This window comes from Borostomias antarcticus, assembly GCF_949987555.1.
Source record: "Borostomias antarcticus genome assembly, chromosome: 3".
In the NCBI taxonomy this organism is placed as follows: domain Eukaryota; kingdom Metazoa; phylum Chordata; class Actinopteri; order Stomiiformes; family Stomiidae; genus Borostomias; species Borostomias antarcticus.
Window position 1 is genome coordinate 18,675,291 of NC_140236.1, and position 72,089 is coordinate 18,747,379.

The window sequence follows — 72,089 nt, forward strand, 5'->3', positions numbered from 1 at the left end:
ATTTAGTGTAAAATGTGACATAGGTAGAGAGGTAATAGTTGGAGAAGGGTGCAAATGAGATTAAACTAGGGAATGTTATGACAGGTTTGATGGGAAGGTTAGTTGTCCAAAGAGTAACGAGTGCAGTGGTGTGTATTGTATGTGGCATGGGTGACAAACTGGATGGTAGAGTGGTAAAGAGTATCAAGTTTGGATAGTGTACCTTTTGCAGTATATAGCTTCACACTTCAACCAGGGAGAGGGTTTTAGCCTTTAATCTAAACACTTCATCCTGGGAGAGGACAGTAGCCCACAGACTACATAGCCTACTTACACCAAGTGTAGGGGGGGCATTCTTCTGGAAACTGTGAGGTGTATTCTTCTGGAAACTGTGAGGTGTAGAGAAACAAAAGTTGTGAGTGTTCTTCATAGGTAGCTGAATTAACAAGAAATCCCCGCACTGAGACTTGATGGTAGAGGTGGGCCTTCCAGGCAGATGGAAGGCCTGGAGAACGATCATGTGGCATGTAGACATGCAGAGAAATAGGTTCTAAAACATATGTACCAAAATACAATAAATGTAATGAGATTCAAAAAAGGACCTGACTCTCACTTGATGCTGTCAGATTAATTGAATGTGAATGAAGTTATATAATGATGATGATGATCATGGTGATGATACTTTTGCATGAATTTGACCTGATTCACCTGGTCAGGTGACATAGATGCTCACATGCATAGCTCCAATGTAGCTATGGCGTGTTTTCCTCGTTGGCTTTGATGCGTTTGTTGCGCTTGGCCCCGTTCATTGCTGCTTGCAGCTATATTTAGGGGCCAAGCCCCGAAGGGGGCGAAGCCCCTATTGTAATTGATGGTATTATTAGGGGCCAAGCCCCGAAGGGGCGAAGACCCTATTGTAATTGGTAGTTTTATTATTCTTTTTTCTGCCATGGAAGTCTATGGCAGGCCCTATAGCCGATTGGTAACTTTTTACGAAACTTTGCACGATGGTAGAGGCTTAGGGCCTGAAGCCATGGAGCAAGTCGCACATCGATTGGCCAAAAGGGGGCGCTATAGCAACCGACTGAAGTTGCGAACTTTGAACAGGAATATCTCAGGCCCAGTTTGACCTACAGACATGACACTTTGCACACATATGTCTCTCCTCATGACGAACAAATTTGCCTCAAGGACCCATAACTTCCGGTTATATAGATTTCCCGCCATTTTGAATTTTTTGAAAAACGCTTAAAATCTATCTCCTCCTAGAGACTTTAACCAATCTGCATGATACTGGGTACACACAATCTAAGGACCGATATCTTTAATTCCATCTCGGCAAAAGTTGAAAAAGTTAAATTTAACAGCAACTATGAGCCAATGAAAATGGCATGGGGCGTGGCTTTTCACATAAAGGGGTATACTTTCTTAAGGGTTGTGCAGAAAACCACGCCACATAGTACACATCTGTGCAGATATAACCTGAGGCGGCCACTGCATTATTGGCCCAATCAAACCACATGGGGGCGCTAGAGAGCTCATTTTCAGTTTAGGCCTAACCGCCATGCAGAGCTTTCCGAACCATGGTACAGTGGTACCAGGGTAGGTCTAATGGTCACTGGAGAAAGAAGAGCCTGATTGGCCACAGGGTGGCGCTATTACAAGCCAAAATATATAAAAGGGGATAAAATGCAAACTTTGAATGGTCATATGTCATGCCCCGTTGGAGCTAGAGTCAGGACGCTTTGGAGGCCTATATGTCTCATCAGGGTAAACAAATTTGCCTCAAGGAGCCATAACTTCGGATTATGTTAATTTGCAACAATTTTGCATTTTTTGAAAAACACTTGAAATCTATCTCCTCCTAGGAAGTTTTGTTAATCTACATGAAGCACAGTATATAGAATCTAGCAATGAATATCTAAAGTTCCATCTCGGCATAATTTAGAAAACATAATGAAAATAGCCACTGTGAGCAATTGAATATTGCAGAGGGTGTGGCTTTTCACAAAAAGGCATTTAACTTCTGAAGGAATGCATGGAACACCACAAAACGTTGTGTTCATATCAAGAATGTCAGCCAGAGGCAAAGCCTCCATTACTGGGCAGATTAAACTGAATGGGGGCGCTAGAGAGCAAATTTCCTGTTCAGGCCTAACCGCTTGGATGGTATTTCCGAAAACAGATATAGTAGTACCAGACCATATCTTGAGGTAACTGAAGAAATATGAAGCAGTTAGGCCAAAGGGTGGCGCTATAACGAGCCGAAATTCTTAAAAGTGGCTTAAATGCAATTGATTGCTGTAGCGCCCCCCGTGGCTAAATGGGGTTCATAATGCTTGTATGCGTAGCTGATGGCATGCTCTACAACTTACTAATTGGGCATAACACTGTCAGATTACATTTTGAGGTTTATATAAGCATTGTTGTGCAAAGGGACCCCCATTGCACTTTCATTGTATTTTCAATGCTAGAATTAAACCAATGTGTCGTCTCTTCTTATATGAAGAATGTGCTTGTTTAACTGAAATAATCGAGATCACTACAATTGAATGCATATGGACTCCACTTTAGTTTGACAGTAGTCATTCAGGTCAATCGGATGGAAATGTAGACCTTAAATTACATAGCCTACTTACACCAAATGTATGGGTAGGAGAGGGGCATTCTTCTTAAAACTGTGGTTAAGAGAGAAACAAGAATTGTGAGTGTTGTTCACAGATTGCTGAATTGTCAAGCTATCCCTGCAGTGATACTTGATGGTAAAGGTGGGTCTTCCAGGCAGATGGAAGGCCTGGAGAATGACCAGGTGGGATGTAGACATGCAGAGAAATAGGTCCTAAAAATATGTCCCAAAATAGAATAAATGTGTTGAGATGCTTAAAAGGACCTGACACTCACTTGACATCATCAGATGAATTAACTGTGAGTGTGGTTGTATGATGATGCTGTTGCATGAATTTAACCTGATGTACCTAGTCAGGCGACAAAGACAGTCACATGCATAGCTCAAATGTGGCTATGGCAGATGTTAGCCATGTTTCTGTTACACAAATGCTATCAGCGTTCATAAAGAATTGATGTGTGTACATCTTTAAAGTGTGCTTTAAGACTCTGGATATTGTGTAGAGCCATTATAAATGAACTGGCTTTTGTGGGAGTCTGTGTGAGAGAGGCATTTAGTGTAACGTGACATAGTTAGAGAGGTGATAGTTGGAGAAGGGTGCAAATGAGAATAAACTAGGGAATGTTATGACAGGTTTGATGGGAAGGTTAGTTGTCCAAACAGATAGGAGTGCAGTGTTGTGTATTGTATGTGTCATGTGTGACAAACTGGATGGTAGAGTGGTAAAGAGTGTCACGTTTGGAAAGTGTACCTTTTGCACTCTATAGCTTACACACTTCAACCAGGGAGAGGGTTGTAGCCTTTAGCCTAAACACTTCATCCTTGGAGAGCGCAGTAGCCCACAGACTACATAGCCTACTTACACCAAGTGTAGGGGGGAGAATTCTTCTGGAAACTGTGAGGTGTAGAGAGAAACAAAAGTTGTGAGTGTTCTTCATAGATAGCTGAATTATCAAGAAGTCCCCGCATTGAGACTTGATGGTGAAGGTGATGGAAGGCCTGGAGAATGATCATGTGGCATGTAGACATGCAGAGAAATAGTTCCTAAAACATATGTACCAAAATATAATAAATGTAATGAGATTCTAAAAAGGACCTGACTCTCACTTGACGCTGTCATATGAATTGAATGTGAATGCAGTTGTATAATGATGATGATGATGATGATCATGGTGATGATGATACTGTTGCATGAATTTGACCTGATTCACCTGGTCAGGCGACATAGATGCTCACATGCATAGCTCCAATGTAGCTATGGCGTGTTTTGCCCGTTGGCTTTGATGCGTTCATTGTGCTTGGCCCCATTATTGCTGCTTGCAGCTATATTTAGGGGCCAAGCCCCGAAGGGGGCGAAGCCCCTATTGTAATTGATGGTATTATTATTATTATTATTATTATTATTATTATTATTATTTATCTGCCATGGAAGTCTATGGCAGGCCCTATAACCGACTGGTCGCTTTTTACGAAACAAGGCAGAGTCATAGAGGCTTAGGCCCCGCAGAAGTGAAGCAAGTCTCACATGGATTGGCCAAAAGGGGGCGCTATAGCAGCCGACTGAAGTTGCGAACTTTGAACAGGCATATCTCAGGCCCCGTTTGACCTACAGACATGAGGATTTGCACACATATGTCTCTCCTCATGACGAACAAATTTGCCTCAAGGACCCATAACTTCCGGTTATATAGATTTTCCGCCATTTTGAATTTTTTGAAAAACGCTTAAAATCTATCTTCTCCTAGAGACTTTGACCAATCTGCATGACATCCGGTACACACAATCTAGGGAACAATATCTAAAATTCCATCTCGGCAGAAGTTGAAAAAGTTAAATATAACAGCAACTATGAGCCAATGAAATTTGCATGGGGCGTGGCTTTTCACATAAAGGGGTATTATTTCTTAAGGGTTGTGCAGAACACCATGCCACTTTGTAGACATCTCTGCAGATATAACCTGAGGCGGCCACTGCATTATTGGCCCAATAAAACCAAATGGGGGCGCTAGAGAGCTCATTTTCATTTTAGGCCTAACCGCCATGCATAGTTTTCCGAAAAACAGTACAGTGGTACCAAGCTATGTCTAATGGTGACTGGAGAAAGAAGAGCCTGATTGGCCACATGGTGGTGCTATAACAAGCCAAAATACATAAAAGGGGCTAAAATGCAAACTTTGAACGGTCATATCTCATGCCCCGTTGGAGCTAGATTCTTGGAAGCTTTGGAGGCATATATGTCTCATCAGGTTGAACAAATTTGCCTCAAGGAGCCATGACTTCAGATTATGTTAATTAGCAACAAATAAGCATTTTTGGAAAAACACTTGAAATCTATCTCCTCCTAGGAAGTTTTGTCAATCTACATGAAGCACAGTATATAGAATCTAGCAATGAATATCTAAAGTTCCATCTCGGCATAATTTAGAAAACTTGATGAAAATAGCCACTGTGAGCAATTGAATATTGCAGAGGGTGTGGCTTTTCACAAAAAGGCATATAACTTCTGAAAGAATGCATGGAACACCACAAAACCTTGTGGTCATATCAAAAATGTCAGCCCGAGGCAAAGCCAACATTACTGGCCAGATTAAACTGAATGGGGGCGCTAGAGAGCTCATTTCCTGTTCAGGCCTAACCGCTTGGATGGTATTTCGGAAAACAGATATAGTAGTACCAGAGCATAGCTTGAGGTAACTGAAGAAATATGAAGTAGTTAGGCCAAAGGGTGGCGCTATAACAAGACAAAATTCTTAAAAGTGGCTTAAACACAATTGATTGCTGTAGCGCCCCCCTTGGCTAAATGGGGTTCATAATGCTTGTATGGGTAGCTGAGGGCATGCTCTACAACTTACTAACTGGGCACAACACTGTCAGATGACATTTTGAGGTTTATATAAGCATTGTTGTGCAAAGGGACCCCCATTGCACTTTCATTGTATTTTCATTGCTAGAATTAAACCAATGTGTCGTCTCTTCTTATATGAAGAATGTGCTAGTTTAACTGAAATAATCAAGATCACTACAATTGAATGCATATGGACTCCACTTTAGTATTACAGTAGTCATTCAGGTCAATTGGATGGACATTACCTTACTTTAACTGTGAGACTTCTTAAACATTACAGACATGTCATTAGTAGCCTTGTAGGCTAGATTTACTGCACATGTTAAGAGCAAATCTAAGGTAATTGACACAATTCCAATCTCCCAGAAACACTATTATCAGCTATATTATATATAACATTATTAACAGGAAAAGGGAGAGTAGCCAATTAGACTACAGAATTATACCCAGGGAGAGGGTAGATTATTGATTGTTTTTGAATCTTCTAGATGCTGTAGGGTAGTTCCATTCTTCCCATTTCATCCCGGGAGAGGGTAGTAGCTATTAGCCTAGGGAGAGTGGAGTAGTCTATACCATACACATTTCATCTAGGGAAAGGGAATGGTCTATAGCATACATGCTTCATCCAGGGACATTGCAGTAGACCTTAGATTACATAGCCTACTTACACCAAATGTATGGGTGGGAGAGGGGCATTCTTCTGAAAACTGTGAGGTTAAGAGAGAAACAAGAATTGTGATTGTTGTTCACAGATTACTGAATTGTCAAGCTATCCCTGCAGTAATACTTGATTGTTAAGGTGGGTCTCCCAGGCAGATGGAAGGCCGGGAGAATGACCATGTGGGATGTAGACATGCAGAGAAATAGGTCCTAGAAATATGTCCCAAAATAGAAGAAATGTACTAAGATGCTTAAAAGGACCTGACACTCACTTGACATCATCAGCTGAATTAACTGTGATTGTGGTTGTATTATGATGATGTTGCATGAATTTATCCTGATGTACCTAGTCAGGCGACAAAGACAGTCACATGCATAGCTCAAATGTGGCTATGGTAGATGCTAGCCATGTTTCTGTTACACAAATGCTATCAGCGTTCATAAAGAATTGATGTGTGTGTACATCTTTAAAGTGTGCTTTAAGACTCTGGATATTGTGTAGAGCCATTATAAATGAACTGGCTTTTGTGGGAGTCTGTGTGAGAGAGGCATTTAGTGTAACATGTGACATAGGTAGAGAGGTGATAGTTGGAGAAGGGTGCAAATGAGAATAAACTAGGGAATGTTATGACAGGTTTGATGGGAAGATTAGTTGTCCAAACAGTAAGGAGTGCAGTGTTGTGTATTGTATGTGTCATGTGTGACAAACTGGATGGTAGAGTGGTAAAGAGTGTCACGTTTGGAAAGTGTACCTTTTGCACTCTATAGCTTTCACACTTCAACCAGGGAGAGGGTTGTAGCCTTTAGCCTAAACACTTCATCCTTGGAGAGCGCAGTAGCCCACAGACTACATAGCCTACTTACACCAAGTGTAGAGGGGGCATTCTTCTGGAAACTGTGAGGTGTAGAGAGATACAAGAGTTGTGTGTTCTTCATAGATAGCTGAATTATCAAGAAATCCCCGCACTGAGACTTGATGGTAAAGGTGGGCCTTCCAGGCAGATGGAAGGCCTGGAGAATGATCATGTGGCATGTAGACATGCAGAGAAATAGGTCCTAAAACATATGTACCAAAATAGAATAAATGTAATGAGATTCTAAAAAGGACCTGACTCTCACTTGACGCTGTCAGATGAATTGAATGTGAATGCAGTTGTATAATGATGATGATGATGATGATGATGATCATGGTGATGATGATACTGTTGCATGAATTTGACCTGATTCACCTGGTCAGGCGACATAGATGCTCACATGCATAGCTCCAATGTAGCAATGGCGTGTTTTCCTCATTGGCTTTGATGCGTTAGTTGCGCTTGGCCCCGTTCATTGCTGCTTGCAGCTATATTAAAGCTTGTATTTGAAAAGCTAATAATTTGAAATGACTTTAAAACCTAAACCGACTGGTCGCTTTTTACGAAAATGTGCATAGTAGTAGAGGGTCATGCCAAGATGCCCTGGACCGGAATATACATGGATCGGCCAAAGGGGGGCGCCATAGCAATCGATCGAATTTGAAAACTTTGAACAGGCATATCTCATGCCCCGTTTGACCTACAGTGGTGACACTTTGCACACATATTCCTCTTCTCACAATGAACAAATGCACCCCGGGGTTGCATTACTTCCGGTTATGTAGATTTTTGGCTATGTAGCATTTTTTGAAAAGCGCTTAAAATCTATCTCCTCCTAGAAAGTTTCACCGATTCAGATGGCACTCGGTACAAAGAATCTAGGGACCAATATCTAAAGTTCCATCTCGGCACATTTTGGAAAAGTTGAATAAAACAGAAACTATTAGCCAATGAACATTGCAGAGGGTGTGGCTTTTCAAATAAAGGGTTATCATTATTGAAGGCTTGTAAAGAATAACACAAAAACGTATAGACATGTCCCTATATACATCCAGAGGTTTGCTTTGCATTATTGGCCCGATCAATTCAAAGGGGGGCGCTAGAGAGCTCATTTCCGGTTAAGGCATGACCACTTTGCTGATTTTTCCGAAACCGGGTCCAGTGGCAGCAGAGCACTCCTAATGGCCCCTGGAGAAAGATGAAGCAAATCGGCCACAGGGTGGCGCTATAACAAGCCAAAATTCTTAACAGTTGCTAAAACGCAATATATTACTGTAGCGCCCCCTGTGGTCAGATGGAGTTCATCCTGCTTGTATGGGTAGACCATGTCCTGCTCTACAACTCCCTCATTGGATGCGAAATTGTCAGATTAAATTTTGATGTCAATATAAGCTTTTTTGTACAACAACACCCCCATTGCGCTTTCATCGTATTTTCATAGATATCAATGGCTAGTGGTAGCTCAATGGTAGCTCAATGTGGCTATGGTTTGTTTCGCTTGTTGGCTTTGATGCTTAATGGCTTGGCCCCGTTCATTGCTGCTTGCAGCTATATTTATTATTATTATTATTATTATTATTTATCTGCCATGGAAGTCTATGGCAGGCCCTATAACCGACTGGTCGCTTTTTACGAAACTCGGCAGAGTCATAGAGGCTTAGGCCCCGCAGCAGTGAAGCAAGTCTCACATGGATTGGCCAAAAGGGGGCGCTATAGCAGCCGACTGAAGTTGCGAACTTTGAACAGGCATATCTCAGGCCCCGTTTGACCTACAGACATGACACTTCTCACACATATGTCTCTCCTCATGATGAACAAATTTGCCTCAAGGACCCATAACTTCCGGTTATATAGATTTTCCGCCATTTTGAATTTTTTGAAAAACGCTTAAAATCTATCTCCTCCTAGAGACTTTGACCAATCTGCATGATACTGGGTACACACAGTCTAAGGACCGATATCTATAATTCCATCTCGGCAAAAGTTGAAAAAGTTAAATTTAACAGCAACTATGAGCCAATGAAAATGGCATGGGGCGTGGCTTTTCACATAAAGGGGTATACTTTCTTAAGGGTTGTGCAGAACACCACGCCACTTGGTACACATCTGTGCAGATATAACCTGAGGCGGCCACTGCATTATTGGCCGAATCAAACCAAATGGGGGCGCTAGAGAGCTCATTTTCAGTTAAGGCCTAACCGCCATGCAGAGCTTTCCGAACCACGGTACGGTGGTACCAGGGTATGTCTAATGGTCACTCGAGAAAGAAGAGCCTGATTGGCCACAGGGTGGCGCTATTACAAGCCAAAATACATAAAAGGGGATAAAATGCAAACTTTGAATGGTCATATGTCATGCCCCGTTGGAGCTAGAGTCAGGACGCTTTGGAGGCATATATGTCTCATCAGGGTAAACAAATTTGCCTCAAGGAGTTATAACTTCGGATTATGTTAATTTGCAACAATTTTGCATTTTTTGAAAAACACTTGAAATCTATCTCCTCCTAGGAAGTTTTGTCAATCTACATGAAGCACAGTATATAGAATCTAACAATGAATATCTAAAGTTCCATCTCGGCATAATTTAGAAAACATAATGAAAATAGCCACTGTGAGCAATTGAATATTGCAGAGGGTGTGGCTTTTCACAAAAAGGCATATCACTTCTGAAGGAATGCATGGAACAACACAAAATGTTGTGTTCATATCAACAATGTCAGCCAGAGGCAAAGCCTCCAATACTGGGCAGATTAAACTGAATGGGGGCGCTAGAGAGCAAATTTCCTGTTCAGGCCTAACCGCTTGGATGGTATTTCCGAAAACAGATATAGTAGTACCAGACCATATCTTGAGGTAACTGAAGAAATATGAAGCAGTTAGGCCAAAGGGTGGCGCTATAACGAGCCGAAATTCTTAAAAGTGGCTTAAACGCAATTGATTGCTGTAGCGCCCCCCGTGGCTAAATGGGGTTCATAATGCTTGTATGCGTAGCTGATGGCATGCTCTACAACTTACTAATTGGGCACAACACTGTCAAATTACATTTTGAGGTTTATATAAGCATTGTTGTGCAAAGGGACCCCCATTGCACTTTCATTGTATTTTCATTGCTAGAATTAAACCAATGTGTCGTCTCTTCTTATATGAAGAATGTGCTTGTTTAACTGAAATAATCAAGATCACTACAATTGAATGCATATGGACTCCACTTTAGTTTGACAGTAGTCATTCAGGTCAATTGGATGGAAATGTAGACCTTAAATTACATAGCCTACTTACACCAAATGTATGGGTAGGAGAGGGGCATTCTTCTGAAAACTGTGGTTAAGAGAGAAACAAGAATTGTGAGTGTTGATCACAGATTGCTGAATTGTCAAGCTATCCCTGCAGTGATACTTGATGGTAAAGGTGGGTCTTCCAGGCAGATGGAAGGCCTGGAGAATGACCAGGTGGGATGTAGACATGCAGAGAAATAGGTCCTAAAAATATGTCCCCAAATAGAATAAATGTGTTGAGATGCTTAAAAGGACCTGACACTCACTTCACATCATCAGATGAATTAACTGTGAGTGTGGTTGTATGATGATGCTGTTGCATGAATTTAACCTGATGTACCTAGTCAGGCGACAAAGACAGTCACATGCATAGCTCAAATGTGGCTATGGCAGATGTTAGCCATGTTTCTGTTACACAAATGCTATCAGCGTTCGTAAAGAATTGATGTGTGTACATCTTTAAAGTGTGCTTTAAGACTCTGGATATTGTTTAGAGCCATTATAAATGAACTGGCTTTTGTGGGAGTCTGTGTGAGAGAGGCATTTAGTGTAACATGTGACATAGTTAGAGAGGTGATAGTTGGAGAAGGGTGTAAATGAGAATAAACTAGGGAATGTTATGAAAGGTTTGATGGGAAGGTTAGTTGTCCAAACAGATAGGAGTGCAGTGTTGTGTATTGTATGTGTCATGTGTGACAAACTGGATGGTAGAGTGGTAAAGAGTGTCACGTTTGGAAAGTGTACCTTTTGCACTCTATAGCTTACACACTTCAACCAGGGAGAGGGTTGTAGCCTTTAGCCTAAACACTTCATCCTTGGAGAGCGCAGTAGCCCACAGACTACATAGCCTACTTACACAAAGTGTAGGGGGGGAATTCTTCTGGAAACTGTGAGGTGTAGAGAGAAACAAAAGTTGTGAGTGTTCTTCACAGATAGCTGAATTATCAAACAAACTACACACTGAGACTTGATGGAAAAGGTGGGTCTTTCAGGCAGATGGAAGGCCTGGAGAATGACCATGTGGCCTGTAGACATGTAGAGAAATAGGTCCTACAAGATATGTCCCAAAATATAATTAATGTAATGCGATGCTTAAAAGGACCTGACATTCGTTTGACGCCTTCAGATGAATTGAATGTGATTGCAGTTGTATGATGATGATGATGATCATGGTGATGATGATCATGGTGATGATGATACTGTTGCATGAATTAGACCTGATTCATCTGGTCAGGCGACATTGATCCTCACATGCATAGCTCCAATGTAGCTATGGTGTGTTTTGCTCATTGGCTTTGATGCGTTAGTTGTGCTTGGCCCCGTTATTGCTGCTTGCAGCTATATTTAGGGGCCAAGCCCGAAAGGGCGAAGCCCCTATTGTAATTGTTAGTGTTATTATTATTATTATTATTCATCTGCCATGGGAGTCTATGGCAGGCCCTATAGCCGATTGGTAACTTTTTACGACACTTTGCAAGATGGTAGAGGCTTATGGCCCAAAGCCATGGAGCAAGTCTCAAATTGATTGGCCAAAAGGGGGCGCTATAACAGCCGACTGAAGTGGCGAACTTTGAACAGGCATATCTCAGGCTCCGTTTGACCTACAGACATGACACTTTGCACACATATGTCTCTCCTCAGGATGAACAAATTTGCCTCAAGGACCCATAACTTCCGGTTATATAGATTTTCCGCCATCTTGAATTTTTTGAAAAACGCTAAAAATCTATCTCCTCCTAGAGACTTTGACCAATCTGCATGATACCTGATACACACAATCTAGGGACCATTATCTAAAATTCCATCTCAGCAAAAGTTTAAAAAGTTAAATTTAACAGCAACTATGAGCCAATGAAAATGGCATAGGGCGTGGCTTTTCACATAAAGTGGTATACTTTCTTAAGGGTTGTGCAGAACACCACGCCACTTATAAGACATCTGTGCAGATATAACCTGAGGCGGCCACTGCATTATTGGCCCAATCAAACCAAATGGGGGCGCTAGAGAGCTCATTTTCAGTTTAGGCCTAACCGCCATGCAGAGCTTTCCGAACCATGGTACAGTGGTACCAGGGTATGTCTAATGGTCACTGGAGAAAGAAGAGCCTGATTGGCCACAGGGTGGCGCTATTACAAGCCAAAATACATAAAAGGGGATAAAATGCAAACTTTGAATGGTCATATGTCATGCCCCGTTGGAGCTAGAGTCAGGACGCTTTGGAGGCATATATGTCTCATCAGGGTAAACAAATTTGCCTCAAGGAGCCATAACTTCGGATTATGTTAATTTGCAACAATTTTGCATTTTTTGAAAAACACTTGAAATCTATCTCCTCCTAGGAAGTTTTGTCAATCTACATGAAGCACAGTATATAGAATCTAACAATGAATATCTAAAGTTCCATCTCGGCATAATTTAGAAAACATAATGAAAATAGCCACTGTGAGCAATTGAATATTGCAGAGGGTGTGGCTTTTCACAAAAAGGCATAATACTTCTGAAGGAATGCATGGAACACCACAAAACGTTGTGTTCATATCAACAATGTCAGCCAGAGGCAAAGCCTCCAATACTGGGCAGATTAAACTGAATGGGGGCGCTAGAGAGCAAATTTCCTGTTCAGGCCTAACCGCTTGGATGGTATTTCCGAAAACAGATATAGTAGTACCAGACCATATCTTGAGGTAACTGAAGAAATATGAAGCAGTTAGGCCAAAGGGTGGCGCTATAACGAGCCGAAATTCTTAAAAGTGGCTTAAATGCAATTGATTGCTGTAGCGCCCCCCGTGGCTAAATGGGGTTCATAATGCTTGGACCCCCATTGCACTTTCATTGTATTTTCATTGCTAGAATTAAACCAATGTGTCGTCTCTTCTTATATGAAGAATGTGCTTGTTTAACTGAAATAATCAAGATCACTACAATTGAATGCATATGGACTCCACTTTAGTTTGACAGTAGTCATTCAGGTCAATTGGATGGAAAAGTAGACCTTAAATTACATAGCCTACTTACACCAAATGTATGGGTAGGAGAGGGGCATTCTTCTGAAAACTGTGGTTAAGAGAGAAACAAGAATTGTAAATGTTGATCACAGATTGCTGAATTGTCAAGCTATCCCTGCAGTGATACTTGATGGTAAAGGTGGGTCTTCCAGGCAGATGGAAGGCCTGGAGAATGACCAGGTGGGATGTAGACATGCAGAGAAATAGGTCCTAAAAATATGTCCCAAAATAGAATAAATGTGTTGAGATGCTTAAAAGGACCTGACACTCACTTCACATCATCAGATGAATTAACTGTGAGTGTGGTTGTATGATGATGCTGTTGCATGAATTTAACCTGATGTACCTAGTCAGGCGACAAAGACAGTCACATGCATAGCTCAAATGTGGCTATGGCAGATGTTAGCCATGTTTCTGTTACACAAATGCTATCAGCGTTCGTAAAGAATTGATGTGTGTACATCTTTAAAGTGTGCTTTAAGACTCTGGATATTGTTTAGAGCCATTATAAATGAACTGGCTTTTGTGGTAGTCTGTGTGAGAGAGGCATTTAGTGTAACATGTGACATAGTTAGAGAGGTGATAGTTGGAGAAGGGTGCAAATGAGAATAAACTAGGGAATGTTATGACAGGTTTGATGGGAAGGTTAGTTGTCCAAACAGATAGGAGTGCAGTGTTGTGTATTGTATGTGTCATGTGTGACAAACTGGATGGTAGAGTGGTAAAGAGTGTCACGTTTGGAAAGTGTACCTTTTTCACTCTATAGCTTACACACTTCAACCAGGGAGAGGGTTGTAGCCTTTAGCCTAAACACTTCATCCTTGGAGAGCGCAGTAGCCCACAGACTACATAGCCTACTTACACCAAGTGTAGGGGGGGAATTCTTCTGGAAACTGTGAGGTGTAGAGAGAAACAAAAGTTGTGAGTGTTCTTCATAGATAGCTGAATTATCAAGAAGTCCCCGCATTGAGACTTTATGGTGAATGTGGGCCTTCCAGGCAGATGAAAGGCCTGGAGAATGATCATGTGGCATGTAGACATGCAGAGAAATAGTTCCTAAAACATATGTACCAAAATAGAATAAATGTAATGAGATTCTAAAAAGGACCTGACTCTCACTTGACGCTGTCAGATGAATTGAATGTGAATGCAGTTGTATAATGATGATGATGATGATGATCATGGTGATGATGATACTGTTGCATGAATTTGACCTGATTCACCTGGTCAGGCGACATAGATGCTCACATGCATAGCTCCAATGTAGCTATGGCGTGTTTTGCCCGTTGGCTTTGATGCGTTCATTGTGCTTGGCCCCGTTATTGCTGCTTGCAGCTATATTTAGGGGCCAAGCCCCGAAGGGGGCGAAGCCCCTATTGTAATTGATGGTATTATTATTATTATTATTATTATTTATCTGCCATGGAAGTCTATGGCAGGCCCTATAACCGACTGGTCGCTTTTTACGAAACTCGGCAGAGTCATAGAGGCTTAGGCCCCGCAGCAGTGAAGCAAGTCTCACATGGATTGGCCAAAAGGGGGCGCTATAGCAGCCGACTGAAGTTGCGAACTTTGAACAGGCATATCTCAGGCCCCGTTTGACCTACAGACATGACACTTCTCACACATATGTCTCTCCTCATGATGAACAAATTTGCCTCAAGGACCCATAACTTCCGGTTATATAGATTTTCCGCCATTTTGAATTTTTTGAAAAACGCTTAAAATCTATCTCCTCCTAGAGACTTTGACCAATCTGCATGACATCCGGTACACACAATCTAGGGAACAATATCTATAATTCCATCTCGGCAAAAGTAGAAAAAGTTACATTTAACAGCAACTATGAGCCAATGAAAATGGCATGGGGCGTGGCTTTTCACATAAAGGGGTATACTTTCTTAAGGGTTGTGCAGAACACCACTTCACTTGGTAGACATCTGTGCAGATATAACCTGAGGCGGCCACTGCATTATTGGCCGAATCAAACCAAATGGGGGCGCTAGAGAGCTCATTTTCAGTTTAGGCCTAACCGCCATGCAGAGCTTTCCGAACCACGGTACAGTGGTACCAGGGTATGTCTAATGGTCACTCGAGAAAGAAAAGCCTGATTGGCCACAGGGTGGCGCTATAACAAGCCAAAATACATAAAAGGGGCTAAAATGCTAACTTTGAAAGGTCATATCTCATGCCCCGTTGGAGCTAGAGTCATGACGCTTTGGAGGCATATATGTCTCATCAGGTTGAACAAATTTGCCTCAAAGAGCCATAACTTCAGATTATGTTAATTTGCAACAATTTTGCAATTTTAGAAAAACACTTAAAATCTATCTCCTCCTAGAAAGTTTTGTCAATCTACATGAAGCACAGTAGGTAGAATCTAGCAATGAATATCTAAAGTTCCATCTCGGCATAATTTAGAAAACTTGATGAAAAGAGCCACTATGAGCAATTGAATATTGCAGAGGGTGTGGCTTTTCACAAAAAGGCATATTACTTCTGATGGAATAGATGGAACACCACAAAACTTTGTGTTCATATCAACAATGTCAGCCTGAGGCAAAGCCTCCATTACTGGCCAGATCAAACTGAATGGGGGCGCTAGAGAGCTCATTTCCTGTTAAGGCCTAACCGCTTGGATGGTATTTCCTAAAACAGATATAGTAGTACCAGAGCATATCTTGAGGTAACTCAAGAAATATGAAGCAGTTAGGCCAAAGGGTGGCACTATAACAAGCCAAAATTCTTAAAAGTGGCTTAAACGCAATTGATTGCTGTAGCGCCCCCCGTGGCTAAATGGGGTTCCTAATGCTTGTATGGGTAGCGGATGGCATGCTCTACAACTTACTAATTGGGCACAACACTGTCAGATTACATTTTGATGTTTATATAAGCATTGTTGTGCAAAGGGACCCCCATTGCACTTTCATTGTATTTTCATTGCTAGAATTAAACCAATGTGCCGTCTCTTCTTATATGAAGAATGTGCTTGTTTAACTGAAATAATCAAGATCACTACAATTGAATGTATATGGACTCCACGTTAGTTTGACAGTTGTCATTCAGGTCAATTGGATGGAAATGTAGACCTTAAATTACATAGCCTACTTACACCAAATGTATGGGTAGGAGAGGGGCATTCTTCTGAAAACTGTGAGGTTAAGAGAGAAACAAGAATTGTGAGTGTTGTTCACAGATTGCTGAATTGTCAAGCTATCCTTGCAGTGATACTTGATGGTAAAGGTGGGTCTCCCAGGCAGATGGAAGGCCTGGACAATGACCAGGTGGGATGTTGACATGCAGAGAAATAGTCACATGCATAGCTCAAATGTGGCTATGGCAGATGTTAGCCATGTTTCTGTTACACAAATGCAATCAGCGTTCATAAAGAATTGATGTGTGTGTACATCTTTGAAGTCTGCTTTAAGACTGGATATTGTATAGAGCCATTGTAAATTAACTGGCTTTTGTAGGAGTCAGTGTGTGAGAGGCATTTAGTGTAAAATGTGACATAGGTAGAGAGGTGATAGTTGGAGAAGGGTGCAAATGAGATTAAACTAGGGAATGTTATGACAGGTTTGATGGGAAGATTAGTTGTCCAAACAGTAAGGAGTGCAGTATGTGTATTGTATGTGTCATGTGTGACAAACTGGATGGTAGAGTGGTAAAGAGTGTCACGTTTGGAAAGTGTACCTTTTGCACTCTATAGCTTACACACTTCAACCAGGGAGAGGGTTGTAGGCTTTAGCCTAAACACTTCATCCTTGGAGAGCGCAGTAGCCAACAGACTACATAGCCTACTTACACCAAGTGTAGGGGGGGCATTCTTCTGGAAACTGTGAGGTGTAGAGAGAAACAAAAGTTGTGTGTTCTTCATAGATAGCTGAATTATCAAGAAATCCCCGCACTGAGACTTGATGGTAAAGGTGGGCCTTCCAGGCAGATGGAAGGCCTGGAGAATGATCATGTGGCATGTAGACATGCAGAGAAATAGGTCCTAAAACATATGTACCAAAATAGAATAAATGTAATGAGATTCTAAAAAGGACCTGACTCACTTGACGCTGTCAGATGAATTTAATGTGAATGCAGTTGTATAATGATGATGATGATGATGATCATGGTGATGATGATACTGTTGCATGAATTTGACCTGATTCACCTGGTCAGGCGACATAGATGCTCACATGCATAGCTCCACTGTAGCTATGGCATGTTTTCCTCGTTGGCTTTGATGCGTTCGTTGCGCTTGGCCCCGTCATTGCTGCTTGCAGCTATATTTAGGGGCCAAGCCCCGAAGGGGGCGAAGCCCTATTGTAATTGATGGTATTATTATTATTATTATTATTATTATTATTATTATTATTTATCTGCCATGGAAGTCTATGGCAGGCCCTATAACCGACTGGTCGCTTTTTACGAAAATCGGCAGAGTCATAGAGGCTTAGGCCCCGCAGCAGTGGAGCAAGTCTCACATCGATTGGCCAAAAGGGGGCGCTATAGCAGCCGACTGAAGTTGCGAACTTTGAACAGGCATATCTCAGGCCCCGTTTGACCTACAGACATGACAATTTGCACACATATGTCTCTCCTCATGACGAACAAATTTGCCTCAAGGACCCATAACTTCCGGTTATATAGATTTTCCGCCATTTTGAATTTTTTGAAAAACGCTTAAAATCTATCTCCTCCTAGAGACTTTGACCAATCTGCATGACATCCGGTACACACAATCTATGGAACAATATCTAAAATTCCATCTCGGCAAAAGTTGAAAAAGTTAAATATAACAGCAACTATGAGCCAATGAAATTTGCAGAGGGCGTGGCTTTTCACATAAAGGGGTATCATTTCTTAAGGGTTGTGCAGAACACCATGCCACTTTGTAGACATCTCTGCAGATATAACCTGAGGCGGCCACTGCATTATTGGCCCAATAAAACCAAATGGGGGCGCTAGAGAGCTCATTTTCATTTTAGGCCTAACCGCCATGCAGAGTTTTCCGAAAAACAGTACAGTGGTACCACGGTATGTCTAATGGTGACTGGAGAAAGAAGAGCCTGATTGGCCACATGGTGGTGCTATAACAAGCCAAAATACATAAAAGGGGCTAAAATGCAAACTTTGAACGGTCATATCTCATGCCCCGTTGGAGCTAGATTCTTGGATGCTTTGGAGGCATATATGTCTCATCAGGTTGAACAAATTTGCCTCAAAGAGACATGACTTCAGATTATGTTAATTTGCAACAAATAAGCATTTTTGGAAAAACACTTGAAATCTATCTCTTCCTAGGAAGTTTTGTCAATCTACATAAAGCACAGTTTATAGAATCTAGCAATGAATATCTAAAGTTCCATCTTGGCATAATTTAGAAAACTTGATGAAAGTAGCCACTGTGAGCAATTGAATATTGCAGAGGGTGTGGCTTTTCACAAAAAGGCATATAACTTTGTCAGTGTGTGAGAGGCATTTAGTGTAAAATGTGACATAGGTAGAGAGGTAATAGTTGGAGAAGGGTGCAAATGAGATTAAACTAGGGAATGTTATGACAGGTTTGATGGGAAGGTTAGTTGTCCAAAGAGTAACGAGTGCAGTGGTGTGTATTGTATGTGGCATGGGTGACAAACTGGATGGTAGAGTGGTAAAGAGTATCAAGTTTGGATAGTGTACCTTTTGCAGTATATAGCTTCACACTTCAACCAGGGAGAGGGTTTTAGCCTTTAATCTAAACACTTCATCCTGGGAGAGGACAGTAGCCCACAGACTACATAGCCTACTTACACCAAGTGTAGGGGGGTCATTCTTCTGGAAACTGTGAGGTGTAGAGAGAAACAAAAGTTGTGAGTGTTCTTCATAGGTAGCTGAATTATCAAGAAATCCCCGCACTGAGACTTGATGGTAGAGGTGGGCCTTCCAGGCAGATGGAAGGCCTGGAGAACGATCATGTGGCATGTAGACATGCAGAGAAATAGGTCCTAAAACATATGTACCAATAAATGTAATGAGATTCTAAAAAGGACCTGACTCTCACTTGATGCTGTCAGATTAATTGAATGTGAATGAAGTTATATAATGATGATGATGATGATGATCATGGTGATGATACTTTTGCATGAATTTGACCTGATTCACCTGGTCAGGTGACATAGATGCTCACATGCATAGCTCCAATGTAGCTATGGCGTGTTTTCCTCGTCGGCTTTGATGCATTTGTTGCGCTTGGCCCCGTTCATTGCTGCTTGCAGCTATATTAAAGCTTGTATTTGAAAAGCTAATCATTTGAAATGACTTTAAAACCTAAACCGACTGGTCGCTTTTTACGAGAATTTGCATAGTAGTAGAGGGTCATGCCAAGATGCCCTGGACCGGAATATACATGGATCGGCCAAAGGGGGGCGCCATAGCAATCGATTGAATTTGAAAACTTTGAACAGGCATATCTCATGCCCCGTTTGACCTACAGTGGTGACACTTTGCACACATATTCCTCTCCTCACAATGAACAAATGCACCCCGGGGTTGCATTACTTCCGGTTATATAAATTTTTGGCTATTTAGCATTTTTTGAAAAGCGCTTAAAATCTATCTCCTCCTAGAAAGTTTCACCGATTCAGATGGCACTCAGTACAAAGAATCTAGGGACCAATATCTAAAGTTCCATCTCGGCACATTTTGGAAAAGTTGAATAAAACAGAAACTATGAGCCAATGAACATTGCAGAGGGTGTGGCTTTTCAAATAAAGGGTTATCATTATTGAAGGCTTGTAAAGAATAACACAAAAACGTATAGACATGTCCCTATATACATCCAGAGGTTTGCTTTGCATTATTGGCCCGATCAATTCAAAGGGGGGCGCTAGAGAGCTCATTTCCGGTTAAGGCATGACCACTATGCTGATTTTTCCGAAACCGGGTCCAGTGGCAGCAGAGCACACCTAATGGCCACTGGAGAAATATGACGAAAATCGGCCACAGGGTGGCGCGATAACAAGCCAACATTCTTAAAAGTGGCTAAAACGCAATCTATTGCTGTAGCGCCCCATGTGGTCAGATGGGGTTCATCCTGCTTGTATGGGTAGACCATAGCTTGCTCTACAACTCCCTCATTGGATGCAAAATTATAAGATTAAATTTTGATGTCAATATAAGCATTTTGTACAAAACCCCCATTGCGCTTTCATCGTATTTTCATAGATATCAATGAATACTGGTAGCTCAATGGTAGCTCAATGTGGCTATGGTTTGTTTCGCTTGTTGGCTTTGATGCTTAATGGCTTGGCCCCGCTCATTGCTGCTTGCAGCTATTTAGGGGCCAAGCCCCGAAGGGGCGAAGCCCTATTGTAATTGATGGTATTATTAGGGGCCAAGCCCCGAAGGGGCGAAGACCCTATTGTTATTGGTAGTGTTATTATTATTTTTCCGCCATGGGAGCCTATGCCAGGCCCTATAGCCGATTGGTAACTTTTTACGAAACTTTGCAAGATGGTAGAGGCTTATGGCCCAAAGCCATGGAGCAAGTCTCACATTGATTGGCCAAAAGGGGGCGCTATAGCAGCCGACTGAAGTTGCGAACTTTGAACAGGCATAACTCAGGCCCTGTTTGACCTACAGACATGACACTTCTCACACATATGTCTCTCCTCATGATGAACAAATTTGCCTCAAGGACCCATAACTTCCGGTTATATAGATTTTCCGCCATTTTGAATTTTTTGAAAAACGCTTAAAATCTATCTCCTCCTAGAGACTTTGACCAATCTGCATGATACTGGCTATACACAATCTAGCGACCGATATCTAAAATTCCATCTCGGCAAAAGTGTAAAAAGTTAAATTCACCAGCAACTATGAGCCAATGAAAATGGCATGGGGCGTGGCTTTTCACATAAATTTGTATACTTTCTTAAGGGTTGTGCAGAACACCACGCCACTTGGTAGACATCTGTGCAGATATAACCTGAGGCGGCCACTGCATTATTGGCCCAATCAAACTAAATGGGGGCGCTAGAGAGCTCATTTTCAGTTTAGGCCTAACCGCCATGCAGAGCTTTCCGAACCACGGTACAGTGGTACCAGGGTATGTCTAATGGTCACTGGAGAAAGAAGAGCCTGATTGGCCACAGGGTGGCGCTATTACAAGCCAAAATACATAAAAGGGGATAAAATGCAAACTTTGAATGGTCATATGTCATGCCCCGTTGGAGCTAGAGTCAGGACGCTTTGGAGGCATATATGTCTAGTCGGGGTAAACAAATTTGCCTCAAGGAGCCATAACTTCGGATTATGTTAATTTGCAACAATTTTGCATTTTTTGAAAAACACTTGAAATATATGTCCTCCTAGGAAGTTTTGTCAATCTACATGAAGCACAGTATATATAATCTAGCAATGAATATCTAAAGTTCCATCTCGGCATAATTTAGAAAACATAATGAAAATAGCCACTGTGAGCAATTGAATATTGCAGAGGGTGTGGCTTTTCACAAAAAGGCATATAACTTCTGAAGGAATGCATGGAACACCACAAAACGTTGTGTTCATATCAACAATGTCAGCCAGAGGCAAAGCCTCCGTTACTGGCCAGATTAAACTGAATGGGGGCGCTAGAGAGCTCATTTCCTGTTCAGGCCTAACCGCTTGGATGGTATTTCCGAAAACAGATATAGTAGTACCAGAGCATATCTTGAGGTAACTGAAGAAATATGAAGCAGTTAGGCCAAAGGGTGGCGCTATAACGAGGCAAAATTCTTAAAAGTGGCTTAAACGCAATTGATTGCTGTAGCGCCCCCCGTGGCTAAATGGGGTTCATAATGCTTGTATGGGTAGCTGATGGCATGCTCTACAATTTACTAATTGGGCACAACACTGTCAGATTACATTTTGAGGTTTATATAAGCATTGTTGTGCAAAGGGACCCCCATTGCACTTTCATTGAATTTTCATTGCTAGAATTAAACCAATGTGTCGTCTCTTCTTATATGAAGAATGTGCTTGTTTAACTGAAATAATCAAGATCACTACAATTGAATGCATATGGACTCCACTTTAGTTTGACAGTAGTCATTCAGGTCAATTGGATGGAAATGTAGACCTTAAATTACATAGCCTACTTACACCAAATGTATGGATAGGAGAGGGGCATTCTTCTGAAAACTGTGGTTAAGAGAGAAACTAGAATTGTGAGTGTTGTTCACAGATTGCTGAATTGTCAAGCTATCCCTGCAGTGATACTTGATGGTAAAGGTGGGTCTTCCAGGCAGATGGAAGGCCTGGAGAATGACCAGGTGGGATGTAGACATGCAGAGAAATAGGTCCTAAAAATATGTCCCAAAATAGAATAAATGTGTTGAGATGCTTAAAAGGACCTGACACTCACTTGACATCATTAGATGAATTAACTGTGAGTGTGGTTGTATGATGATGCTGTTGCATGAATTTAACCTGATGTACCTAGTCAGGCGACAAAGACAGTCACATGCATAGCTCAAATGTGGCTATGGTAGATGTTAGCCATGTTTCTGTTACACAAATGCTATCAGCGTTCGTAAAGAATTGATGTGTGTACATCTTTAAAGTGTGCTTTAAGACTCTGGATATTGTTTAGAGCCATTATAAATGAACTGGCTTTTGTGGGAGTCTGTGTGAGAGAGGCATTTAGTGTAACATGTGACATAGTTAGAGAGGTGATAGTTGGAGAAGGGTGCAAATGAGAATAAACTAGGGAATGTTATGACAGGTTTGATGGGAAGGTAAGTTGTCCAAACAGATAGGAGTGCAGTGTTGTGTATTGTATGTGTCATGTGTGACAAACTGGATGGTAGAGTGGTAAAGAGTGTCACGTTTGGAAAGTGTACCTTTTGCACTCTATAGCTTACACACTTCAACCAGGGAGAGGGTTGTAGCCTTTAGCCTAAACACTTCATCCTTGGAGAGCGCAGTAGCCCACAGACTACATAGCCTACTTACACCAAGTGTAAGGGGGGGAATTCTTCTGGAAACTGTGAGGTGTAGAGAGAAACAAAAGTTGTGAGTGTTCTTCATAGATAGCTGAATTATCAAGAAGTCCCCGCATTGAGACTTGATGGTGAAGGTGGGCCTTCCAGGCAGATGGAAGGCCTGGAGAATGATCATGTGGCATGTAGACATGCAGAGAAATAGGTCCTAAAACATATGTAACAAAATAGAATAAATGTAATGAGATTCTAAAAAGGACCTGACTCTCACTTGACGCTGTCAGATGAATTGAATGTGAATGCAGTTGTATAATGATGATGATGATGATGATCATGGTGATGATGATACTGTTGCATGAATTTGACCTGATTCACCTGGTCAGGTGACATAGATGCTCACATGCATAGCTCCAATGTAGCTATGGCGTGTTTTGCCCGTTGGCTTTGATGCATTCATTGTGCTTGGCCCCGTTATTGCTGCTTGCAGCTATATTAAAGCTTGTAATTGAAAAGCTAATCATTTGAAATGACTTTAAAACCTAAACCGACTGGTCGCTTTTTACGAAAATGTGCATAGTAGTAGAGGCTCATGCTAAGATGCCCTGGACCAGAATATACATGGATCGGCCAAAGGGGGGCGCCATAGCAATCGATTGAATTTGAAAACTTTGAACAGGCATATCTCATGCCCTGTTTGACCTACAGTGGTGACACTTCGCACACACATTCCTCTCCTCACAAGGAACAAATGCACCCCGGGGTTGCATTACTTCCGGTTATGTAAATTTTTGCCTATTTAGCATTTTTTGAAAAGCGCTTAAAATCTATCTCCTCCTAGAAAGTTTCACCGATTCAGATGGCACTCAGTACAAAGAATCTAGGGACCAATATCTAAAGTTCCATCTCGGCACATTTTGGAAAAGTTGAATAAAACAGAAACTATGAGCCAATAAACATTGCAGAGGGTGTGGCTTTTCAAATAAAGGGTTATCATTATTGAAGGCTTGTAAAGAATAACACAAAAACGTATAGACATGTCCCTATATACATCCAGAGGTTTGCTTTGCATTATTGGCCCGATCAATTTAAAGGGGGGCGCTAGAGAGCTCATTTCCCGTTAAGGCATGACCACTATGCTGATTTTTCCGAAACCGGGTCCAGTGGCAGCAGAGCACTCCTAATGGCCACTGGAGAAAGATGAAGCAAATCGGCCACAGGGTGGCGCTATAACAAGCCAAAATTCTTAACAGTTGCTAAAACGCAATCTATTGCTGTAGCGCCCCCTGTGGTCAGATGGAGTTCATCCTGCTTGTATGGGTAGACCATGTCCTGCTCTACAACTCCCTCATTGGATGCGAAATTGTCAGATTATTTTTGATGTCAATATAAGCATTTTTGTACAACAACACCCCCATTGCGCTTTCATCGTATTTTCATAGATATCAATGGCTAGTGCTAGCTCAATGGTAGCTCAATGTGGCTATGGTTTGTTTCGCTTGTTGGCTTTGATGCTTAATGGCTTGGCCCCGTTCATTGCTGCTTGCAGCTATATTAAAGCTTGTATTTGAAAAGCTAATCATTTGAAATGACTTTAAAACCTAAACCAACTGGTCGCTTTTTACGAAAATTTGCCTAGTAGTAGAGGGTCATGCCAAGATGCCCTGGACCGGAATATACATGGATCGGCCAAAGGGGGGCGCCATAGCAATCGATTGAATTTGAAAACTTTGAACAGACATATCTCATGCCCTGTTTGACCTACAGTGGTGACACTTCGCACACACATTCCTCTCCTCACAAGGAACAAATGCACCCCGGGGTTGCATTACTTCCGGTTATGTAAATTTTTCGCTATTGAGCATTTTTTGAAAAGCGCTTAAAATCTATCTCCTCCTAGAAAGTTTCACCAATTCAGATGGCACTCGGTACAAAGAATCTAGGGACCAATATCTAAAGTTCCATCTCGGCACATTCTGGAAAAGTTGAATAAAACAGAAACTATGAGCCAATGAACATTGCAGAGGGTGTGGCTTTTCAAATAAAGGGTTATCATTATTGAAGGCGTAAAGAATAACACAAAAACGTATAGACATGTCCCTATATACATCCAGAGGTTTGCTTTGCATTATTGGCCCGATCAATTCAAAGGGGGGCGCTAGAGAGCTCATTTCCCGTTAAGGCATGACCACTATGCTGATTTTTCCGAAACCGGGTCCAGTGGCAGCAGAGCACTCCTAATGGCCACTGGAGAAAGATGAAGCAAATCGGCCACAGGGTGGCGCTATAACAAGCCAAAATTCTTAATAGTTGCTAAAACGCAATCTATTGCTGTAGCGCCCCCTGTGGTCAGATGGAGTTCATCCTGCTTGTATGGGTAGACCATGTCCTGCTCTACAACTCCCTCATTGGATGCGAAATTGTCAGATTAAATTTTGATGTCAATATAAGCATTTTTGTACAACAACACCCCCATTGCGCTTTCATCGTATTTTCATAGATATAATTGAATGCATATGGACTCCACTTTAGTTTGACAGTAGTCATTCAGGTCAATTGGATGGAAATGTAGACCTTCAATTACATAGCCTACTTACACCAAATGTATGGGTAGGAGAGGGGCATTCTTCTGAAAACTGTGAGGTAGAGGTAGAGAAACAAGAATTGTGAGTGTTGTTCACAGATTGCTGAAATGTCAAGCTATCCCTGCAGTGATACTTGATGGTAAAGGTGGGTCTCCCAGGCAGATGGAAGGCCTGGACAATGACCAGGTGGGATGTCGACATGCAGAGAAATAGGTCCTAAAAATATGTCCCAAAATAGAAGCAATGTGTTGAGATGCTTAAAATGACCTGACACTCACTTGACATCATCAGATGAATTAACTGTGATTGTGGTTGTATGATGATGCTGTTGCATGAATTTAACCTGATGTACCTTGTCAGGTGACAAAGACAGTCACATGCATAGCTCAAATGTGGCTATGGCAGATGCCAGCCATGTTTCTGTTACACAGATGCTATCAGCGTTCATAAAGAATTGATGTGTGTGTACATCTTTAAAGTGTGCTTTAAGACTCTGGATATTGTGTAGAGCCTATATAATTGAACTGGCTTTTGTGGGAGTCTGTGTGAGAGAGGCATTTAGTGTAACATGTGACATAGTTGTATAATGATGATGATGATCATGGTGATGATGATACTGTTGCATGAATTTGACCTGATTCACCTGGTCAGGCGACATAGATGCTCACATGCATAGCTGCAATGTAGCTATGGCGTATTTTCCTCGTTGGCTTTGATGCGTTCGTTGCGCTTGGCCCCGTTATTGCTGCTTGCAGCTATATTTAGGGGCCAAGCCCCGAAGGGGGCGAAGCCCCTATTGTAATTGATGGTATTATTATTATTATTATTATTATTATTATTATTATTTATCTGCCATGGAAGTCTATGGCAGGCCCTATAACCGACTGGTCGCTTTTTACGAAACAAGGCAGAGTCATAGAGGCTTAGGCCCCGCAGAAGTGAAGCAAGTCTCACATGGATTGGCCAAAAGGGGGCGCTATAGCAGCCGACTGAAGTTGCGAACTTTGAACAGGCATATCTCAGGCCCCGTTTGACCTACAGACATGAGGATTTGCACACATATGTCTCTCCTCATGACGAACAAATTTGCCTCAAGGACCCATAACTTCCGGTTATATAGATTTTCCGCCATTTTGAATTTTTTGAAAAACGCTTAAAATCTATCTTCTCCTAGAGACTTTGACCAATCTGCATGACATCCGGTACACACAATCTAGGGAACAATATCTAAAATTCCATCTCGGCAAAAGTTGAAAAAGTTAAATATAACAGCAACTATGAGCCAATGAAATTTGCATGGGGCGTGGCTTTTCACATAAAGGGGTATTATTTCTTAAGGGTTGTGCAGAACACCATGCCACTTTGTAGACATCTCTGCAGATATAACCTGAGGCGGCCACTGCATTATTGGCCCAATAAAACCAAATGGGGGCGCTAGAGAGCTCATTTTCATTTTAGGCCTAACCGCCATGCATAGTTTTCCGAAAAACAGTACAGTGGTACCACGGTATGTCTAATGGTGACTGGAGAAAGAAGAGCCTGATTGGCCACATGGTGGTGCTATAACAAGCCAAAATACATAAAAGGGGCTAAAATGCAAACTTTGAACGGTCATATCTCATGCCCCGTTGGAGCTAGATTCTTGGAAGCTTTGGAGGCATATATGTCTCATCAGGTTGAACAAATTTGCCTCAAGGAGCCATGACTTCAGATTATGTTAATTAGCAACAAATAAGCATTTTTGGAAAAACACTTGAAATCTATCTCCTCCTAGGAAGTTTTGTCAATCTACATGAAGCACAGTATATAGAATCTAGCAATGAATATCTAAAGTTCCATCTCGGCATAATTTAGAAAACTTGATGAAAATAGCCACTGTGAGCAATTGAATATTGCAGAGGGTGTGGCTTTTCACAAAAAGGCATATAACTTCTGAAAGAATGCATGGAACACCACAAAACCTTGTGGTCTTTTAAAAAATGTCAGCCCGAGGCAAAGCCAACATTACTGGCCAGATTAAACTGAATGGGGGCGCTAGAGAGCTCATTTCCTGTTCAGGCCTAACCGCTTGGATGGTATTTCGGAAAACAGATATAGTAGTACCAGAGCATATCTTGAGGTAACTGAAGAAATATGAAGTAGTTAGGCCAAAGGGTGGCGCTATAACAAGACAAAATTCTTAAAAGTGGCTTAAACACAATTGATTGCTGTAGCGCCCCCCTTGGCTAAATGGGGTTCATAATGCTTGTATGGGTAGCTGAGGGCATGCTCTACAACTTACTAACTGGGCACAACACTGTCAGATGACATTTTGAGGTTTATATAAGCATTGTTGTGCAAAGGGACCCCCATTGCACTTTCATTGTATTTTCATTGCTAGAATTAAACCAATGTGTCGTCTCTTCTTATATGAAGAATGTGCTAGTTTAACTGAAATAATCAAGATCACTACAATTGAATGCATATGGACTCCACTTTAGTATGACAGTAGTCATTCAGGTCAATTGGATGGACATTACCTTACTTTAACTGTGAGACTTCTTAAACATTACAGACATGTCATTAGTAGCCTTGTAGGCTAGATTTACTGCACATGTTAAGAGCAAATCTAAGGTAATTGACACAATTCCAATCTCCCAGAAACACTATTATCAGCTATATTATATATAACATTATTAACAGGAAAAGGGAGAGTAGCCAATTATACTACAGAATTATACCCAGGGAGAGGGTAGATTATTGATTGTTTTTGAATCTTCTAGATGCTGTAGGGTAGTTCCATTCTTCCCATTTCATCCCGGGAGAGGGTAGTAGCTATTAGCCTAGGGAGAGTGGAGTAGTCTATACCATACACATTTCATCTAGGGAAAGGGAATGGTCTATAGCATACATGCTTCATCCAGGGACATTGCAGTAGACCTTAGATTACATAGCCTACTTACACCAAATGTATGGGTGGGAGAGGGGCATTCTTCTGAAAACTGTGAGGTTAAGAGAGAAACAAGAATTGTGATTGTTGTTCACAGATTACTGAATTGTCAAGCTATCCCTGCAGTAATACTTGATTGTTAAGGTGGGTCTCCCAGGCAGATGGAAGGCCGGGAGAATGACCATGTGGGATGTAGACATGCAGAGAAATAGGTCCTAGAAATATGTCCCAAAATAGAAGAAATGTACTAAGATGCTTAAAAGGACCTGACACTCACTTGACATCATCAGCTGAATTAACTGTGATTGTGGTTGTATTATGATGATGTTGCATGAATTTATCCTGATGTACCTAGTCAGGCGACAAAGACAGTCACATGCATAGCTCAAATGTGGCTATGGTAGATGCTAGCCATGTTTCTGTTACACAAATGCTATCAGCGTTCATAAAGAATTGATGTGTGTGTACATCTTTAAAGTGTGCTTTAAAACTCTGGATATTGTGTAGAGCCATTATAAATGAACTGGCTTTTGTGGGAGTCTGTGTGAGAGAGGCATTTAGTGTAACATGTGACATAGGTAGAGAGGTGATAGTTGGAGAAGGGTGCAAATGAGAATAAACTAGGGAATGTTATGACAGGTTTGATGGGAAGATTAGTTGTCCAAACAGTAAGGAGTGCAGTGTTGTGTATTGTATGTGTCATGTGTGACAAACTGGATGGTAGAGTGGTAAAGAGTGTCACGTTTGGAAAGTGTACCTTTTGCACTCTATAGCTTTCACACTTCAACCAGGGAGAGGGTTGTAGCCTTTAGCCTAAACACTTCATCCTTGGAGAGCGCAGTAGCCCACAGACTACATAGCCTACTTACACCAAGTGTAGAGGGGGCATTCTTCTGGAAACTGTGAGGTGTAGAGAGATACAAGAGTTGTGTGTTCTTCATAGATAGCTGAATTATCAAGAAATCCCCGCACTGAGACTTGATGGTAAAGGTGGGCCTTCCAGGCAGATGGAAGGCCTGGAGAATGATCATGTGGCATGTAGACATGCAGAGAAATAGGTCCTAAAACATATGTACCAAAATAGAATAAATGTAATGAGATTCTAAAAAGGACCTGACTCTCACTTGACGCTGTCAGATGAATTGAATGTGAATGCAGTTGTATAATGATGATGATGATGATGATGATGATCATGGTGATGATGATACTGTTGCATGAATTTGACCTGATTCACCTGGTCAGGCGACATAGATGCTCACATGCATAGCTCCAATGTAGCAATGGCGTGTTTTCCTCATTGGCTTTGATGCGTTCGTTGCGCTTGGCCCCGTTCATTGCTGCTTGCAGCTATATTAAAGCTTGTAATTGAAAAGCTAATCATTTGAAATGACTTTAAAACCTAAACCGACTGGTCGCTTTTTACGAAAATGTGCATAGTAGTAGAGGGTCATGCCAAGATGCCCTAGACCGGAATATACATGGATCGGCCAAAGGGGGGCGCCATAGCAATCGATTGAATTTGAAAACTTTGAACAGGCATATCTCATGCCCCGTTTGACCTACAGTGGTGACACTTCGCACACACATTCCTCTCCTCACAAGGAACAAATGCACCCCGGGGTTGCATTACTTCCGGTTATGTAAATTTTTGGCTATTTAGCATTTTTTGAAAAGCGCTTAAAATCTATCTCCTCCTAGAAAGTTTCACCGATTCAGATGGCACTCAGTACAAAGAATCTAGGGACCAATATCTAAAGTTCCATCTCGGCACATTTTGGAAAAGTTGAATAAAACAGAAACTATGAGCCAATGAACATTGCAGAGCGTGTGGCTTTTCAAATAAAGGGTTATCATTATTGAAGGCTTGTAAAGAATAACACAAAAACGTATAGACATGTCCCTATATACATCCAGAGGTTTGCTTTGCATTATTGGCCCGATCAATTCAAAGGGGGGCGCTAGAGAGCTCATTTCCCGTTAAGGCATGACCACTATGCTGATTTTTCCGAAACCGGGTCCAGTGGCAGCAGAGCACTCCTAATGGCCACTGGAGAAAGATGAAGCAAATCGGCCACAGGGTGGCGCTATAACAAGCCAAAATTCTTAACAGTTGCTAAAACGCAATCTATTGCTGTAGCGCCCCCTGTGGTCAGATGGAGTTCATCCTGCTTGTATGGGTAGACAATGTCCTGCTCTACAACTCCCTCATTGGATGCGAAATTGTCAGATTAAATTTTGATGTCAATATAAGCATTTTTGTACAACAACACCCCCATTGCGCTTTCAACGTGTTTTCATAGATATCAATGGCTAGTGGTAGCTCAATGGTAGCTCAATGTGGCTATGGTTTGTTTCGCTTGTTGGCTTTGATGCTTAATGGCTTGGCCCCGTTCATTGCTGCTTGCAGCTATATTTAGGGGCCAAGCCCCGAAGGGGGCGAAGCCCTATTGTAATTGATGGTATTATTATTATTATTATTATTATTATTATTTATCTGCCATGGAAGTCTATGGCAGGCCCTATAACCGACTGGTCGCCTTTTACGAAAATCGGCAGAGTCATAGAGGCTTAGGCCCCGCAGCAGTGGAGCAAGTCTCACATCGATTGGCCAAAAGGGGGCGCTATAGCAAGCGTTTGAAATGGCGAACTTTGACCAGGCATATCTCAGGCCCCGTTTGACCTACAGACATGACACTTTGCACACATATGTCTCTCCTCATGATGAACAAATTTGCCTCAAGGACTTATAACTTCCGGTTATATAGATTTTCCGCCATTTTGAATTTTTAGAAAAACGCTTAAAATCTATCTTCTCCTAGAGACTTTGACCAATCTGCATGACATCCGGTACACACAATCTAGGGAACAATATCTAAAATTCCATCTCGGCAAAAGTTGAAAAAGTTAAATATAACAGCAACTATGAGCCAATGAAATGTGCAGAGGGCGTGGCTTTTCACATAAAGGGGTATCATTTCTTAAGGGTTGTGCAGAACACCATGCCACTTTGTAGACATCTCTGCAGATATAACCTGAGGCGGCCACTGCATTATTGGCCCAATAAAACCAAATGGGGGCGCTAGAGAGCTCATTTTCATTTTAGGCCTAACCGCCATGCAGAGTTTTCCGAAAAACAGTACAGTGGTACCACGGTATGTCTAATGGTGACTGGAGAAAGAAGAGCCTGATTGGCCACATGGTGGTGCTATAATAAGCCAAAATACATAAAAGGGGCTAAAATGCAAACTTTGAACGGTCATATCTCATGCCCCGTTGGAGCTAGATTCTTGGAAGCTTTAAAGGCATATATGTCTCATCAGGTTGAACAAATTTGCCTCAAGGAGCCAGAACTGCAAATTATGTTAATTTGCAACAATTGTGCATTTTTTGAAAAACACTTAAAATCTATCTCCTCCTAGGAAGTTTTGTCAATCTACATGAAGCACAGTATATATAATTAAGCAATGAATATCTAAAGTTCCATCTCAGCATAATTTAGAAAACTTGATGAAAAGAGCCAATATGAGCAATTGAATATTGCAGAGGGTGTGGCTTTTCACAAAAAGGCATACAACTTCTGAAGGAATGCATGGAACACCACAAAACGTTGTGTTCATATCACCAATGTCAGCCCGAGGCAAAGCCTCCATTACTGGCCAGAATAAACTGAATGGGGGCGCTAGAGAGCTCATTTCCTGTTCAGGCCTAACCGCTTGGATGTTATTTCCGAAAACAGATATAGTAGTACCAGAGCATATCTTGAGGTAACTGAAGAAATATGAAGCAGTTAGGCCAAAGGGTGGCGCTATAACGAGCCAAAATTATTTAAAATGGCTTAAACGCAATTGATTGCTGTAGCGCCCCCCGTGGCTAAATGGGGTTCATAATGCTTGTATGGGTAGCTGATGGCATGCTCTACAATTTACTAATTGGGCACAACACTGTCAGATTACATTTTGATGTTTATATAAGCATTGTTGTGCAAAGGGACCCCCATTGCACTTTCATTGTATTGTCATTGCTAGAATTAAACCAATGTGTTGTCTCTTCTTATATGAAGAATGTGCTTGTTTAACTGATATAATCAAGATCACTACAATTGAATGCATATGGACTCCACTTTAGTTTGACAGTAGTCATTCAGGTCAATTGGATGGACATTACCTTACTTTAACTGTGAGACTTCTTAAACATTACAGACATGTCATTAGTAGCCTTGTAGGCTAGGTTTACTGCAACATGTTAAGAGCAAATCTTAGGTAATTGACACAATTCCAATCTCCCAGAAACACTATTATCAGCTATATTATATATAACATACTTCACAGGAAAAGGGAGAGTAGCCAATTAGACTACAGAATTATACCCAGGGAGAGGGTAGATTATTGATTGTTTTTTAATCTTCTAGATGCTGTAGGGTAGTTCCATTCTTCCCATTTCATCCAGGGAGAGGGTAGTAACTTTTAGCCTAGGGAGAGTGGAGTAGTCTATACCATTCACATTTCATCTAGGGAAAGGGAATGGTCTATAGCATACATGCTTCATCCAGGGACATCGCAGTAGACCTTAGATTACATAGCCTACTTACACCAAATGTAAGGGGGGGAGAGAGGCATTCTTATGAAAACTGTGAGGTTAAGAGAGAAACAAGAATTGTGAGTGTTGTTCACAGATTACTGAATTGTCAAGCTATCCCTGCAGTAATACTTGATTGTTAAGGTGGGTCTCCCAGGCAGATGGAAGGCCGGGAGAATGACCATGTGGGATGTAGACATGCAGAGAAATAGGTCGTAGATATATGTCCCAAAATAGAAGAAATGTATTAAGATGCTTAAAAGGACCTGACAATCACTTGACATCATCAGATGAATGAAATATGATTGTGGTTGTATGATGATGATGTTGCATGAATTTAACCTGATGTACCTAGTCAGGCAACACAGACAGTCACATGCATAGCTCAAATGTGGCCATGGCAGATGTAAGCCATGTTTCTGTTACACAAATGCAATCAGCGTTCATAAAGAATTGATGTGTGTGTACATCTTTAAAGTGTGCTTTAAGACTCTGGATATTGTGTAGAGGCATTGTAAATGAACTGACTTTTGTTGGAGTCAGTGTGTGAGAGGCATTTAGTGTCACATGTGACATAGGTAGAGAAGTGATAGTTGGAGAAGGGTGCAAATGAGATTAAACTAGGGAATGTTATGACGGGTATGAAGGTTAGTTGTCCAAAGAGTAACGAGTGCAGAGGTGTGTACTGTATGTGTCATGTGTGACAAACTGGATGGTAGAGTGGTAAAGAGTATCAAGTTTGGAAAGTGTACCTTTTGCAGTATATAGCTTACACACTTCAACCAGGGAGAAGGTTTTAGCCTTTAATCTAAACACTTCATCCTGGGAGAGCACAGTAGCCCACAGACTACATAGCCTACTTACACCAAGTGCAGGGGGGGCATTCTTCTAAGAACTGTGAGGTTTAGAGAGAAACAAGAGTTGTGAGTGTTGTTCACAGATAGCTGAATTATCAAGCAATCCACACACTGAGACTTGATGGAAAAGGTGGGTCTTCCAGGCAGATGGAAGGCCTGGAGAATGACCATGTGGCCTGTAGACATGTAGAGAAATAGGTCCTAAAAGATATGTCCCAAAATAGAGTTAATGTAATGCGATGCTTAAAAGGACCTGACACTCGTTTGACGCCTTCAGATGAATTGAATGTGATTGCAGTTGTATGATGATGATTATGGTGATGATGATGCTGTTGCATGAATTTAACCTGATTCACCTGGTCAGGCGACATAGATGCTCACATGCATAGCTCCAATGTAGCTATGGCGTATTTTCCTCGTTGGCTTTGATGCGTTAGTTGCGCTTGGCCCCGTTATTGCTGCTTGCAGCTATATTTAGGGGCCAAGCCCGAAAGGGCGAAGCCCCTATTGTAATTGTTAGTGTTATTATTATTATTATTATTCATCTGCCATGGGAGTCTATGGCAGGCCCTATAGCCGATTGGTAACTTTTTACGACACTTTGCAAGATGGTAGAGGCTTATGGCCCAAAGCCATGGAGCAAGTCTCAAATTGATTGGCCAAAAGGGGGCGCTATAACAGCCGACTGAAGTGGCGAACTTTGAACAGGCATATCTCAGGCTCCGTTTGACCTACAGACATGACACTTTGCACACATATGTCTCTCCTCAGGATGAACAAATTTGCCTCAAGGACCCATAACTTCCGGTTATATAGATTTTCCGCCATCTTGAATTTTTTGAAAAACGCTAAAAATCTATCTCCTCCTAGAGACTTTGACCAATCTGCATGATACCTGATACACACAATCTAGGGACCATTATCTAAAATTCCATCTCAGCAAAAGTTTAAAAAGTTAAATTTAACAGCAACTATGAGCCAATGAAAATGGCATAGGGCGTGGCTTTTCACATAAAGTGGTATACTTTCTTAAGGGTTGTGCAGAACACCACGCCACTTATAAGACATCTGTGCAGATATAACCTGAGGCGGCCACTGCATTATTGGCCCAATCAAACCAAATGGGGGCGCTAGAGAGCTCATTTTCAGTTTAGGCCTAACCGCCATGCAGAGCTTTCCGAACCATGGTACAGTGGTACCAGGGTATGTCTAATGGTCACTGGAGAAAGAAGAGCCTGATTGGCCACAGGGTGGCGCTATTACAAGCCAAAATACATAAAAGGGGATAAAATGCAAACTTTGAATGGTCATATGTCATGCCCCGTTGGAGCTAGAGTCAGGACGCTTTGGAGGCATATATGTCTCATCAGGGTAAACAAATTTGCCTCAAGGAGCCATAACTTCGGATTATGTTAATTTGCAACAATTTTGCATTTTTTGAAAAACACTTGAAATCTATCTCCTCCTAGGAAGTTTTGTCAATCTACATGAAGCACAGTATATAGAATCTAACAATGAATATCTAAAGTTCCATCTCGGCATAATTTAGAAAACATAATGAAAATAGCCACTGTGAGCAATTGAATATTGCAGAGGGTGTGGCTTTTCACAAAAAGGCATAATACTTCTGAAGGAATGCATGGAACACCACAAAACGTTGTGTTCATATCAACAATGTCAGCCAGAGGCAAAGCCTCCAATACTGGGCAGATTAAACTGAATGGGGGCGCTAGAGAGCAAATTTCCTGTTCAGGCCTAACCGCTTGGATGGTATTTCCGAAAACAGATATAGTAGTACCAGACCATATCTTGAGGTAACTGAAGAAATATGAAGCAGTTAGGCCAAAGGGTGGCGCTATAACGAGCCGAAATTCTTAAAAGTGGCTTAAATGCAATTGATTGCTGTAGCGCCCCCCGTGGCTAAATGGGGTTCATAATGCTTGGACCCCCATTGCACTTTCATTGTATTTTCATTGCTAGAATTAAACCAATGTGTCGTCTCTTCTTATATGAAGAATGTGCTTGTTTAACTGAAATAATCAAGATCACTACAATTGAATGCATATGGACTCCACTTTAGTTTGACAGTAGTCATTCAGGTCAATTGGATGGAAAAGTAGACCTTAAATTACATAGCCTACTTACACCAAATGTATGGGTAGGAGAGGGGCATTCTTCTGAAAACTGTGGTTAAGAGAGAAACAAGAATTGTAAATGTTGATCACAGATTGCTGAATTGTCAAGCTATCCCTGCAGTGATACTTGATGGTAAAGGTGGGTCTTCCAGGCAGATGGAAGGCCTGGAGAATGACCAGGTGGGATGTAGACATGCAGAGAAATAGGTCCTAAAAATATGTCCCAAAATAGAATAAATGTGTTGAGATGCTTAAAAGGACCTGACACTCACTTCACATCATCAGATGAATTAACTGTGAGTGTGGTTGTATGATGATGCTGTTGCATGAATTTAACCTGATGTACCTAGTCAGGCGACAAAGACAGTCACATGCATAGCTCAAATGTGGCTATGGCAGATGTTAGCCATGTTTCTGTTACACAAATGCTATCAGCGTTCGTAAAGAATTGATGTGTGTACATCTTTAAAGTGTGCTTTAAGACTCTGGATATTGTTTAGAGCCATTATAAATGAACTGGCTTTTGTGGTAGTCTGTGTGAGAGAGGCATTTAGTGTAACATGTGACATAGTTAGAGAGGTGATAGTTGGAGAAGGGTGCAAATGAGAATAAACTAGGGAATGTTATGACAGGTTTGATGGGAAGGTTAGTTGTCCAAACAGATAGGAGTGCAGTGTTGTGTATTGTATGTGTCATGTGTGACAAACTGGATGGTAGAGTGGTAAAGAGTGTCACGTTTGGAAAGTGTACCTTTTTCACTCTATAGCTTACACACTTCAACCAGGGAGAGGGTTGTAGCCTTTAGCCTAAACACTTCATCCTTGGAGAGCGCAGTAGCCCACAGACTACATAGCCTACTTACACCAAGTGTAGGGGGGGAATTCTTCTGGAAACTGTGAGGTGTAGAGAGAAACAAAAGTTGTGAGTGTTCTTCATAGATAGCTGAATTATCAAGAAGTCCCCGCATTGAGACTTTATGGTGAATGTGGGCCTTCCAGGCAGATGAAAGGCCTGGAGAATGATCATGTGGCATGTAGACATGCAGAGAAATAGTTCCTAAAACATATGTACCAAAATAGAATAAATGTAATGAGATTCTAAAAAGGACCTGACTCTCACTTGACGCTGTCAGATGAATTGAATGTGAATGCAGTTGTATAATGATGATGATGATGATGATCATGGTGATGATGATACTGTTGCATGAATTTGACCTGATTCACCTGGTCAGGCGACATAGATGCTCACATGCATAGCTCCAATGTAGCTATGGCGTGTTTTGCCCGTTGGCTTTGATGCGTTCATTGTGCTTGGCCCCGTTATTGCTGCTTGCAGCTATATTTAGGGGCCAAGCCCCAAAGGGGCGAAGACCCTATTGTTATTGTAAGTATTATTATTATTATTATTCCGCCATGGGAGTCTATGGCAGGCCCTATAACCGACTGGTCGCTTTTTACGGAAATCGGCAGAGTCATAGAGGCTTAGGCCCCGCAGCAGTGGAGCAAGTCTCACATCGATTTGCCAAAAGGGGGCGCTATAGCAGCTGACTGAAGTTGCGAACTTTGAACAGGCATATCTCAGGCCCCGTTTGACCTACAGACATGACAATTTGCACACATATGTCTCTCCTCATGACGAACAAATTTGCCTCAAGGACACATAACTTCCGGTTATATAGATTTTCCGCCATTTTGAATTTTTTGAAAAACGCTTAAAATCTATCTCCTCCTAGAGACTTTGACCAATCTGCATGATACTGGGTACACACAATCTAAGGACCGATATCTATAATTCCATCTCGGCAAAAGTAGAAAAAGTTACATTTAACAGCAACTATGAGCCAATGAAAATGGCATGGGGCGTGGCTTTTCACATAAAGGGGTATACTTTCTTAAGGGTTGTGCAGAACACCACGCCACTTGGTAGACATCTGTGCAGATATAACCTGAGGCGGCCACTGCATTATTGGCCGAATCAAACCAAATGGGGGCGCTAGAGAGCTCATTTTCAGTTTAGGCCTAACCGCCATGCAGAGCTTTCCGAACCACGGTCCAGTGGTACCAGGGTATGTCTCATGGTCACTCGAGAAAGAAGAGCCTGATTGGCCACAGGGTGGCGCTATAACAAGCCAAAATACATAAAAGGGGCTAAAATGCTAACTTTGAAAGGTCATATCTCATGCCCCGTTGGAGCTAGAGTCATGACGCTTTGGAGGCATATATGTCTCATCAGGTTGAACAAATTTGCCTCAAAGAGCCATAACTTCAGATTATGTTAATTTGCAACAATTTTGCAATTTTAGAAAAACACTTAAAATCTATCTCCTCCTACAAAGTTTTGTCAATCTACATGAAGCACAGTAGGTAGAATCTAGCAATGAATATCTAAAGTTCCATCTCGGCATAATTTAGAAAACTTGATGAAAAGAGCCACTATGAGCAATTGAATATTGCAGAGGGTGTGGCTTTTCACAAAAAGGCACATAACTTCTGATGGAATGCATGGAATACCACAAAACGTTGTGTTCATGTCAACAATGTCAGCCCAAGGCAAAGCCTCCATCACTGGCCAGAATAAACTGAATGGGGGCGCTAGAGAGCTCATTTCCTGTTTAGGCCTAACCGCTTGGATGGTATTTCCGGAAACAGATATAGTAGTACCAGAGCATATCTTGAGGTAACTGAAGAAATATGAAGCAGTTAGGCCAAAGGGTGGCGCTATAACAAGCCAAAATTCTTAAAAGTGGCTTAAACGCAATTGATTGCTGTAGCGCCCCCCGTGGCTAAATGGGGTTCATAATGCTTGTATGGGTAGCTGATGGCATGCTCTACAACTAACTAGTTGGGCACAACACTGTCAGATTACATTTTGATGTTTATATAAGCATTGTTGTGCAAAGGGAATCCCATTGCACTTTCATTGTATTTTCATTGCTAGAATTAAAGCAGTGTCGTTTCTTCTTCTATGAAGAATGTGCTTGTTTAACTGAAATCATAAAGATCACTACAATTGAATGCATATAGACTCCACTTTAGTTTGACAGTAGTCATTCAGGTCAATTGGATGGACATTACCTTACTTTAACTGTGAGACTTCTTAAACATTACAGACATGTCATTAGTAGCCTTGTAGGCTAGGTTTACTGCAACACGTTAAGAGCAAATCTTAGGTAATTGACACAATTCCAATCTCCCAGAAACACTATTATCAGCTATTTTATATATAACATACTTCACAGGAAAAGGGAGAGTAGGCAATAGACTACAGAATTATACCCAGGGAGAGGGTAGATTATTGATTGTTTTTTGAATCTTCTAGATGCTGTAGGGTAGTTCCATTCTTCCCATTTCATCCCGGGAGAGGGTAGTAACTATTAGCCTAGGGAGAGTGGAGTAGTCTTTACCATACACATTTCATCTAGGGAAAGGGAATGGTCTATAGCATACATGCTTCATCCAGGGACATCGCAGTAGACCTTAGATTACATAGCCTACTTACACCAAATGTATGGGTGGGAGAGGGGCATTCTTCTGAAAACTGTGAGGTTAAGAGAGAAACAAGAATTGTGATTGTTGTTCACAGATTACTGAATTGTCAAGCTATCCCTGCAGTAATACTTGATTGTTAAGGTGGGTCTCCCAGGCAGATGGAAGGCCGGGAGAATGACCATGTGGGATGTACACATGCAGAGAAATAGGTCCTAAAAATGTGTCCCAAAATAGAAGAAATGTACTAAGATGCTTAAAAGGACCTGACACTCACTTGACATCATCAGATTAATTAAATGTGATTGTGGTTGTATGATGATGATGTTGCATGAATTTAACCTGATGTACCTAGTCAGGCAACACAGACAGTCACATGCATAGCTCAAATGTGGCTATGGCAGATGTTAGCCATGTTTCTGTTACACAAATGCAATCAGCATTCATAAAGAATTGATGTGTGTGTACATCTTTAAAGTGTGCTTCAAGACTCTGGATATTGTGTAGAGCCATTGTAAATGAACTGGCTTTTGTGGGAGTCAGTGTGTGAGAGGCATTTAGTGTCACATGTGACATAGGTAGAGAAGTGATAGTTGGAGAATGGTGCAAATGAGATTAAACTAGGGAATGTTATGACAGGTATGAAGGTTAGTTGTCCAAAGAGTAACAAGTGCAGTGGTGTGTATTGTATGTGGCATGGGTGACAAACTGGATGGTAGAGTGGTAAAGAGTATCAAGTTTGGAAAGTGTACCTTTTGCAGTATATAGCTTACACACTTCAACCAGGGAGAGGGTTTTAGCCTTTAATCTAAACACTTCATCCTGGGAGAGCATAGTAGCCCACACACTACATAGCCTACTTACACCAAGTGAAGGGGGGGGGGATTCTTCTGAGAACTGTGAGGTTTAGAGAGAAACAAGAGTTGTGAGTTGTTCACAGATAGATGAATTATCAAGCAATCCCCACACTGAGACTTGATGCTAAAGGTGGGTCTCCCAGGCAGATGGAAGGCCTGGAGAATGATCATGTGGCATGTAGACATGCAGAGAAATAGGTCCTAAAATATGTCCCAAAATAGAATAAATGTAATGAGATTCAAAAAAGGACCCGACTCTCACTTGACGCTGTCAGATTAATTGATTGTGAATGCAGTTGTATAATGATGATGATGATGATCATGGTGATGATGATACTGTTGCATGAATTTGACCTGATTCACCTGGTCAGGCGACATAGATGCTCACATGCATAGCTCCAATGTAGCTATGGCGTGTTTTCCTCGTTGGCTTTGATGCGTTCGTTGCGCTTGGCCCCGTTATTGCTGCTTGCAGCTATATTTAGGGGCCAAGCCCCGAAGGGGCAAAGACCCTATTGTTATTGTTAGTGTTATTATTCATCTGCCATGGGAGTCTATGGCAGGCCCTATAGCCGATTGGTAACTTTTTACGAAACTTTGCAAGATGGTAGAGGCTTATGGCCCGAAGCCATGGAGCAAGTCTCACATTGATTGGCCAAAAGGGGGCGCTATAGCAGCCGACTGAAGTTGTGAACTTTGAACAGGCATATCTCAGGCCCCGTTTGACCTACAGACATGACACTTTGCACACATATGTCTCTCCTCAGGATGAACAAATTTGCCTCAAGGACCCATAACTTCCGGTTATATAGATTTTCCGCCATTTTGAATTTTTTGAAAAACGCTTAAAATCTATCTCCTCCTAGAGACTTTGACCAATCTGCATGACATCCGGTACACACAATCTAGGGAACAATATCTAAAATTCCATCTCGGCAAAAGTTGAAAAAGTTAAATATAACAGCAACTATGAGCCAATGAAAATGGCATAGGGCGTGGCTTTTCACATAAAGTGGTATACTTTCTTAAGGGTTGTGCAGAACACCACGCCACTTGGTAGACATCTGTGCAGATATAACCTGAGGCGGCCACTGTATTATTGGCCGAATCAAACCAAATGGGGGCGCTAGAGAGCTAATTTTCAGTTTAGGCCTAACCGCCATGCAGAGCTTTCCGAACCACAGTACAGTGGTACCAGTGTATGTCTAATGGTCACTGGAGAAAGAAGAACCTGATTGGCCACAGGGTGGCGCTATAACAAGACAAAATACATAAAAGGGGCTAAAATGCAAACTTTGAATGGTCATATGTCATGCCCCGTTGGAGCTTGAGTCAGGACGCTTTGGAGGCATATATGGCTCATCAGATTGAACAAATTTGCCTCAAGGAGCCAGAACTTCGGATTATGTTAATTTGCAACAATTTTGCATTTTTTGAAAAACACTTGAAATCTATCTCCTCCTAGGAAGTTTTGTCAATCTACATGAAGCACAGTATATAGAATGTAACAATGAATATCTAAAGTTCCATCTCGGCATAATTTAGAAAACATAATGAAAATAGCCACTGTGAGCAATTGAATATTGCAGAGGGTGTGGCTTTTCACAAAAAGGCATAATACTTCTGAAGGAATGCATGGAACACCACAAAACGTTGTGTTCATATCAACAATGTCAGCCAGAGGCAAAGCCTCCAATACTGGGCAGATTAAACTGAATGGGGGCGCTAGAGAGCTCATTTCCTGTTGAGGCCTAACCGCTTGGATGGTATTTCCGAAAACAGATATAGTAGTACCAGAGCATATCTTGAGGTAACTGAAGAAATATAAAGCAGTTAGGCCAAAGGGTGGCGCTATAACGAGCCCAAATTCTTAAAAGTGGCTTAAACGCAATTGATTGCTGTAGCGCCCCCCGTGGCTAAATGGGGTTCATAATGCTTGTATGGGTCGCGGATGGCATGCTCTACAACTTACTAATTGGGCACAACACTGTCAGATTACATTTTGATGTTTATATAAGCATTGTTGTGCAAAGGGACCACCATTGCACTTTCATTGTATTTTCATTGCTAGAATTAAACCAATGTGTCGTCTCTTCTTATATGAAGAATGTGCTTGTTTAACTGAAATAATCAAGATCACTACAATTGAATGCATATGGACTCCACGTTAGTTTGACAGTAGTCATTCAGGTCAATTGGATGGAAATGTAGACCTTAAATTACATAGCCTACTTACACCAAATGTATGGGTAGGAGAGGGGCATTCTTCTGAAAACTGTGAGGCTAAGAGAGAAACAAGAATTGTGAGTGTAGTTCACAGATTGCTGAATTGTCAAGCTATCCTTGCAGTGATACTTGATGGTAAAGGTGGGTCTCCCAGGCAGATGTAAGGCCTGAACAATGACCAGGTCGGATGTTGACATGCAGAGAAATAGTCACATGCATAGCTCAAATGTGGCTATGGCAGATGTAAGCCATGTTTCTGTTACACAAATGCAATCAGCGTTCATAAAGAATTGATGTGTGTGTACATCTTTAAAGTCTGCTTTAAGACTGGATATTGTGTAGAGCCATTGTAAATGAACTGGCTTTTTTAGGAGTCAGTGTGTGAGAGGCATTTAGTGTAAAATGTGACATAGGTAGAGAGGTAATAGTTGGAGAAGGGTGCAAATGAGATTAAACTAGGGAATGTTATGACAGGTTTGATGGGAAGGTTAGTTGTCCAAAGAGTAACGAGTGCAGTGGTGTGTATTGTATGTGGCATGGGTGACAAACTGGATGGTAGAGTGGTAAAGAGTATCAAGTTTGGATAGTGTACCTTTTGCAGTATATAGCTTCACACTTCAACCAGGGAGAGGGTTTTAGCCTTTAATCTAAACACTTCATCCTGGGAGAGGACAGTAGCCCACAGACTACATAGCCTACTTACACCAAGTGTAGGGGGGGCATTCTTCTGGAAACTGTGAGGTGTATTCTTCTGGAAACTGTGAGGTGTAGAGAAACAAAAGTTGTGAGTGTTCTTCATAGGTAGCTGAATTAACAAGAAATCCCCGCACTGAGACTTGATGGTAGAGGTGGGCCTTCCAGGCAGATGGAAGGCCTGGAGAACGATCATGTGGCATGTAGACATGCAGAGAAATAGGTTCTAAAACATATGTACCAAAATACAATAAATGTAATGAGATTCAAAAAAGGACCTGACTCTCACTTGATGCTGTCAGATTAATTGAATGTGAATGAAGTTATATAATGATGATGATGATCATGGTGATGATACTTTTGCATGAATTTGACCTGATTCACCTGGTCAGGTGACATAGATGCTCACATGCATAGCTCCAATGTAGCTATGGCGTGTTTTCCTCGTTGGCTTTGATGCGTTTGTTGCGCTTGGCCCCGTTCATTGCTGCTTGCAGCTATTTAGGGGCCAAGCCCCAAAGGGGCGAAGACCCTATTGTTATTGGTAGTATTATTATTCCGCCATGGGTGTCTATGCAAGGCCCTATAACCGACTGGTCGCTTTTTACGAAAATCGGCAGAGTCATAGAGGCTTAGGCCCCGCAGCAGTGGAGCAAGTCTCACATGGATTGGCCAAAAGGGGGCGCTATAGCAGCCGACTGAAGTTGCGAACTTTGAACAGGCATATCTCAGGCCCCGTTTGACCTACAGACATGTACATTTGCACACATATGTCTCTCCTCACGATGAACAAATTTGCCTCAAGGACCCATAACTTCCGGTTATATAGATTTTCCGCCATTTTGAATTTTTTGAAAAATGCTTAAAATCTATCTCCTCCTAGAGACTTTGACCAATCTGCATGAAATCCGTTACCCACAATCTAGGGAACGATATCTAAAATTCCATCTCGGCAAAAGTGTAAAAAGTTAAATTTAACAGCAACTATGAGCCAATGAAAATGGCATGGGGCGTGGCTTTTCACATAAAGTGGTATACTTTCTTAAGGGTTGTGCAGAACACCACGCCACTTGGTAGACATCTGTGCAGATATAACCTGAGGCGGCCACTGCATTATTGGCCCAATCAAACCAAATGGGGGCGCTAGAGAGCTCATTTTCAGTTTAGGCCTAACCGCCATGCAGAGCTTTCCGAACCACGGTACAGTGGTACCAGGGTATGTCTAATGGTCACTGGAGAAAGAAGAGCCTGATTGGCCACAGGGTGGCGCTATTACAAGCCAAAATACATAAAAGGGGATAAAATGCAAACTTTGAATGGTCATATGTCATGCCCCGTTGGAGCTAGAGTCAGGACGCTTAGGAGGCATATATGTCTCATCAGGGTAAACAAATTTGCCTCAAGGAGCCATAACTTCGGATTATGTTAATTTGCAACAATTTTGCATTTTACGAAAAACACTTGAAATCTATCTCCTCCTAGGAAGTTTTGTCAATCTACATGAAGCACAGTATATAGAATCTAGCAATGAATATCTAAAGTTCCATCTCGGCATAATTTAGAAACCTTGATGAAAATAGCCACTGTGAGCAATTGAATATTGCAGAGGGTGTGGCTTTTCACAAAAAGGCATATAACTTCTAAAGGAATGCATTAAAAACACCACAAAACGTTGTGTTCATATCAACAATGTCAGACTGAGGCAAAGCCTCCATTCCTGGCCAGAATTAACTGAATGGGGGCGCTAGAGAGCTCATTTCCTGTTTAGGCCTAACTGCTTGGATGGTATTTCCCAAAACAGATATAGTAGTACCAGAGCATATCTTGAGGTAACTGAAGAAATATGAAACAGTTAGGCCAAAGGGTGGCGCTATAACGAGCCAAAATTCTTAAAAGTGGCTTAAATGCAATTTATTGCTGTAGCGCCCCCCGTGGCTAAATGGGGTTCATAATGCTTGTATGGGTAGCTGATGGGATGCTCTACAACTTACTAATTGGGAACAACACTGTCAGATTACATTTTGATGTTTATATAAGCATTGTTGTGTAAAGGGACCCACATTGCACTTTCATTGTATTTTCATTCTTAGAATTAAACCAATGTGTCGTCTCTTCTTATATGAAGAATGTGCTTGTTTAACCGAAATAATCAAGATCACTACAATTGAATGCATATGGACTCCACTTTAGTTTGACAGTAGTCATTCAGGTCAATTGGATGGACATTAAGTACTTTAACTGTGAGACTTCTTAAACATTACAGACATGTCATTAGTAGCCTTGTAGGCTAGGTTTACTGCAACATGTTAAGAGCAAATCTTAGGTAATTGACACAATTCCAATCTCCCAGAAACACTATTATCAGCTATATTATATATAACATACTTCACAGGAAAAGGGAGGGTAGCCAATTAGACTACAGAATTATACCTAGGGAGAGGGTAGATTATTGATTGTTTTTGAATCTTCTAGATGCTGTAGGGTAGTTCCATTCTTCCCATTTCGTCCTGGGAGAGGGTAGTAACGATTAGCCTAGGGAGAGTGGAGTAGTCTATACCATACACATTTCATCTAGGGAAAGGGAATGGTCTATAGCATACATGCTTCATCCAGGGACATCGCAGTAGACCTTAAATTACATAGCCTACTTACACCAAATGTAAGGGGGGGAGAGAGGCATTCTTATGAAAACTGTGAGGTTAAGAGAGAAACAAGAATTGTGAGTGTTGTTCACAGATTACTGAATTGTCAAGCTATTTCTGCAGTAATACTTGATTGTTAAGCTGGGTCTCCCAGGCAGATGGAAGGCCAGGAGAATGACCATGTGGGATGTAGACATGCAGAGAAAGAGGTCCTAGAAATATGTCCCAAAATAGAAGAAATGTATTAAGATGCTTAAAAGGACCTGACACTCACTTGACATCATCAGATGAATTAAATGTGATTGTGGTTGTATGATGATGATGTTGCATGAATTTAACCTGATGTACCTAGTCAGGCAACACAGACAGTCACATGCATAGCTCAAATGTGGCTATGGCAGATGTTAGACATGTTTCTGTTACACAAATGCAATCAGCGTTCATAAAGAATTGATGTGTGTGTACATCTTTAAAGTGTGCTTTAAGACTCTGGATATTGTGTAGAGCCATTATAAATGAACTGGCTTTTGTGGGAGTCTGTGTCAGAGAGGCATTTAGTGTAACATGTGACATAGGTAGAGAGGTGATAGTTGGAGAAGGGTTCAAATGAGAACAAACTAGGGAATGTTATGACAGGTTTGATGGGAAGGTTAGTTGTCTAAAGAGTAACGAGTGCAGTGGTGTGTATTGTATGTGTCGTGTGACAAACTGGATGGTAGAGTGGTAAAGAGTGTCACGTTTGGAAAGTGTACCTTTTGCATTCTATAGCTTACACACTTCAACCAGGGAGAGGGTTGTAGCCTTTAGCCTAAACACTTCATCCTTGGAGAGCGCAGTAGCCCACAGACTATATAGCTTTCTTACACCAAGTGTAGGAGAGGGGCATTCTTCTGAAAACTGTGAGGTTAAGAGAGAAACAAGAATTGTGAGTGTTGTTCACAGATTGCTGAATTGTCAAGCTATCCTTGCAGTGATACTTGATGGTAAAGGTGGGTCTCCCAGGCAGATGGAAGGCCTGGACAATGACCAGGTGGGATGTTGACATGCAGAGAAATAGTCACATGCATAGCTCAAATGTGGCTATGGCAGATGTTAGCCATGTTTCTGTTACACAAATGCAATCAGCGTTCATAAAGAATTGATGTGTGTGTACATCTTTGAAGTCTGCTTTAAGACTGGATATTGTATAGAGCCATTGTAAATTAACTGGCTTTTGTAGGAGTCAGTGTGTGAGAGGCATTTAGTGTAAAATGTGACATAGGTAGAGAGGTGATAGTTGGAGAAGGGTCCAAATGAGATTAAACTAGGGAATGTTATGACAGGTTTGATGGGAAGGTTAGTTGTCCAAAGAGTAACGAGTGCAGTATGTGTATTGTATGTGGCATGGGTGACAAACTGGATGGTAGAGTGGTAAAGAGTATCAAGTTTGGAAAGTGTACTTTTTGCAGTATATAGCTTACACACTTCAACCAGGTAGAGGGTTTTAGCCTTTAATCTAAACACTTCATCCTGGGAGAGGACAGTAGCCCACAGACTACATAGCCTACTTACACCAAGTGTAGGGGGGGCATTCTTCTGGAAACTGTGAGGTGTAGAGAGAAACAAAAGTTGTGAGTGTTCTTCATAGGTAGCTGAATTATCAAGAAATCCCCGCACTGAGACTTGATGGTAAAGGTTGGTCTTCCAGGCAGATGGAAGGCCTGGAGAATGATCATGTGGCATGTAGACATGCAGAGAAATAGGTTCTAAAACATATGTACCAAAATAGAATGAATGTAATGAGATTCTAAAAAGGACCTGACTCTCACTTGACGCTGTCAGATGAATTGAATGTGAATGCAATTGTATAATGATGATGATGATCATGGTGATGATGATACTGTTGCATGAATTTGACCTGATTCACCTGGTCAGGCGACATAGATGCTCACATGCATAGCTCCAATGTAGCTATGGCGTGTTTTGCTCGTTGGCTTTGATGCGTTCATTGTGCTTGGCCCCGTTATTGCTGCTTGCAGCTATATTTAGGGGCCAAGCCCCGAAGGGGCGAAGACCCTATTGTAATTGGTAGTTTTATTATTCTTTTTTCTGCCATGGAAGTCTATGGCAGGCCCTATAGCCGATTGGTAACTTTTTACAAAAACTTTGCACGATGGTAGAGGCTTAGGGCCTGAAGCCATGGAGCAAGTCGCACATCGATTGGCCAAAAGGGGGCGCTATAGCAGCCGACTGAAGTTGCGAAATTTGAACAGGCATATCTCAGGCCCCGTTTGACCTACAGACATGACACTTTGCACACATATGTCTCTCCTCATGACGAACAAATTTGCCTCAAGGACCCATAACTTCCGGTTATATAGATTTCCCGCCATTTTGAATTTTTTGAAAAACGCTTAAAATCTATCTCCTCCTAGAGACTTTAACCAATCTGCATGATACTGGGTACACACAATCTAAGGACCGATATCTTTAATTCCATCTCGGCAAAAGTTGAAAAAGTTAAATTTAACAGCAACTATGAGCCAATGAAAATGGCATGGGGTGTGACTTTTCACATAAAGGGGTCTACTTTCTTAAGGGTTGTGCAGAAAACCACGCCACATAGTACACATCTGTGCAGATATAACCTGAGGCGGCCACTGCATTATTGGCCCAATCAAACCAAATGGGGGCGCTAGAGAGCTCATTTTCAGTTTATGCCTAACCGCCATGCAGAGCTTTCCGAACCACGGTACAGTGGTACCAGGGTATGTCTAATGGTCACTGGAGAAAGAAGAGCCTGATTGGCCACAGGGTGGCGCTATTACAAGCCAAAATACATAAAAGGGGATAAAATGCAAACTTTGAATGGTCATATGTCATGCCCCGTTGGAGCTAGAGTCAGGACGCTTAGGAGGCATATATGTCTCATCAGGGTAAACAAATTTGCCTCAAGGAGCCATAACTTTGGATTATGTTAATTTGCAACAATTTTGCATTTTACGAAAAACACTTGAAATCTATCTCCTCCTAGGAAGTTTTGTCAATCTACATAAAGCACAGTATATAGAATCTAGCAATGAATATCTAAAGTTCCATCTCGGCATAATTTAGAAAATATAATGAAAATAGCCACTGTGAGCAATTGAATATTGCAGAGGGTGTGGCTTTTCACAAAAAGGCATATAACTTCTGAAGGAATGCATGGAACACCACAAAACGTTGTGTTCATATCAACAATGTCAGCCAGAGGCAAAGCCTCCATTACTGGCCAGATTAAACTGAATGGGGGCGCTAGAGAGCTCATTTCCTGTTCAGGCCTAACCGCTTGGATGGTATTTCCGAAAACAGATATAGTAGTACCAGAGCATATCTTGAGGTAACTGAAGAAATATGAAGCAGTAAGGCCAAAGGGTGGCGCTATAATGAGGCAAAATTCTTAAAAGTGGCTTAAACGCAATTGATTGCTGTAGCGCCCCCCGTGGCTAAATGGGGTTCATAATGCTTGTATGGGTAGCTGATGGCATGCTCTACAATTTACTAATTGGGCACAACACTGTCAGATTACATTTTGAGGTTTATATAAGCATTGTTGTGCAAAGGGACCCCCATTGCACTTTCATTGTATTTTCATTGCTAGAATTAAACCAATGTGTCGTCTCTTCGTATATGAAGAATGTGCTTGTTTAACTGAAATAATCAAGATCACTACAATTGAATGCATATGGACTCCACTTTAGTTTGACAGTAGTCATTCAGGTCAATTGGATGGACATTACCTTACTTTAACTGTGAGACTTCTTAAACATTACAGACATGTCATTAGTAGCCTTGTAGGCTAGGTTTACTGCAACATGTTAAGAGCAAATCTTAGGTAATTGACACAATTCCAATCTCCCAGAAACACTATTATCAGCTATATTATATATAACATAATTAACAGGAAAAGGGAGAGTAGCCAATTAGACTACAGAATTATACCCAGGGAGAGGGTAGATTATTGATTGTTTTTGAATCTTCTAGATGCTGTAGGGTAGTTCCATTCTTCCCATTTCATCCAGGGAGAGGGTAGTAACTATTAGCCTAGGGAGAGTGGAGTAGTCTATACCATTCACATTTCATCTAGGGAAAGGGAATGGTCTATAGCATACATGCTTCATCCAGGGACATCGCAGCAGACCTTAGATTACATAGCCTACTTACACCAAATGTAAGGGGGGGAGAGAGGCATTCTTATGAAAACTGTGAGGTTAAGAGAGAAACAAGAATTGTGTGTTGTTCACAGATTACTGAATTGTCAAGCTATCCCTGCAGTAATACTTGATTGTTAAGGTGGGTCTCCCAGGCAGATGGAAGGCCGGGAGAATGACCATGTGGGATGTAGACATGCAGAGAAATAGGTCCTAGATATATGTCCCAAAATATAAGAAATGTATTAAGATGCTTAAAAGGACCTGACACTCACTTGACATCATCAGATGAATGAAATATGATTGTGGTTGTATGATGATGATGTTGCATGAATTTAACCTGATGTACCTAGTCAGGCAACACAGACAGTCACATGCATAGCTCAAATGTGGCTATGGCAGATGTAAGCCATGTTTCTGTTACACAAATGCAATCAGCGTTCATAAAGAATTGATGTGTGTGTACATCTTTAAAGTGTGCTTTAAGACTCTGGATATTGTGTAGAGGCATTGTAAATGAACTGACTTTTGTGGGAGTCAGTGTGTGAGAGGCATTTAGTGTCACATGTGACATAGGTAGAGAAGTGATAGTTGGAGAAGGGTGCAAATGAGATTAAACTAGGGAATGTTATGACGGGTATGAAGGTTAGTTGTCCAAAGAGTAACGAGTGCAGAGGTGTGTACTGTATGTGTCATGTGTGACAAACTGGATGGTAGAGTGGTAAAGAGTGTCAAGTTTGGAAAGTGTACCTTTTGCAGTATATAGCTTACCAACTTAAACCAGGGAGAGGGTTTTAGCCTTTAATCTAAGCACTTAATCCTGGGAGAGCACAGTAGCCCACAGACTACATAGCCTTCTTACACCAAGTGTAGGGGGGGCATTCTTCTGAGAACTGTGAGGTTTAGAGAGAAACAAGAATTGTGAGTGTTGTTCACAGATAGCTGAATTATCAAACAAACTACACACTGAGACTTGATGGAAAAGGTGGGTCTTTCAGGCAGATGGAAGGCCTGGAGAATGACCATGTGGCCTGTAGACATGTAGAGAAATAGGTCCTAAAAGATATGTCCCAAAATATAATTAATGTAATGCGATGCTTAAAAGGACCTGACATTCGTTTGACGCCTTCAGATGAATTGAATGTGATTGCAGTTGTATGATGATGATGATGATCATGGTGATGATGATCATGGTGATGATGATACTGTTGCATGAATTAGACCTGATTCATCTGGTCAGGCGACATTGATCCTCACATGCATAGCTCCAATGTAGCTATGGTGTGTTTTGCTCATTGGCTTTGATGCGTTAGTTGCGCTTGGCCCCGTTATTGCTGCTTGCAGCTATATTTAGGGGCCAAGCCCCAAAGGGGCGAAGACCCTATTGTTATTGGTAGTGTTATTATTATTATTATTTTTCCGCCATGGGAGCCTATGCCAGGCCCTATAGCCGATTGGTAACTTTTTACGAAAACTTGGCACGATGGTAGAGGCTTATGGCCCGAAGCCATGGAGCAAGTCTCACATTGATTGGCCAAAAGGGGGCGCTATAGCAGCCGACTGAAGTTCCGAACTTTGAACAGGCATATCTCAGGCCCCGTTTGACCTACAGACATGACACTTTGCACACATATGTCTCTCCTCACGATGAACAAATTTGCCTCAAGGACCCATAACTTCCGGTTATATAGATTTTCCGCCATTTTGAATTTTTTGAAAAATGCTTAAAATCTATCTCCTCCTAGAGACTTTGACCAATCTGCATGATACTGGGTACACACAATCTAAGGACCGATATCTATAATTCCATCTCGGCAAAAGTAGAAAAAGTTACATTTAACAGCAACTATGAGCCAATGAAAATGGCATGGGGCGTGGCTTTTCACATAAAGGGGTATACTTTCTTAAGGGTTGTGCAGAACACCACGCCACTTGGTAGACATCTGTGCAGATATAACCTGAGGCGGCCACTGCATTATTGGCCGAATCAAACCAAATGGGGGCGCTAGAGAGCTCATTTTCAGTTTAGGCCTAACCGCCATGCAGAGCTTTCCGAACCACGGTCCAGTGGTACCAGGGTATGTCTAATGGTCACTCGAGAAAGAAGAGCCTGATTGGCCACAGGGTGGCGCTATAACAAGCCAAAATACATAAAAGGGGCTAAAATGCTAACTTTGAAAGGTCATATCTCATGCCCCGTTGGAGCTAGAGTCATGACGCTTTGGAGGCATATATGTCTCATCAGGTTGAACAAATTTGCCTCAAGGAGCCATAACTTCAGATTATGTTAATTTGCAACAATCTTGCATTTTTTGAAAAACACTTAAAATCTATCTCCTCATAGGAAGTTTTGTCAATCTACATGAAGCACAGTATATATAATCTAGCAATGAATATCTAAAGTTCCATCTCGGCATAATTAAGAAAACTTGATGAAAATAGCCACTGTGAGCAATTGAATATTGCAGAGGGTGTGGCTTTTCACAAAAAGGCATACAACTTCTGAAGGAATGCATGGAACACCACAAAACCTTGTGTTCATATCAACAATGTCTGCCCGAGGCAAAGCCTCCGTTACTGGCCAGAATAAACTGTATGGGGGCGCTAGAGAGCTCATTTCCTGTTTAGGCCTAACCGCTTGGATGGTATTTTTCAAAACAGATATAGTAGTACCAGAGCATATCTTGAGTGAACTGAAGAAATATGAAGCAGTTAGGCCAAAGAGTGGCGCTATAACGAGCCGAAATTCTTAAAAGTGGCTTAAATGCAATTGATTGCTGTAGCGCCCCCCGTGGCTAAATGGGGTTCATAATGCTTGTATGCGTAGCTGATGGCATGCTCTACAACTTACTAATTGGGCACAACACTGTCAGATTACATTTTGATGTTTATATAAGCATTGTTGTGCAAAGGGACCCCCATTGCACTTTCATTGTATTTTCATTGCTAGAATTAAACCAATGTGTCGTCTCTTCTTATATGAAGAATGTGCTTGTTTAACTGAAATAATCAAGATCACTACAATTGAATGCATATGGACTCCACTTTAGTTTGACAGTAGTCATTCAGGTCAATTGGATGGAAATGTAGACCTTAAATTACATAGCCTACTTACACCAAATGTATGGGTAGGAGAGGGGCATTCTTCTGAAAACTGTGAGGTTAAGAGAGAAACAAGAATTGTGAGTGTTGTTCACAGATTGCTGAATTGTCAAGCTATCCTTGCAGTGATACTTGATGGTAAAGGTGGGACTCCCAGGCAGATGTAAGGCCTGGACAATGACCAGGTGGGAGGTTGACATGCAGAGAAATAGTCACATGCATAGCTCAAATGTGGCTATGGCAGATGTTAGCCATGTTTCTGTTACACAAATGCAATCAGCGTTCATAAAGAATTGATGTGTGTGTACATCTTTAAAGTCTGCTTTAAGACTGGATATTGTGTAGAGCCATTGTAAATGAACTGGCTTTTGTAGGAGTCAGTGTGTGAGAGGCATTTAGTGTAACATGTGACATAGGTAGAGAGGTGATAGTTGGAGAAGGGTCCAAATGAGATTAAACTAGGGAATGTTATGACAGGTTTGATGGGAAGGTTAGTTGTCCAAAGAGTAACGAGTGCAGTGGTGTGTATTGTATGTGGCATGGGTGACAAACTGGATGGTAGAGTGGTAAAGAGTATCAAGTTTGGATAGTGTACCTTTTGCAGTATATAGCTTACACACTTCAACCAGAGAGAGGGTTTTAGCCTTCAATCTAAACACTTCATCCTGGGAGAGGACAGTAGCCCACAGACTACATAGCCTACTTACACCAAGTGTAGGGGGGCCATTCTTCTGGAAACTGTGAGGTGTAGAGAGAAACAAAAGTTGTGAGTGTTCTTCATAGGTAGCTGAATTATCAAGAAATCCCCGCACTGAGACTTGATGGTAAAGGTGGGCCTTCCAGGCAGATGGAAGGCCTGGAGAACGAACATGTGGCATGTAGACATGCAGAGAAATAGGTTCTAAAACATATGTACCAAAATACAATCAATGTAATGACATGCAAAAAATAAACCTCACACTCACTTGATGCCATGAATTCAATGTGATTGCACTGATTCATCTGGTCAGGCGACATATATAGATACTCACATGCAAATGGAAGGCCTGGAGAATGATCACGTGGCATGTAGACATGCAGAGAAAAAGGTCCTAAAATGTAGATAGCTCCCAAATTACAATGAATATAATGAGATGCAAAAAAGGACCTAACACTCACTTGATGCCGTCAGATGAATTGAATGTCATTGCACTTGCATGATCATATTTTTGTTGCATGAATTTAACCTGATTTACCTGGTCAGGTGACACAGACACTCATATGCATGGTTCCAATGCCACGTTTCCCTTGTTGTCTTTCTTGCGTCCATTGTGCTTGGCCCCGTTATTGCTGCTTGCAGCTATATTTAGGGGCCAAGCCCCGAAGGGGGCGAAGCCCTATTGTAATTGATGGTATTATTATTATTATTATTATTATTATTATTTATCTGCCATGGAAGTCTATGGCAGGCCCTATAACCGACTGGTCGCTTTTTACGAAAATCGGCAGAGTCATAGAGGCTTAGGCCCCGCAGCAGTGGAGCAAGTCTCACATCGATTGGCCAAAAGGGGGCGCTATAGCAGCCGACTGAAGTTGCGAACTTTGAACAGGCATATCTCAGGCCCCGTTTGACCTACAGACATGACAATTTGCACACATATGTCTCTCCTCATGACGAACAAATTTGCCTCAAGGACCCATAACTTCCGGTTATATAGATTTTCCGCCATTTTGAATTATTTGAAAAACGCTTAAAATCTATCTCCTCCCAGAGACTTTGACCAATCTGCATGACATCCGGTAGAGACAATCTAGGGACCAATATCTAAAATTCCATCCCGGCAAAAGTTGAAAAAGTTAAATATAACAGCAACTATGAGCCAATGAAATTTGCAGAGTTCGTGGCTTTTCACATAAAAGGGGTATACTTTCTTAAGGGTTGTGCAGAACACTACGCCACTTGGTAGACATCTGTGCAGATATAAACTGAGGCAGCCACTGCATTATTGGCCAAATCAAACCAAATGGGGGCGCTAGAGAGCTCATTTTCAGTTTAGGCCTAACCGCCATGCAGAGCTTTCCGAACCACAGTTCAGTGGTACCAGGGTATGTCTAATGGTCATTGGAGAAAGAAGAGCCTGATTGGCCACAGGTTGGCGCTATAACAAGACAAAATACATAAAAGGGGCTAAAATGCAAACTTTGAATGGTCATGTGTCATGCCCCGTTGGAGCTAGAGTCATGCAGCTTTGGAGGCATATATGTCTCATCAGGTTGAACAAATTTGCCTCAAGGAGCCATAACTTCAGATTATGTTAATTTGCAACAATTTTGTATTTTTTGAAAAACACTTGAAATCTATCTCCTCCTAGGAAGTTTTGTCAATCTACATGAACCACAGTATATAGAATCTCGCAATGAATATCTAAAGTTCCATCTCGCCATAATTTAGAAAACTTGATGAAAATAGCCACTGTGAGCAATTCAATATTGCAGAGGGTGTGGCTTTTCACAAAAAGGCATATAACTTCTGAAGGAATGCATGGAACACCACAAAACGTTGTGTTCATATCAACAATGTCAGCCCGAGGCACAGCCTCCATGACTGGCCAGAATAAACTGAATGGGGGCGCTAGAGAGCTCATTTCCTGTTCAGGCCTAACCGCTTGGATGGTATTTCCGAAAACAGATATAGTAGTACCAGAGCATATCTTGAGGTAACTGAAGAAATATGAAGCAGTTAGGCCAAAGGGTGGCGCTTTAACGAGCCAAAATTCTTAAAAGTGGCTTAAACGCAATTGATTGCTGTAGCGCCCCCCGTGGCTAAATGGGGTTCATAATGCTTGTATGGGTAGCTGATGGCATGCTCTACAACTAACTAATTGGGCACAACACTGTCAGATTACATTTTGATGTTTATATAAGCATTGTTGTGCAAAGGGACCCCCATTGCACTTTCATTGTATTTTCATTGCTAGAATTAAACCAATGTGTCGTCTCTTCTTATATGAAGAATGTGCTTGTTTAACTGAAATAATCAAGATCACTACAATTGAATGCATATGGACTCCACTTTAGTTTGACAGTAGTCATTCAGGTCAATTGGATGGAAATGTAGACCTTAAATTACATAGCCTACTTACACCAAATGTATGGGTAGGAGAGGGGCATTCTTCTGAAAACTGTGAGGTAGAGGTAGAGAAACAAGAATTGTGAGTGTTGTTCACAGATTGCTGAAATGTCAAGCTATCCCTGCAGTGATACTTGATGGTAAAGGTGGGTCTCCCAGGCAGATGGAAGGCCTGGACAATGACCAGGTGGGATGTCGACATGCAGAGAAATAGGTCCTAAAAATATGTCCCAAAATAGAAGAAATGTGTTGAGATGCTTAAAAGGACCTGACACTCACTTGACATCATCAGATGAATTAACTGTGATTGTGGTTGTATGATGATGCTGTTGCATGAATTTAACCTGATGTACCTAGTCAGGTGACAAAGACAGTCACATGCATAGCTCAAATGTGGCTATGGCAGATGCTAGCCATGTTTCTGTCACACAAATGCTATCAGCGTTCATACAGAATTGATGTGTGTGTACATCTTTAAAGTGTGCTTTAAGACTCTGGATATTGTGTAGAGCCATTATAAATGAACTGACTTTTGTGGGAGTCTGTGTGAGAGAGGCATTTAGTATAACATGTGACATAGGCAGAGAGGTGATAGTTGGAGAAGGGTGCAAATGAGAATAAACTAGGGAATGTTATGACAGGTTTGATGGGAAGGTTAGTTGTCCAAACAGTAACGAGTGCAGTGGTGTGTATTGTATGTGTCATGTGTGACAAACTGGATGGTAGAGTGGTAAAGAGTGTCACGTTTGGAAAGTGTACCTTTTGCATTCTATAGCTTACACACTTCAACCAGGGAGAGGGTTGTAGCCTTTAGTCTAAACACTTCATCCTGGGAGAGCGCAGTAGCCCACAGACTACATAGCCTACTTACACCAAGTGTAGGGGGGGCATTCTTCTGGAAACTGTGAGGTGTAGAGATAAACAAAAGTTGTGAGTGTTCTTCATAGGTAGCTGAATTATCAAGAAATCCCCGCACTGAGACTTGATGGTAAAGGTCCGCCTTCCAGGTAGATGGAAGGCCGGGAGAATGATCATGTGGCATGTAGACATGCAGAGAAATAGGTTCTAAAACATATGTACCAAAATAGAATGAATGTAATGAGATTCTAAAAAGGACCTGACTCTCACTTGACGCTGTCAGATGAATTGAATGTGAATGCAGTTGGATAATGATGATGATGATGATGATCATGGTAATGATGATACTGTTGCATGAATTTGACCTGATTCACCTGGTCAGGCGACATAGATGCTCACATGCATAGCTCCAATGTAGCTATGGCGTGTGTTCCTCGTTGGCTTTGATGCGTTAGTTGCGCTTGGCCCCGTTATTGCTGCTTGCAGCTATATTAAAGCTTGTAATTGAAAAGCTAATCATTTGAAATGACTTTAAAACCTAAACCGACTGGTCGCTTTTTACGAAAATGTGCATAGTAGTAGAGGGTCATGCCAAGATGCCCTAGACCGGAATATACATGGATCGGCCAAAGGGGGGCGCCATAGCAATCGATTGAATTTGAAAACTTTGAACAGGCATATCTCATGCCCCGTTTGACCTACAGTGGTGACACTTCGCACACACATTCCTCTCCTCACAAGGAACAAATGCACCCCGGGGTTGCATTACTTCCGGTTATGTAAATTTTTGGCTATTTAGCATTTTTTGAAAAGCGCTTAAAATCTATCTCCTCCTAGAAAGTTTCACCGATTCAGATGGCACTCAGTACAAAGAATCTAGGGACCAATATCTAAAGTTCCATCTCGGCACATTTTGGAAAAGTTGAATAAAACAGAAACTATGAGCCAATGAACATTGCAGAGCGTGTGGCTTTTCAAATAAAGGGTTATCATTATTGAAGGCTTGTAAAGAATAACACAAAAACGTATAGACATGTCCCTATATACATCCAGAGGTTTGCTTTGCATTATTGGCCCGATCAATTCAAAGGGGGGCGCTAGAGAGCTCATTTCCCGTTAAGGCATGACCACTATGCTGATTTTTCCGAAACCGGGTCCAGTGGCAGCAGAGCACTCCTAATGGCCACTGGAGAAAGATGAAGCAAATCGGCCACAGGGTGGCGCTATAACAAGCCAAAATTCTTAACAGTTGCTAAAACGCAATCTATTGCTGTAGCGCCCCCTGTGGTCAGATGGAGTTCATCCTGCTTGTATGGGTAGACAATGTCCTGCTCTACAACTCCCTCATTGGATGCGAAATTGTCAGATTAAATTTTGATGTCAATATAAGCATTTTTGTACAACAACACCCCCATTGCGCTTTCAACGTGTTTTCATAGATATCAATGGCTAGTGGTAGCTCAATGGTAGCTCAATGTGGCTATGGTTTGTTTCGCTTGTTGGCTTTGATGCTTAATGGCTTGGCCCCGTTCATTGCTGCTTGCAGCTATATTTAGGGGCCAAGCCCGAAAGGGCGAAGCCCCTATTGTAATTGTTAGTGTTATTATTATTATTATTATTATTATTATTATTATTCATCTGCCATGGGAGTCTATGGCAGGCCCTATAGCCGATTGGTAACTTTTTACGACACTTTGCAAGATGGTAGAGGCTTATGGCCCGAAGCCATGGAGCAAGTCTCAAATTGATTGGCCAAAAGGGGGCGCTATAGCAGCCGACTGAAGTGGCGAACTTTGAACAGGCATATCTCAGGCCCCGTTTGACCTACAGACATGACACTTTGCACACATATGTCTCTCCTCATGATGAACAAATTTGCCTCAAGGACCCATAACTTCCGGTTATATAGATTTTCCGCCATCTTGAATTTTTTGAAAAACGCTTAAAATCTATCTCCTCCTAGAGACTTTGACCAATCTGCATGAAATCCTTTACACACAATCTAGGGAACGATATCTAAAATTCCATCCCGGCAAAAGTTTAAAAAGTTACATTTAGCAGCAACTATGAGCCAATGAATATGGCATAGGGCGTGGCTTTTCACATAAAGTGGTATACTTTCTTAAGGGTTGTGCAGAACACCACACCACTTGGTAGACATCTGTGCAGATATAACCTGAGGCGGCCACTGCATTATTGGCCCAATTAAACCAAATGGGGGCGCTAGAGAGCTCATTTTTAGTTTAGGCCTAACCGCCATGCAGAGCTTTCCGAACCACGGTACAGTGGTACCAGGGTATGTCTCATGGTCACTGGAGAAAGAAGAGCCTGATTGGCCACAGGGTGGCGCTATAACAAGACAAAATACATAAAAGGGGCTAAAATGCTAACTTTGAAAGGTCATATCTCATGCCCCGTTGGAGCTAGAGTCATGACGCTTTGGAGGCATATATGTCTCATCAGGTTGAACAAATTTGCCTCAAGGAGCCATAACTTCAGATTATGTTAATTTGCAACAATCTTGCATTTTTTGAAAAACACTTAAAATCTATCTCCTCATAGGAAGTTTTGTCAATCTACATGAAGCACAGTATATATAATCTAGCAATGAATATCTAAAGTTCCATCTCGGCATAATTAAGAAAACTTGATGAAAATAGCCACTGTGAGCAATTGAATATTGCAGAGGGTGTGGCTTTTCACAAAAAGGCATACAACTTCTGAAGGAATGCATGGAACACCACAAAACCTTGTGTTCATATCAACAATGTCTGCCCGAGGCAAAGCCTCCGTTACTGGCCAGAATAAACTGTATGGGGGCGCTAGAGAGCTCATTTCCTGTTTAGGCCTAACCGCTTGGATGGTATTTTTCAAAACAGATATAGTAGTACCAGAGCATATCTTGAGTGAACTGAAGAAATATGAAGCAGTTAGGCCAAAGAGTGGCGCTATAACGAGCCGAAATTCTTAAAAGTGGCTTAAATGCAATTGATTGCTGTAGCGCCCCCCGTGGCTAAATGGGGTTCATAATGCTTGTATGCGTAGCTGATGGCATGCTCTACAACTTACTAATTGGGCACAACACTGTCAGATTACATTTTGATGTTTATATAAGCATTGTTGTGCAAAGGGACCCCCATTGCACTTTCATTGTATTTTCATTGCTAGAATTAAACCAATGTGTCGTCTCTTCTTATATGAAGAATGTGCTTGTTTAACTGAAATAATCAAGATCACTACAATTGAATGCATATGGACTCCACTTTAGTTTGACAGTAGTCATTCAGGTCAATTGGATGGAAATGTAGACCTTAAATTACATAGCCTACTTACACCAAATGTATGGGTAGGAGAGGGGCATTCTTCTGAAAACTGTGAGGTTAAGAGAGAAACAAGAATTGTGAGTGTTGTTCACAGATTGCTGAATTGTCAAGCTATCCTTGCAGTGATACTTGATGGTAAAGGTGGGACTCCCAGGCAGATGTAAGGCCTGGACAATGACCAGGTGGGAGGTTGACATGCAGAGAAATAGTCACATGCATAGCTCAAATGTGGCTATGGCAGATGTTAGCCATGTTTCTGTTACACAAATGCAATCAGCGTTCATAAAGAATTGATGTGTGTGTACATCTTTAAAGTCTGCTTTAAGACTGGATATTGTGTAGAGCCATTGTAAATGAACTGGCTTTTGTAGGAGTCAGTGTGTGAGAGGCATTTAGTGTAACATGTGACATAGGTAGAGAGGTGATACTTGGAGAAGGGTCCAAATGAGATTAAACTAGGGAATGTTATGACAGGTTTGATGGGAAGGTTAGTTGTCCAAAGAGTAACGAGTGCAGTGGTGTGTATTGTATGTGGCATGGGTGACAAACTGGATGGTAGAGTGGTAAAGAGTATCAAGTTTGGATAGTGTACCTTTTGCAGTATATAGCTTACACACTTCAACCAGGGAGAGGGTTTTAGCCTTCAATCTAAACACTTCATCCTGGGAGAGGACAGTAGCCCACCGACTACATAGCCTACTTACACCAAGTGTAGGGGGGCCATTCTTCTGGAAACTGTGAGGTGTAGAGAGAAACAAAAGTTGTGAGTGTTCTTCATAGGTAGCTGAATTATCAAGAAATCCCCGCACTGAGACTTGATGGTAAAGGTGGGCCTTCCAGGCAGATGGAAGGCCTGGAGAACGAACATGTGGCATGTAGACATGCAGAGAAATAGGTTCTAAAACATATGTACCAAAATACAATCAATGTAATGACATGCAAAAAATAAACCTCACACTCACTTGATGCCATGAATTCAATGTGATTGCACTGATTCATCTGGTCAGGCGACATATATAGATACTCACATGCAAATGGAAGGCCTGGAGAATGATCACGTGGCATGTAGACATGCAGAGAAAAAGGTCCTAAAATGTAGATAGCTCCCAAATTACAATGAATATAATGAGATGCAAAAAAGGACCTAACACTCACTTGATGCCGTCAGATGAATTGAATGTCATTGCACTTGCATGATCATATTTTTGTTGCATGAATTTAACCTGATTTACCTGGTCAGGTGACACAGACACTCATATGCATGGTTCCAATGCCACGTTTCCCTTGTTGTCTTTCTTGCGTCCATTGTGCTTGGCCCCGTTATTGCTGCTTGCAGCTATATTTATTATTATTATTATTATTTATCTGCCATGGAAGTCTATGGCAGGCCCTATAACCGACTGGTCGCTTTTTACGAAACTCGGCAGAGTCATAGAGGCTTAGGCCCCGCAGCAGTGAAGCAAGTCTCACATGGATTGGCCAAAAGGGGGCGCTATAGCAGCCGACTGAAGTTGCGAACTTTGAACAGGCATATCTCAGGCCCCGTTTGACCTACAGACATGACACTTCTCACACATATGTCTCTCCTCATGATGAACAAATTAGCCTCAAGGACCCATAACTTCCGGTTATATAGATTTTCCGCCATTTTGAATTTTTTGAAAAACGCTTAAAATCTATCTCCTCCTAGAGACTTTGACCAATCTGCATGATACTGGGTACACACAGTCTAAGGACCGATATCTATAATTCCATCTCGGCAAAAGTTGAAAAAGTTAAATTTAACAGCAACTATGAGCCAATGAAAATGGCATGGGGCATGGCTTTTCACATAAAGGGGTATACTTTCTTAAGGGTTGTGCAGAACACCACGCCACTTGGTACACATCTGTGCAGATATAACCTGAGGCGGCCACTGCATTATTGGCCCAATCAAACCAAATGGGGGCGCTAGAGAGCTCATTTTCAGTTTAGGCCTAACCGCCATGCAGAGCTTTCCGAACCACGGTACGGTGGTACCAGGGTATGTCTAATGGTCACTCGAGAAAGAAGAGCCTGATTGGCCACAGGGTGGCGCTATTACAAGCCAAAATACATAAAAGGGGATAAAATGCAAACTTTGAATGGTCATATGTCATGCCCCGTTGGAGCTAGAGTCAGGACGCTTTGGAGGCATATATGTCTCATCAGGGTAAACAAATTTGCCTCAAGGAGTTATAACTTCGGATTATGTTAATTTGCAACAATTTTGCATTTTTTGAAAAACACTTGAAATCTATCTCCTCCTAGGAAGTTTTGTCAATCTACATGAAGCACAGTATATAGAATCTAACAATGAATATCTAAAGTTCCATCTCGGCATAATTTAGAAAACATAATGAAAATAGCCACTGTGAGCAATTGAATATTGCAGAGGGTGTGGCTTTTCACAAAAAGGCATATCACTTCTGAAGGAATGCATGGAACAACACAAAATGTTGTGTTCATATCAACAATGTCAGCCAGAGGCAAAGCCTCCAATACTGGGCAGATTAAACTGAATGGGGGCGCTAGAGAGCAAATTTCCTGTTCAGGCCTAACCGCTTGGATGGTATTTCCGAAAACAGATATAGTAGTACCAGACCATATCTTGAGGTAACTGAAGAAATATGAAGCAGTTAGGCCAAAGGGTGGCGCTATAACGAGCCGAAATTCTTAAAAGTGGCTTAAACGCAATTGATTGCTGTAGCGCCCCCCGTGGCTAAATGTGGTTCATAATGCTTGTATGCGTAGCTGATGGCATGCTCTACAACTTACTAATTGGGCACAACACTGTCAAATTACATTTTGAGGTTTATATAAGCATTGTTGTGCAAAGGGACCCCCATTGCACTTTCATTGTATTTTCATTGCTAGAATTAAACCAATGTGTCGTCTCTTCTTATATGAAGAATGTGCTTGTTTAACTGAAATAATCAAGATCACTACAATTGAATGCATATGGACTCCACTTTAGTTTGACAGTAGTCATTCAGGTCAATTGGATGGAAATGTAGACCTTAAATTACATAGCCTACTTACACCAAATGTATGGGTAGGAGAGGGGCATTCTTCTGAAAACTGTGGTTAAGAGAGAAACAAGAATTGTGAGTGTTGATCACAGATTGCTGAATTGTCAAGCTATCCCTGCAGTGATACTTGATGGTAAAGGTGGGTCTTCCAGGCAGATGGAAGGCCTGGAGAATGACCAGGTGGGATGTAGACATGCAGAGAAATAGGTCCTAAAAATATGTCCCCAAATAGAATAAATGTGTTGAGATGCTTAAAAGGACCTGACACTCACTTCACATCATCAGATGAATTAACTGTGATTGTGGTTGTATGATGATGCTGTTGCATGAATTTAACCTGATGCACCTTGTCAGGTGACAACGACAGTCACATGCATAGCTCAAATGTGGCTATGGCAGATGCCAGCCATGTTTCTGTTACACAAATGCTATCAGCGTTCATAAACAATTGATGTGTGTGTACATCTTTAAAGTGTGCTTTAAGACTGGATATTGTGTAGAGCCATTATAAATGAACTGGCTTTTGTGGGAGTCTGTGTGAGAGAGGCATTTAGTGTAACATGTGACATAGGTAGAGAGGTGATAGTTGGAGAAGGGTGCAATTGAGAATAAACTAGGGAATGTTATGACAGGTTTGATGGGAAGGTTAGTTGTCCAAAGAGTGACAAGTGCAGTGGTGTGTATTGTATGTGTCATGTGTGAGAAACTGGATGGTAGAGTGGTAAAAAGTGTCACGTTTGGAAAGTGTACCTTTTGCATCAGACCAGTATATTTTGTTACTGGAATCAAATCAAAATGATTTAGTGGTTGTTTTTAAATTGTACTTGGCATAATCTTCTTGTGAAACATGATGTTCAGACCCATTATATAGTTGTCCTGTATTCTGCAGAGTTACCTATACATCTGATGTTGTGCACCCATGTGCATGGTTCTGGTACTGAAGACTAAATAAGGCATGCAAATCATGTGTTTCATCTTCAAAAGATAGATGTGTTATTAATTTGCATAGTAATGCAGTAAGTGAACTTTTTTTATTATGTTGTTTTTTAATTTCATGTAGAGAAATATTAGTACACAATACTTCCCTCATTGTAATGAGGGGCCAAAAAAGTAGTGTATTGTTTGAATCCAGACTAATTTCAAAGTGAAATCTTTTTGGATATGTCAACCCACATATTAATGTTTGTTTATTAGATATTAGTGATGCACAGGTCTCAATAAACAATGTCATATTTATTTTCATTCTAATAGTTCTTTACCATTTTTATCTGTGATCTCACTCAAAGCATCATCTCCACTCCAAAACATGTCTTTTTGTTTCTGTGTTTGGTTGTCCCTCATGAACATGCCCTCAATATTGGATGCACACACACACACACAAACACACACACACACACACACACACACACACACATCTCAATAGAAAATGATTACTGTGCTGCACTTAATGTCTTTACATTGGCCTTTCATTCACCCGTTTAGGTGGTAGACTGCTCATTGGTAGAAATTTGAAGTTCAATGTCTTGGACACAGTGATATTTGAACAGGAGGAGATGGGATTTGAATTGCTAAGCATATGATCATCATCATACACTATATATGTAAGCATATGATCATCATCATACACTATATATCTTGAGCAATATAATTAGAAATTAAAATCTTTCTCTCTCCCTCTCCCCTCCACAACATTTTTGTAGAACATGCAATAATGTCACAGTCTGTCACCATCAGGGCATGGCATGTAAATACTGTTGTGTCTTTCTTGGTCAGAGGAAGCAGAAGTACGATATTCCAAAATAGCATGGGGAGACACCTGTTTAGACCTTCTCATTGATGGCATTCTTGAAAGCAGAATTGGCTTCCTTTTCTGAAAATTTCCAGTTAACAATCATGTTCAGAAGAGAATCATAAGTACAATACACATAGATCTTAGTGATGCACAGGTCTCAATAAACAATGTCATATTTATTTTCATTCTTATAGTTCTTTACAATTTTTATCTGTGATCTCACTCAAAGCATCATCTCCACTCCAAAACATGTCTTTTTGTTTCTGTTTCTTTGTCCCTCATGAACATGCCCTCAATATTGGATGCACACACACACACACACACACACACACACACACACACACACACACACATCTCAATAGAAAATGATTAATGTGCTGCACTTAATGTCTTTACATTGGCCTTTCATTCACCCGTTTAGGTGGTAGACTGCTCATTGGGAGAAATTTGAAGTTCAATGTCTTGGGCAAGGACACAGTGATATTTGAACAGGAAGAGATGGGATTTGGATTGCTAAGCATATGATCATCACCATATACTGTATATCTTGAGCAATATAATTAGAAATTAAAATCTTTGTCTCTCCCTCTCCCCTTCAAAACATTTTTGTAGAACATGCAATAATGTCACAGTCTGTCACCATCAGGGCATGGCATGTAAATACTGTTGTGTCTTTCTTGGTCAGAGGAAGCAGAAGTACGATATTCCAAAATAGCATGGGGAGACACCTGTTTAGACCTTCTCATTGATGGCATTCTTGAAAGCAGAATTGGCTTCCTTTTCTGAAAATTTCCAGTTAACAGTCATGTTCAGAAGAGAATCAGAAGTACAACACACATACATGATTTTTCTTAGAATCAGTTAAATCAAATTTTTTATGAAATTACATATTTTACATCAATGTATACCTGTTTCTGTCCATTGAAGTTTTCAGTTGCTAGTTCATCCAAGTTGCTTAGATTGTAGGGTATTGTTTGATGAGACACTTCACCTGTAGGAAGCATATTTTGCCATCTAAAATTGTTATAAGGTGACACTCTCCAGTCTGAGAATAGTAGGTCTGTAAGGAAAAATACATTGCAAAGACATGTATTGATATGAGTCCAGTATACTATAGTAGTAATAATATGGAACAATGATGGTGGATAATTTAATAAATACTGGTTACACTTTAGATTCTGAGAATAGAATCTGAAGTTCAACATGCATGCATGCTTTGTCTTAGAATTAGTGAAATGCATTTGTATGAAAGTATGACTTATTTTGAATCAATCTGTACCTGTGTCCGTCTATGAATTGTTCAGTTGTTAGTCCATCAAAGCCACTTGGATTGTAGGGTATTGTTTGATGAAATGCTTTATCCTTAAGAAGAGGCTGTTCCATCATCTTCTGAAATCTAAGATGAGGACATTTTCTGGAATGCCTTTAAGAAAACATACATTGCAAAGACATGTTTTCATTTGACTCCAGTACATCATACTAGTGATAATATGGAACAATTGTGGTGGTTAATTAAAATAATACTAAGGAAATAGGGACATCTATACAAACATTGCATTAATGTCTTTTTTTCCCAGAAGAGGCTTTGCAAACATAGCTTTCTCTCACCCCAGAAGTGTTATCCTCTCTCCCATCCTAGCACTGTTGTCCAAACAAGCAGAGTCCACAGGATGTGTCTCAGTTCTTCGTGGTTGTTGGAGTAGGGTTCATATTGCCTCTTATTACTTTATGGTTCAGGGCCAGGTGTTCCCTCTGTTTAACCCCTAGTAGGTGTAATGGTGGTTATGCACATTGTCCTCTGGTGTGTTGTGGTGTCAGGGCCAGGTGTTCCCCCTGTTAAACCCTCAGATGCAGGGTTTATTTTTCAATCATCTAGTGTGCTGCTGCTGGGTGAACTTGGATGTGAGTTGATTTTTATCTTTTTTAGGGTTCACTTCCTCTGCCATGCTGTCCAAAGGTGCATAGTTCACAGGAGGTGTCACAGTTCTTCTTGGTTGTTGGGATAGGTGGGCAGCTTTCTTCTGATTACTTGCTGTTTCAGGGCCAGGTGTTCCTTCTGTTGAACCCCTAGCAGGTGTAGTGGTGGTTATGTACATTGTTTTGTGGTCTGTTGCAATGTTGGTGCCAAGTCTTCCACCTATTAAACACTGAGATGCAGCAGCAAGCTTTTTTTCAGTCCTGTAGTCTGTTGCTGCTGGGTAAACTTGGGTGTGAGTCGATTGTAAGTGTTCCTTGGGTTCACTCAGGCCACCATAATAATAATAATAATAATAATAATAATAATAATAATAATGAACATTATCAGTATAGCATATTTCATGGCATAAAACGGAGCTCAAAGTGCTTGACAAAAACTGCACATTAAAAGATATAAATGATTTATCAGATAACAGGGTAAAAAATAAAAGCATGAAATATGATCAAACTATGATAAGGGAAGAGAAATAAAATATAGAAGTGAGATGAAGTAAAAACACAAAATAAGAGGTTACAGACAAATAAATAGGGTAATAATGAAATGCAACACCACATAAAACATTAAGATGGAAATATGATCAGATAAGAGCAATAAGCAATAAAAAAACATCATTCAGTGAGCGAACTGCATTAAAATTATAATTCATGAAAAGTCTACTCAGAAGTGAGAACGCCATGTTGTTGTTTTTTTAACAACAGTCTAATATAAGGTTGCCCATGGCCAGTGAGAAAGCACTGATGTGTCCCGCAGGGGATTGCCTGAAATAGGATACCCCCCTGCTTCCTCCCTCCCCCTTAAGTAGTGGATGAAAGCAATTACTGACTGTCACAGTATAATATTGACATGTGACAGTATAATATTGACATGACAAGTGTTGAAGGTGATAGATATGAGATTCATACCTTCGGGCCAGTAGGTGTCGCACTCATACTTGATTGCTCGCGCTCCACTTTTCAGTTGTACTGGTTGCCAGGTTGGCACAGAGTTCTACCTTAGGTTTAATCACAATTTTGAAGAAAAAGCTGTACATATTACCTTTAAGCAATAAGGATGTACGATTTCAAGTAAACATGTTGAGCAATGAATCCATCATTTGTCTATTAAAGAACTATTGGCAAAATTAATTTATACCAACTAAACAAGTCAAACTATAGAAATGCTAATAGCTTCATGGAAACTGTAGTAGGTTGGTAGCACACATACAGTCACATTGTCAACATGTTTGACATATACATGATCAAGCAAGGTACCTTTCTCTGTTGTTGCATTTTGTACACATTGTAGGTAGTTGTGTTGCTGCATCATACTTACAATGGTAGATGATGTCAATATGTCTTCATTGAAATCTCCCATAATTATCTTACCTCCAGGATATCTGTCCAAAGTATTAATGAGTTTTGTTAAGTGTTGACAAAAGATAGCTATTGAATATGAATTTGGTCTGTACAAGACAGCAGCTGTCAGGTTAAACTGTGGAACCTCAAACATCAAACACTCTAAATTACAGGTTTCTGGATTCCAGGCATTGATGGTCTGATCAAGGCTACAATACATTCCAACTCCACCTCTTGCTTGTTGTTTTAATTTGGTTAGCACTGGATGGCTGTCATCATAACAATTTGATCTTGGATTGTGTTGAAATGCAAAACCTGACAGATGTGGCTCATTGTGGGGATCAACAGACGTTAGCCATGTTTCTGTTAAACAAATGCAATCAGCATTCATAAAGAATGGATGTGCTTGTACATCTTTAAAGTGTGCTTTAAGACTCTGGACATTGTGTAGAACCATTGTAAATGAACTGTCTTTAGTGGAACTCAGTTGGGGCACAAGAAACTTAGGCATGTTTTGTATGGCCTCTTCAATTTTCTCATTACAATATATTGCTGAATCCTTAAAGTTTTCAATAATAAGGCCACTGAGTGTCCGCACACGACTTAGCGCAACATATGCTTGTCCTGCTGCAAATATGTTTTTCAGTGAAACAACAGCATTGTCGACAGTCAAACCTTGTACTTTGTGAACTGTGCATGCCCATGCTAGTTTCAGAGGAAATTGGCGTCTTACTCCACCACTGTTTGTCACGTGATCTTCTTGTGGTTCAATTATTGTTGCACTCTGAGAGATGTTTTGTCGGGTCTTTGATCTTTGATTTTTGCCAACTTTTGGATCATCAAATAGAACATGAATTTCAGAGGGAAATGCAATTTCAGGTGAAGACATTATGTGGAGAACCGTTCCAAATGCACCATTCACGAGACCGTCTGAAACATCTATATTTTTCTGTAACATCACTCTGGCACCTCTTCCAATACTCACAGACGGTGATAAACAAGAATTGAAGATTTTCTTATGATGACCTTTTTTCTTTTCCATCCGTCGAGTTTTTGGGTTTCTTTCATAATCTTCAGCATCTATAGTAATGGCATCTGGACATGTATTATGCAGCATTTCAATATTGTACCTGTCAACTTCTCGATTGGTGGCAAAAATGTGCATTGTGTTGGACTGCTCTCCAGTTTCACGTTGTTTTATCAAATGGGCATCTGTGTCATTAAGAGGTTCATTCTTTTTACGTGTTCTGAACCGATTCAGTAATTCAGCAAATCGTGCATTTTTTTGTCTGACAATCTGGGTTAATTTTGCAACCTTGAAGTTATCATGCCACAAATTTACTCCTTTTGCATCTGCATGTAATGCTGTACCTTTCACAGGTGGTAGTTGATAAAAATCACCGACTGCAAGTATGCTTACTTTTCCAAAGAGAGAATAGTCCCCAGTCTGTTTTATTTGTCTCAATCTGCCATGTATGTAGGCCAAAAGCCGATGGTCAACCATAGATATTTCATCAATAATTAGTATTTGTAGATCACCCAGTTTTGCACGTAGAGCATTTATTTTCTCTTCACCGAGAGGTACATAAGGTAATGTGACATTAGCACCAATGGAGAAAGTGTTGTGTATAGTTGCCGAATTAATATTATATGCAGCAACGCCAGTTGGAGCTGTTAAAAGCACGGTGATGTTATCAGGACTACCAGACATTTGAGACAACAATCTACTTGATTCGTAATGTATTGCTTTCAGCAAGTGTGTCTTCCCTGTGCCTGCACCTCCGGTGATGAAGCAATTGAGTGGTTCTGGACTTTCTCCACATATTTTTTGTAAACACCAGTTGCGAATGGTATAAAAGATACTCGATTGCTCCTCATTTAAAGATCTCATTAGATGTAATGCTTCTTCTCTACGCATTTGGCCATTTTGAGCTTCAGTAGTGCATACCTGTTGTGCATTTGAGGTCAGGTCAGGGAGGTTTCCATTATCATCATCATTGTCGTCATCATTGTCAACTTGTTTTTTCCTTAAGTCAACACATTCTAGTCTTTCATTTTCAGATTCAGGACAGAGTTGGGCCCAAGCATTTTCCAAATCACCATTCTGCTCCAAGAGCTCTTTTGCTTCATCAATTTTAGTACTTTCTTTTTCATAAAGGGATCTGTTTGTGTCAACGATGGATTTCACTGTTTGTAAAACATTATCAGCGTTTGTCACAGCACCAAGTTTGTAAAAGTCTTCATAACACTCAAAAGCTAAAGGTTTTAATTGGCAATCTTCATAATATGGCAAGAACAGCTGTAAAAGTGAGTGATGGTATTTTTCAGGATCTTTTGTAGGTGAAAATCTTGGATACCTCACAACTGCAGGTTCAGTTCGTGTACGTCTCTTCACATGTCCCATATTTTTGTTGAGTTCAAATGTTTCAGAATTTGACGTGGAAATCTCTGCTTTTGAGAGCACCCTGTATTCTGAAATAAATGTGGCTAGACATACATGTTCAAATTGTCTTGTTTGTGGTCGGTTTTTATATCGATCTGTTAGACTTATCATCCATAAACTCGAGTCATCATCTGTCTCCTGCGAGGACATGTTCTTGAGTACATTCAAAGGCTTTGTCATTCTAACAGTATCCACAACAGGAATAAACTGAACTTTGCGAGAGCATTCCTTCAAGTGCATGTTTGTTACTCTATATACAGCTTCTTGTGCACTAACTTCTCGGTTGTGAAGATAAGCAGCACCAAGTCTATGGAATGCTTGTTTAGCATCAAGGTTTCCATTGAGGCTTTCCTTCTGGGTGCGATCAAGTAGCAGTCCCATTTGGCGTTCAGCTTTTGAGATGTATGAGATAATGTACACAACGCATGAATATGCATCTATGATAAATTGAATGTCCATATTAGCGTTCCAGCCTCGTAACAAATCTTTGTTGTATTGATTTACCCAGGTACTATTTGGCGATCGTTTTAAAACAACACTTGTTTTGTTAGCAACTCTGTTGTATGCTAATTCAAAGATTTCTTGATTAATACCTATTGATTGAAATAAATCATCTGTTGAATCAAATGTTGCCTCAGGATTTGATAGTGCTTTTTTTACCATCTCGAGAATTTTGATTGCAGTGTCTTTTCTTAAGTCGTTTTGAACTGTCTTGTAAGCTAAATGATACATTTCTGGAATAATGCCAGCT